The following is a 72,089-nucleotide window of genomic DNA, read 5'->3' as shown; positions in this document are numbered from 1 at the left end:
ATTATATATTATTTGTTTCATTGAAAAAAAAAAGAATTATTGGGGATGTGTAGCTTTATAAAAACCGACTTCATTTGCAGCGAAATACCAAAATTTTGAACAAACGCTGCACTCTTCATCTTTAAAACTTATTTTGATTTTTCTCGATAGAACATTCCGATTAAAAGATATCGAATTTTAACAGTCATCTTAGTACAATTTTTATTTAAAATTCGTTTCGGCGGGCGTAACTGACATTAAAAATCACGTTGTTTCTGAGAGAATGGTTTATTCTAAAGGAAAAGTGCTTATAAATATTTTTGTTTGAAATTATCTCAGCTACATTTTTTATTTCTAATTTTTTTTCTATGGCGTATAGATTTTTGATACATCGATTTTTTCCGTTTTTCTTCCCCTACAATAGGGCGTTTTATGAAGAAGCCGTGGGGTAAAAGTGGTACCTAAACTGTTTTGTATTTTTTTTGAGTTAGAAAATTTACATTCTTAGCAAAATTTAGCTTGTTTTCCCATAAGATTATATTTTGTAAGCTCATTCTTCAATTAAGTGCTAAAATTAAAAATTTATTATTTTTATGAAATTTTTCTTCCTATAGTGCCATGTTCCTAGGTAACGTCGGCGACTACCATGCTTATAAATAATATTCTTATATGGGTCTCGGTTTTGGTCTACGTGAAGCAAATTGATCTACTGCTAACCTGTCCACTGTCACCAATTTCTCAACCAGAAGAGTTTATTTTCGATGGCTTAATCTGCAAACAAGCTAACTCCACTTTTTTTGTAATATCGTTTTATTTGTGTATTGCTTTCTTTACCCAGCTATATATCAGTTCACAAACAGCTAACTCCTATTTTTTATCGTAAGCCTTTCAAATAGCCTGGCCAAAAACAAGCTACCTCCATGCATAAGACCCTGACTACGGTAAAAGCGCCAACTCCGTGTTGCGCCAACCGTTAGAAAGTAGTTTAAACGTGGAATCGTGCCCATACGGTTGTTATCAAAACAGTCGCTTTATGATTATTATGTTCCGGACTGGTGTTCTAAAAAAACGTATTGCCTGTATCGGTGGCAAAATTTAATAACACTTTAGATACGGAAAACATATCATTTATTTTTCATCCTTAAAAATGCATGTCATATAAATTGGGTTTTGTATCTGAAGATTTATACAAGAAAAAACACAACAAGACAAGAGCAGGCTCGTGCTGAAAAAGAAAAGCATAAAAACTGAGAAGGTTTATGTATCATCACTGTATTAAAAATCTAAACTTAATGTGCATAATTTTTGTGCATTGGATTTAAAAACTAAGGAAACATACTGCTTTTTATGGAATGAGACAGAAGGTGGAGTTTCCGCTGAAGAATTTGCTTCTGTCATTTCATACTTTCTTATAGATACAGTTCTACCACAAATCTTGGACAACACAGACAAAAAAGTAGTGATTTACAGCGACGGATGCGCAGCTTAAAATCGAAACGTTACAGCCTCAAATGCTTTGATAAATGTGACGATGACCAGAAACGTCGTTGTTGAACGAAATAATCTTGAAGTAGGTCACACACAAGTGGAGGTAGATTATATGCATGCCTCCATCGAAAAAAAACCTTCGAAATAAAATTATTAATGTACCCGCTGAATACATTGGTATTTGCCGAAGTGCTCGCAGAAATCCAAAACCATACTACGTTGAATATTTAACACATTCATTCTTTAAGTCGTTTAATGATGTCAAATTTCTTAAATCCATTCGACCTGAAAAAATGAAGGAGAATCTCGAGGTAAATTTTTTTTCTTCACCTTTGACAGGTAAGGTAGTAAACAGTATTAATTTTTCTTGAAATCAGAGCCCTGAAAAATACGTATTTTATAAAGTAAATTTTGAAGAAAAATGGAAGTTACTTCCCCAACGGCATGAAAAAATGACTAATCCAAAGGAGTTTGCTCAGTTGCCGAACTTCCATTCTGATAGATTGCCATTAACCATCAGAAAGTTCCAGGATCTTCAAGATTTAAAAACCTCCATCCCAACTGATTATCATTCCTACTACAATAATCTAACTCATAAATAAACATTTTTTTTAAACAATCTAAAAGTTTTTTATACTTTAATATTTTATTTTTTCTTGATACTTTTGAATTTTAGTTCTTTATATTAATTTGTCTAAAAAGATGTTCAAAAAAAAACAAGCTAACTCCTTTTTTCTATTTCTTACTAAATATGTAAAAAAGCTAACTTCTTTTATGGCGAAAAAAACAAGTTTTAGGTCAAACAAAGTTATTTTTGATTAATTATTATTAACACCAAGGATTAAAAGAAAGAATTAAGATTTAATAATTAACCGTAAGTATAATTATTCATGAACTGAACGGTTTTATGTTCATACTGAAAAATTTGCCTAAATGGAGTTGGCTTTTTTGCAGATTAAGCCATCGTTTTGACCTATTCAGTTCTTGTCTCCTAACGATATTTTTTAGAGTTTCGTTGCTGTCCTATCCTACAAAGAACTTGGTCGATTCTGGTTCATCATTCATACAAAAGTACAGACCATACTTAGCAAACTTTTCACGTATTTCAAATTAAAATTATACCATTGTTAGGATGCAAACAATTATTTTTAAGTTTTATAATTCCATAAATATTTTGCACAAATTTAGTCCTATGTACAAGTCAGTTTCAATTAAATTTATGAATTGCAATTATTTTTATTAAATCGTTTACGAAAATATGTAAACAAATTTTTGTTTTCTAGTATGAACATTTCTTTCTCCCTAGAATGTTTTAGTCTCTTTTAGTCTAATTAATAAAATACTAGAAAGCACATCAAATATCTACTGGTAGTGTAGTTCCCATTTCAAGTAGCTAATTCAAGGAGATAATAAAGGTCACCGTATACATTCAAAAGGTGCGCGCAATCTTCTTCATTCACATGGCCCCAATGGCCTGCAATACCACCGCTGCGATGTTAACAATTCAAAGAAAAAAAAATGAACAATGCATTAGAAAAAAGAAGAAATATAGACCAGTCCGGTAAGACATTTACCTTAATGTTTTTTGCTAGTAGAAAAAAATTTAATGGAGAGTACGGTGCTTTTGGTCATATATTAATTAATTAAATTAAAATACCGTCGTCTTTCACGATCAGAATAAGATATATAGAAATGTTCTTCTGTTACAAAATATGTATGACATATTTTTTAATAGCCCGATTAAGATGAGATCTAAATAATACTATGAAACATTTCTAAATTACTTCTTTAATTTTAAGAAAACAAAGTTGATCATGATAACTAAAGACATACAAGTACACCAGCATTTATTATAACTTCTCTCCAAGAACCATGAAACCTTGTACTGCTAGAGAGATTCTTCATTTTCCATCGTGGTCGCTAATTTTGTTAGGTAAGCAAGACCAAGTGGAAGCTGAAATTGGCTCAACTGCGGGTATCAGATAATATCCAGATTTCATTAGCCCTCTCCCAGCATGCCATCTCTGTAGAGATGGCGCATCGATTTGTTAATCTCGCGAGAAACGAATAAATGAAGAACAAACAAACAAAGCAGCCTTATAACATCATATTCTTTAAGTGTCTTAAATTTTGTCAAACAGACGTATTATATTCATGCCATTTTTTTTTATTTTTAAATGCATATTTACAATCTACTCATAAACAGATATTGAGTAATTAGTAAATGTGATGACAATATTGACTTGAGTTAAGTACCGTTCAGCGACAGTTCTCAATTTTCATCTATGTAACCAGGTCTTCTGGTCAAGTCCTCTTCAGTCTTCGTTTCTAGATTGGTGGCTTATATAATTCACTGATAATTTCGCTGTGGTACGTTGAATTAGGAATTTTGGCCTTGTTGACGTGAAGTGATATGACATCTTTTACGGTTGGTAAGTTCCTAGGTCATTTTGGATGGTTGCATTGCTCACATACCAAGGGGCGTTAGCTATCATACGCAGTGTTTTTGATTAAAAGGTCTGCAAAATTTTTGTGTTTGAAGGCTTGCTCCAACCCCAGAGTTCTATGCCGTAAGTCCATATTGGTTTTAATATGACTTTTTAAAGCAGTATTTTGTTCTCCAATGACAGTTGTCACTTTCTGCCAACTAACCAATTTATTTGTTTTATTTTTATATTGAGCTGCGTTTTTTTGGCGTTAATGTGTTGCTTCCAGATCAGCTTTCGGTCCAAATGCAACATAAGTTATTTTACAACGTCTCTAGCAGGAAACATGAATACATTGTTTAGACTAACTTGTGGACAAGTCCGTCTTCTTGTTGTAAATGTGATTTGAGCTGATTTTTCATTTTGTCAACCAATTCTCTAATGTATGCAAGTAATTTTTCAGCTTTTCAGATGCTATGTCTGGGTCTTTGTTTGAAACTAAAACGGCTGTATTATCGGCAAAACTCGTCACTGTAACGTTATCTGTAATAGGTATGTTAGCAGTAAAGATTAGGTACAGCAAAGGATCGAGGACACTTCCCTGAGAAACTCCGGATTGGATTGAGTGATAGGTTGAGAAATCATTACTGATTTTTACTTGGAACGAACGTTCGTTAATATAGGACTTCCGGATAAGGTACATATCGCTAGGTAGTACAGATTTTAATTTATATAGCAAACCGTTGTGCCAGACTTTATCAAAAGTCAGCAGAATATTGAGAAATACTGAGGCACACATAGTCTTTTCTGCCAAACTTTTTTTCCTTTTATTTACTATTCTATGACACTGTTGGATTGTTAAATATTTTTGACGGAAACCAAACTGATGCTCGGGTATTATGTTCTAAAGTGATACAGTTTTGCTGATTCTATTTAGCAAAAGTCTTCCAAATATCTTGATTATCGAGAATAACCAGCTTATCGGACGATAGGAAGAAGGTTCTGTAGACAATTTACTTAGCTTTCTGATCATTAAAATATAAGCATATTTCCACTGGATTGGAAAATGGCTTAACTGCAGTATTCTGTTATAGACAATAGTAAGCATGAGAACTCCTTTCCTAGGTAGATGTCTTAGGATTCTATAAGAATGCTTTTCTTGGAGGTGATAGTTGGCAGGGTGCATCTAGATATTTGCTAACTACATCATCATTTATGATTTGACCTAAATTTGGAGTAAATATATTTTGTCAATATTCTGCAAATAAATTAAATTTTTCATTGTCAGTTTGTGCCCAACTTCTACCAGGTTTTCTTATTGGAGGAATTGGTAGTGTCGATTTCTTGAATTTTTTAGTTGCTCTTTATATAGAGTGATCTCATGCCAATTAACCACAAATAAAATACATGCTACATAATGCCTAAACATGTGGCAAAAACATAACATTTTTATGTGTACCATCCCATGTTGGAATAATGGGTAACGAACCGACTGATAATCAGCAAAACAAGCTGTCAATAAAATGACAATCCCTATAATGCAAAATATACCATTGTCAGAACAAAAATAATAAAAACCTACATGAACAAAACCGGGCAAAAGCTAAACAGAGCAAAACTAAAAATTATTAAACCAGATATTACTTCTGTATTACTACCGCTCCCATTGCAATACGTTAAAAAATAGTCCTCAACAGATTTTGGCTAGGTTATACAAAATTAACATGTAGGTTCATCATCTCTAAGGACCTTCAGCCGATTTGCCACAACCGAAAGACAATTTGCCACAACAATCTCAAAAGAAGCTTTAATACATAAAGAAGTACATACTTACAGACTGTAATTTAAATTAGAAATCTAATAATTTCTTTAGATGGTAAATTTTTATATTAACTTTATATGTACCAAACCATATATAACGTTGTAATCCTTAAACACTAAGATATTAGTAAAATAATAAACTTTCTCAAAATATAAACTGTGTAACAAACTGTAAGATTTCACAAAATGTTTGTATTTTGGAGAACTGCTATGAATACAAACTTTTTATGTAAATTAATAATAAACCACCCCTCTAATAACCATAGGTTAAGATCAAAAATATATTCGACAGCACGTACTGTAACCTACTTGTATGATTTAAGGCACTAAATTTTCAGCGATAAAAAAAACAACGAATTAGTGTTGCAAAAATGATAATGCTTAGACAAATGAAACAAAAGGTGGAGTGATGTTTTCTTCTTCTTCCTCAGCTTTTCCATTTTTAGCGGTCGCTGTTCCTTACTCTTCGTCTCCACTCATTTTTCTCTCTCAAGTATTTTGCCGCAGAGTCCTTCCATTTTCTCCTCGGTTTGGCTCTATTTCTTTTTCCATTAAGTTCTAACAGCTCTATCCTTCGTCCCACATAGTTTTCATCTCTATGTCTGATGTGACCAAACCATTGCAATCTTTATTCTTGAATCTTTTTTGAGACTGAAGTCACACCGGCTCTTTCCCTAATCAGGTTTCTGATCCTGTCGCTTGTAGTCTTATCCAACATTCACCATAACATTTTTATTTCAGCTACCTCCATCTTCTTTTCCTGAATCTTCTTTACAGAACACACTTCACCACCGTACACCAACGCAAGTCTCACCACACTCTTGCATATCTTTCCCTTCAGCACTTTTCCGATTTTTCGATAAAAAAGTACCAGGCTCATTAGCCTACTAGTGTCCTATTTTTTATTATGTAGGAGCTAAGGTATTCAGATTCTCCTACTCATCCTAGTTTTTCCCCAAGCAATACTATGTCCCAAACTATGTCTCCCGACCACATATACTCTATTTTTGACCTATTAACCTTGAGTCCTTCCTCGTCTTAGTTTTTCTCCAAGCAATGCTATGTTCCCAACTATGTCTCCCAACCACATATACTCCATTTTTGACCTGCTAATCTTAAGTCGTTTCTCTTCAATAGCCCTTCTCTAACACTCCAACTTCTCCTCTAACATTTTTTTTTCTCTTCGCTACTAACACGATATCATCAGAAAGGAGCATTGACCAAGGAGCCCCCTCCCTTATTTTCTTTGTCAGTACATCCATAACAAGATTAAATAGGTAAGGACTCAGTGAAGAGCCTTAATGCAAACCAACCGTTACTGGAAAGCTTTCGGTCAATCCTACAGCAGTCCTTACTTTGATGTATACTCCCTCTTACATATTACGTAAAAGGTGGAGTGATATAAAATATTAAAATTAAAAATAAACATATTAGGACGTGTATGGCTGGTACCTATTTATGACAAGATGAAAGATCATAGGTTGATATGATAACATTCAACGCTAAAATGATAATCAGCCAATACAAAACATCAGTGAATGTAAAGTCCTATAAGAATAAGTAAAGGTAACCAAAAAGAGACCTGGTGGAAACGGTTTTTTCTTTAGGTGCCCCGTCCGTATTCATCCGACGTTGGCTGTCATAATTTTTACAATTTCCTAAAACATTCCTCTATATGCTCTGCGCGAAATAATTATTTTACTGTGGAATCACACAATTATCTAATATTACTCAGCTATGAAAGTTTTTTTCAAACAATCCATCTCTTTCCCTTCACGTTTCCTTGTATTATAAGAAGACCTACACTTAAGTCTAAAACAATCGAGTCAAAAGTAATATTTGAGATTACACCTTCTGTTTCAATGTAAGAAGTATGAAAATAAAAAGATGTAATGTGTTAACAATAACTTTATTATTGAACTTACAAAAACTGCTATTGGATTATTTTTTTAAAGACACATTATAAAAACCATATGCAATACGAAGAGAGTCTCCTAAATATTCATCATTGGAATTAATGCAAGAAAGACATTATGAACAGAGAAACCATCAATGACAAAATTAATTTCTTTATTTTTCAGTATTTGATATTACTACCTCTAATTCTAATTACACTTTCCAATCAATTTCGCATGGATCGAATGAATTTTCTAATAAACTCTTAAGGCACTGCTTCCCATTCATCATTAAGCGCAGCTCTCAATTCCATTATACTGCTTGGTGCATGATTTCTGTCCTGGACCCTTCGTTTAAGCTCATCCCAAACATGCTCTATTAGATTTATATCCGGGCTCAACGCAGGCCAAGTTAGTGCAGGTATACGGATTTTAGCCAGATAGGTAGTGGCGACTCGTGCGGTATGGCATCGTGCATTATCGAGCATTAAAATAAAGGCATCACCAATAAATCCCGCGTATGGAACCAAATACTCCTCCAAAATGTCTCTGATGTAACGATTCGCCGTTAAACCTCCTTCAAGTCCTACAACAGACACGAAAACCAACTGAGTTTTTTCATCCATGGAAATGCTTGCCCAAAATATACAAGAACTGCTTCCGTATGACACAATTTCTTGTACCAAACATTAAGCAAATCGCTCTCCTGGCCTTCTATAGACTCGACGCCTCTTCTCGTTGCCATGTAGGCAGATCCTACTTTCGTCGGAGAATAATACCTGACTCCATTAATAGTCATCCCAATCCAGACGTTCGCGAGTAAATTCTAATCGCCTTTGCTTCTGGGCTGCAGTTAGCTTGGGACCTATAGCTGCCCTTTTTGGTATCAGCTTGGCTGCCTTTAGTGTCTTTCTGGCTGTACAAACGCTGGTAACCACACCTCGAACCTCTCTGAGCCCTCTTTGAGATTAGCACCAAATCTCACCTTTCTCAGCGATTTCTATACAAGAAATCGATCATATCTCTCCGTTGTTATTTGTTTACGGCCTTCTCCTTGTCGGCGAACATAATCACCAGTATCTTGGTACCGACGATACACTTGGGACGCAGCAGATTGGCTTAAATTTAGTAGATTTGCACGGCCCTCCGGTTCAAGCCTTCTCTCGATAATGCTATTGCTTGAGCTGCTTTGACGGATGTAGTATCCATTTGTAATGCAGTTGCAAACTTAAGTAACTGATTTATTAGTGAGTAGCTATGGAAATTGATGCGTACGATGTTAACCGAATGCGTTAAGGTGCGTGTTGATTTCAATGAGTCAAATTCTGAACAACTCTCTATGTGTCGCATTATTTATTTGTAATACATACGTCATCCGATTTACCAAAAAACAAAATTTTTTAAAACCCAATAATGAGGTTAACGATTGTACACTAAATATTTTTAAATTTACACTTTTTAGATTGAAACAGGAGACATAATTTCGCAAAATAATTCAAGTCAATTATTTGTTCTCAAGTAATGTTATTTAGATCCTCTAATTATATGGGTAAAGTATTCTGTCCTTTTTCTCTTTATAATGTTTATGATCAGAGGTTCTGAAATCATTATTTTAAAGGACATCTTCATTGGAAGTGTGTCAAATCCACGATATTTTTTAGCACGAATGCCTCTAATTTGTAGTAGTAATATTGTATTTTTAACGTCACAACTATGTAATAGCATAGAGCACACATTACATTTCAGGACCTTCTTGAGATTATGCATCAACAGGTTTCTGTTACATAAAACTGATTTCCAGGTCATAAAAGCCTCACGTGATATTTTGATCCTGGTTAATATCTCTTCAACAGAGTCACAATTTACCTTTAACCAGCTGTTAAAGGTTTAGAATGGTTTACACTTTCTATCTCCTCGACACTGAGAGAAAGCAAACATTTATCTATATTAGTCTTTCCAACTTTCATCCACTTTGAAACCAACCATCTTTTAAATGCTAATTTTAAGGCCTCTACGATAACTTGAATTACTGACTAGATTTACGAATGTCTGGAGATCTTATAAATTTTCTACAAGAACGGCTGTATCATCAGTTTATATGATATTCCTGTTTACTTCTTCGCCCAGTCTTATTCCCTCTTGTATGTCATCCAAAGCCTCCCTAAAGATTTCTTCAGACTATAGATTAAAAAGACTAAGTGACAAAACACACAACCTGGTCGTAGTCCACGTTTGATGGATAATGTTTAATATGACTATCTCCAATTTGAATTAAGGTTACTTAATTGTAATATAAGTATTTTAGCAGTCTTATACGGTTTAAATGAGATGAATTTGTGAAGGTTATTTATATTGATATGATCCAACGTAGAAACTGATGCAGATATATAATCACGCAAACCGACCACGCATAAAGATAAAGACAAAGAGCACAGACAAAGAGATAGTGATTTGTAGAATAAAAACAAAGAAAAGATAGTATATATAGAGTGAGAAAAAATTGATAGCTCTTTTACGTATATGCATAAAATAATTAAAAATTTGTTCACTGGTCTATAAGTAAAGAAAACGAAGCGTGCGTAACAATAGGAGCCGTGCGATAGCTCCCACGCAACGGTGACCACGGGAATGACCACTGACCCCTGTAAGTTGTCTTATTGAACCCTACCTCTTGAGAATGGGTGTCTTAATGGCCTCGACCGACCTCCGGATGTCCCGCACCGGAAGAAGACACGCAAACCAGTTTTTGCTCGAATGGGCTATTGCTGAACTGGACTGCTGAGTACTTTTTGTCAGCTGTTGGAAACAACTTTTATACCAGTGTAATAAATTATTAATCTGCACTCGATGGTAGTGTATGAGTATGTACCACTATTGGGATATTTAGACTACCGACATTCTAATAAAAAACAATAATTGTGATATTATTGAAACCCATGAAATATAATTTTACATTTATGTACATGAGTATGTATATTTTTTTATAAAATATCATAATAAAGAAGTAATTGTCCACATTGAACAACATATTTAAGAATTTTTGGAAATAGTTTCATATTTTAATAATTTCTTAACAATGATAAATAAAGTAACAACATAGGGAATAAAATAAAAGGATAAAAAGATTAGTTTTCTTACAAACCGTAATTTTAGCAGAGTGGTCAAAAATACCAAAAATAATAAAAAAATATTTAAACATTTCTTAAAAATTCAATTGGATATAGTAAATTGTTTATCTTTAACAGATTTACTTTTTTCCCCAAGAAAATCCTTTGTGATATTAATAAACTCCTGTTCAGATATCAACTCGTTGCACTTGTTCATGAATCGACATATATGGTTCTGAACCTATTTTCTTGTATTATTTACATATAATCTACCATACTTAGTACTAGGAATATAACACAATTTTAATTGAAAATATAATATTGTTTTACGTTTCCAGTTTCACCCCGAAAGTCACCTTCAAAATACAAACGATTGTCGAAGAGGAAATCGAAACATCACGTGTCATAACGTATTTTCATCATGAGGTGACATTATTTCATCTCGAGAAACACATTAAGCTACATCTTCTTCTTCTTTCAGTACCCTGTCCGATTATCGAACGTTGGCGATCATATTGGCAATAATAACTTTGTTTACGGCGGCTCTAAATAAATTAGCGGTGGTCTCTTGATACCATTCCCGGAGATTTCAGAGCCAGGATGTTCTTTGTCAGCCTGGGCCTCTCCTTCCGGCGATCTTACCCTGTATTATGAGGTGTAGAAGGTTATACTTCTCTGGATGTCTCATTACATGACCGATCAACCCAACTTATCCGCAATACTCGTCGATAAATCCACATCTCAAAGGCCTCTAATTTTTTCATTAATGTCTCTGTAAGGGTCCAACTCTCCATACCATACAGCAATGTGGAGAATATGTAGCAGCGTATTAATCTAACTTTAAGGTTTAACGTAATATCTCTATTAATTAGAATTTTCTTTAATTTATAGAAGGCGGCTCTGGCTTTTTCAATGCGTATTCTTATTTCTTTATTTATATCCCATATCGTTAACGTTTGCACCCAAGTAGGTAATATTGTGGACTCTTTCTAACTCTATTCCATACGCTCTGATGTTCGTTGGTTGTAACTCCGTTTTGCTGACAAATATAAGTTTTGTCTTAGAAGTATTAAGTTTTAGCCCATATTCATTACATGCTTCGGTTACCCTGTTTATAAGTCGTTGCAGATCTTCTTCATTGGAGGCAATAAGTACCGTGTCGTCTGCATATCTGAGATTGTTGACATTAATTCCGTTAATTTTAATGCCTGTATCTTCAACTAAGGCTTCTTTGAAAATAAGTTCGGAGTAGATATTAAAACGTAGAGGCGATAGAATACATCCTTGCCTCACTCCACGTCGTATTTCCACTGCTTCCGTCGTTTTGTGTCCAGCTTTTGTGTCCAAATTAAAACAATTAAGAGTAACTCAACGGGCCATGGAGAGGGCCATGTTAAATATAAGCCTCAGAGACAAAATTCCTAACACCGAAATACGTCGAAGAACTAAAGTAACCGACATCATGGAAAAAATAGCGACATTGAGATGGCAATGGGTAGCACATGTAGCAAGACAAGACACCAACAGATGGTCTCATAAAGTGACATTCTGGAGACCTCGAGAAACAAAAAGAAGCGTGGGAAGACCCAAAAAGAGATGGATAGACGATATAACAGCTGTAGCTGGAAAGCAGTGGATGAGAATTGCAAAAGATAGGGAAGCGTGGAAACAATTGGAGGAGGCCTATGTCCAACAATGACTGAATGAAGGCTGAAGAAGAAGAAGAAGTGTCCAGCTCGCATGTTTGCACATTGATGCCAATACAAATTTTTGATAATACGGAGGCCTCGGTCATCAATTCCCACCTGTTGCAAGACACCTATAAGTTTGTCATGGTTTACTCGGTCAAAGGCCTTTTCGAAGTCGATAAAACACATATATACTGGTTGTTCTATATCCCTACATCTTTGAACCATGACCTGCAAACTGAAGAGTGCTTCTCTGGTTCCGAGGTTGTTTCTGAAACCAAATTGTGTTTCGCTTAGTTGTACTTCTATTTTGTTGTAAATTCTTGAGTGCAGTATTCTTAGGAAAATTTTTAGTACATGACTCATTAGACTGATAGTGCGATGATCGCCACACTGTTTGGCATTTATTTTTTTCGGTATCATTACAAATGTTGTCAGTAGCCAGTCTGTTGGTATATGTCCTGTTTCGTATATTTTATTAAAGAGGCTTAATGAGAATGTTTGCCTTTATCGTCGAGCAGTTTGATTATTTTGCTTGGAATTTCATCTGGACCGGTTTTTTTCCTATTCTTTGATAGCTTTATAGCTCTTTGTTAGCTGTTCTATCGTCATCAAACAGCTCCTTAATATATTCTTTCCACCTCTCTAATCTGTCTTGTTCATTGACTATAATATTTCCTTGTTTATCTACTTGCAGTTGATCTATATGTTCCAGTTATTCCACTTACCATTTTTTCTTTGCATCCCGGATTTTCCTTCTTCGTCTATCGTCTTTATATTTTTCTGTTTTCGCCTGTTTTCCATTAGTCCCAATATTTCATCAGTCATCCATTGTTGTTTGCGATTATTAATAGTTTTATACTTTTTAGTTGTTTCTTGCATAATGCTTTTGACATGATTCCAGTGGTCTTCGACGTTATGTGTTTCTTTCGATTTTTCGAACTTCGATTAAGCTACATAGATTACCTTAATTAGGTCAGTTTATATGGGTTCTATTTAATTCTCGGACATCGTTTTGTTAACGTAGTACTAGGAAATGAATGCTATCTTGATCTACATTGGAGCAGGCGTGTAATTTCCACCAGCACAATAATTAAGGAAGTTGCAGGTTTGCGCGTAAGGAGTACTTGTCATGGCAGCTGTTTAGTATCATTCCAGATTGTTTTGGTGTTATCATATTTATTTCAAATCGCACATTTGAATAGCACTCAAAACCTGGTTTCCCGTCCTGTCTGAGAAATTGTTAAAGAGGCGAATGAGGTCAAATATCTAGGAGTACTACTACAAGCAACGAAGCGAAGCTTTCCTTTTTGAACGTGCTGTAGGATATGAGGAAAACCGTGGGATATGGAAACCAAATAGATGTACTGGCTGTATATGACTGTAGTAAGACCTAAGATTACGTATGGAAGTCCTCCTCCTCATTCCTTAAGCATTTGTCAGGGCGTAATGACACTCTAAATATTATTGGCTTGCTGTCTCCATTGGCTGCGATCCTGTGCCATATGGATGGCTTCACGTAGGGATTTTCACACAAGGGTTTTCATTTGGTCTGTCCATCGTGTTGGAGATTTACCTCTTGGTCTTCGACCTTCTACCTTTCCCTATACTACCAATAGTTACATGGTCCCCGTTCTTCTAGCTATGTGCTCGAAATAAATTAGGTATGCTCGTTTTATGTTTTTTTAATAGCCTGTCTTTTATATGAAGCTCTTCCAGAATTGACAGGTTGGTTCTATGTTCTGTCTAGGACACGCGTAGAATTCTTCGATAGACCCACATTTAAAAGGCTTCGATCTTATTCCTATCGATTTTTTTTGAGTGTCCATGTTTCAGCTGCGTATGTAGCAATGGGAAAATAAGAGCATTGACCAACCTGAGTTTAGTATTTCTTGTTATTGTTCGGTTTTTCCATATTTTATTCAGTTTAGCTGTTGCGGTTTGGGCCATTGCTAGTCTATATTTGATTTCTGAGAAGCAATCGCCATTGTTGGTTATCAGAGAGCCCAAGTATCCAAATCTGTTAACCACTTCGAAATTCGCCGCTTGGTGTATGACCGGTAGATTATTATTTGCTCTGTCTACGATCATTATTTTTGTTTTTCCGGTGTTGATCTGAAGTCCAAATTCTTTGCTTATCCGGCTTAGTCGTTCAGTGATGGTAATCATTTCGACTTTCGCTGCTAGTATAGCTGCCCCCTAGTGATTCCTTCATCCCATTCATCTAGTACTTTTCTTATTATATATTCAGAATATATGTTGTACAATAATGGTGATAGTATGCAAGCCCTGTCTAGTTTCTTTCTTTGTTGTGAACGCACCTGAATATATTCCGTGTATTTGGCTGAATTTTTATCATACAGATTTCTTATGTTATAGTTAACTAGGTGGTTAGGTACTTTCATATTTTCCATGATACTCTAGAGGGGATCTCATTTTTCTGAATCGAATGCCTTTTTGTAAGCTACGAAACAGAGCAGCATTGGTGTGTTATTATCTGTCTGCTGTTCAGTGATGTTGGTTCGCACCACTTATCAGGCCATTCACCTGTGATCCATATTATGTTGCACATATCCAGTATTACATCTACGCCAATCCCGTACATTGCTTTTAGAGTCTCCGCTGGCATACTATCGATCCCTGGGGATTTTTTGTTTCTTAGTTGGTTAAGCGCCTTCTTTACTTGGATCTGCCTCTCCGATTGCATGTTTCTTGTGTTCTTTGTACAGTTTTAAGCAGTAATTTTTCTATTTCTTTGCAATGCTCCCTATGATGGTTTTTACTTATTCATTATGGTATTGAATCACTTGAAGTTGTGGCTTGAACTCTCGGACCAAATATTTAACTTTTTTAAATAGTACATGACTTTCACGTCGGTTTGTATGTTGCTCTAGTTCTTGACACACGTTATTATTATGGTTGTTTTTATCTCTGATGCACATTCCTTTTATTCTCCTGTTCAGTTCCGCTATTTCTTGAGTGTGGCTTCCTGTATTTGTGATATGTTGTAACATAACTCTTCTTTATTTTACTAAGTTTTCCCCTAATATCCAATGTTTGTTTTTTTGGGCTTCAAGCATTCTGCAAAAGATGAAGACTCACCAAAGTTTAGCACAAAATATTGACACATAACCTCTTAAATGTCAAAAATCGATTTTGTTTTTTTTTTTTATATTAAAGGTTTTTTGTGTTCTACAACAATATTTGAACAAAAGTGAGAGTTAGCAAGAAATTCAAAGTGATTTAAGTGTTTAAAAATAGCTCGAAAAAAATATATATCTTGTAATCATGTATGACATATATATATTAACACCAAAACTATGTTTCAGAATTTTTGTCAGAATTTTTTTATAACTATTTTGTAATTAATTTTACATATGATAATCGGTTCAATGCCGATTTTTTGCCGTTTATTAAGTTAGGTTTTTAATTAGACATGCGCTACTCTTTTGAAGTTTGAGTTATTTGAGTAAATATCTGACATCAATACTTTTAATTTAAACCCCAGGTGAATCATTTCGGACTTTTAAAACCAGAGTTATGTTGATTTAAAAGAAGAAAATCTGATAAGAATCTTCGGTTCTCCGGTATTTTCACCGTTTTCACGCCACATTAGTTACACTTTTAGTTAGAGAGACGCCACTATTTTAGAAATCATTTGATCTATTAGTCGACATCAGTATCTTTAATTTGCATAACGATTGAACCATTTTAGACTTTTAGAACAGGAGTTATGATAATTTAAAAGACGAAAATCTGGTTAGAATCTTCTGTTTTCGGAATATTTCGCCATTTTTCGCCGGTTTGTGTTATATTTCTAGTTAAATTTTTATTTAACTAACTTTTTTAAAAAACTGAAATCAAGACCTTAAATTGAACTTTAGATTTGGCCCTGTAAACCACTTAAGCTAAGCAATATGAATCAAACATTGATAATTTAATAAAAAAAAAGGTTTTGCATTTTTTTGCTTTTTTAATGGCATATAAAGTCTGAAATATATTTTGTTGTATGGAACTTATCGTTTCCACACGTGATAAATTTTAGAAATTAATTATTTTCGATATCTTACTAAAGTCTTTTAGTCTCGAAGCAGTATTTGGTACTCAAAATAACTCAAAAATTAGGATATATTTTTTAGCGTTGATGAAGTATCTGATAGTTATTCAAACTGCTGCTAAATAAAATTCCTAAACTCAAAATAACCGAATATAACAGCATATCCAATTACAGCTTATTCTTGAAGCTAAAGACCATATATCGCATCTACATTAGTGTCATCTAATTTACCAACTTTCTTGTCTCGAATGTGATGGGCAGTATAAAAGGGCAAACATCGCAGTGGTTAAGACAAGAATAACGCAGCACAAAAGTAATTGCAAAGCAGAGAAAAGTTATTGTGCAGTAGCACACCATTTCAACACAACAGGTCACACATTTAATTTGTCAAATGTCAAGATCTTGGAGATAAAAAACAACTATAAAAAAGACTGTTTCTTGAAATATACCACATAAACAAAAATAAAAAATCAATTAATTTAAGACAGACACCTGCAAGCTAAGCGATATGTATTGCAATATTTTAAAATTATGAGAAACTAAAAATAGCTAACATCTGGTTAGATTATACGAGTCGACAATTTGATTTAGAGCTCAACATTTCGGCGAACTAAAAGTCCTCAGACTCACAGAATACATAGCTGCTGTATTATATGACAAACAATATACAGGAGCAGCCTTCCTAGATGTAAAGAAAGCCTTCGACAGAGTGTGGCATGAAGGAATGACATACAAAATAAGAGATTATGGATACAGCGTAGCCATGACGAAACTGATCTCCTCGTACCTAAGCAACTGGAGATTAAGGGTCCAGATAGGACCCGTACTATCTAAACATAGAATACCAGAAGTTAAAGTACCACATGAATCAGTCTTGTCACCCCTCCTGTATAGCATGTATACTGCAATCGCGGCAAAGCATAGGAATGTGGATATGGCTGTAATAAATCTACAGGCGGCACTGGGTACGATAAAAGAATTAAGTATCCAATGAAAAATAGTTATAAATCCAGAGAAGACTTAAGCGGTTATTTTCAAAAATAGAAGAGATAGCCCAGAAGAACAGTTAACAGAGTTAAACAGATTCATCGAGTGGCCAAACAAAGTTAAATACCTAGGAGTCACAATGAATCAAGGTCTAATAGTTACAACACACTTTACCGCCACAGTCCAGAAAACAACAACGGTCAGAGCCGAAATAAGAGGATTCAAAGGAAGAAGCAGCAAATTCATTATAAAAACAAAATTAAGGCTGATAAACAGCATAATACTACCAAGAAATACACATGCATCTCTTGCAACACAAGCCACAGCAACAAAAAGAAGATTCAAGCAGCACACAACAGCTGCCTTAGATAGGCTGAGATAGAAGAGAGAAGATGGATATTAAGGTATGATGTGTACCATACATAGAAGCACAGAAGACCCCAACAGCAAAAATTAGCAAATATATTCTTCTTCTCATGGCGCCGTCTCCTTTCGAAGGTTGGCGATCTCCTTTCGAAGGTTGGCGATCCAAATGGCAATTGTAGTTTTGGAAACTGCTGCTCGAAAGATTTCTGCGGATGAGCGGTCGAACCATCTCCTCAGGTCTTTCAGCCACGAATTCTGGCGTATTCTTACTGATCTTTTGCCCTGTACTTTTTCTTCCAGTATAACTTGAAGTAATTCGTATCTTTCGCCTCTCAAGACATGACCCAAGTACTGCATTTTCTTCTCTTTGATTGTTCTTAGTAATTCTTTTTGTTTACACATGCGTCGAAGTACCTTAACATTAGGAACTCTTTGTACCCATGGAATTCTCAGCATTCGTCTGTATATATACATCTCAAAGGCATCTATTCTTTTTTCTATTTCAGAGTCCATTGTCCAACTTTCACAGCCATACAGTAAGACAGAAAAAACGTAACTTCTGATCATTCGGATTCTAAGCTGCAAACTAAGGTCTGATCTTGTAAAAAATGTTTACATGCTCATGAATGCTTTCCTTGTTGTTCGATTCTTGATAGAATTTCTTTTTTTGGATTACACTGACTATTGATATTTACTCCTAAATATTTTATGGAATTTACTTGTTCTATTATTTGACCCTTGGCATACACATGTACGTTTATTGGTGTCTTTGAAAATACTAAAGTTTTAGTTTTGGAAACGTTTAGATGTAAACCGAACATTTCGCTGTGGTGAACTACCGCATTTATTATATTTTGTAGTTCTTGTGCGTTGCTTGCTATTAAGACGGTATCATCAGCATATCTGATGTTGTCTATGCTGATTCCGTGAATCTTAATTCCGTCTTGGACCTCGTCTAATGCTTCTCTGAATATAGACTCCGATTATAAATTAAACAGTAGCGGTGATAAGACGCAACCCTGTCTTACTTCTCGTCGGATTTGTATATCTTCGGATGTTGTGTACTCTATTTCAATTGTTGCTGTTTGGTGCCAGTATAGTTCTGAGATAATTCGCAAGTCCTGTTCGTCAACTCCAGTTATTCTCAGAATTTCGATCATCTTTTGATGGTTAACGTAGTCAAATGCTTTTCGATAGTCAATAAAACATGCATATACATCTACATTCATATCTCTGCATCGTTGCGTTAACACATTTAAAGCAAAAAGAGCCACTCGTGTTCCCAATCCGTTAGCAAATATATAATAAATTCTAAATAAATTTAGCTCTATCAAAAGAAAAAAAGGGGCTCAACTTTGGCAGGGCAGTGAATTTACTAACGATGATTTTATATGTTTCAAACAGCGCTCAAAAAAATCAAAGCAAGCAATGCAGATCGATGATGTCACTAGAGATAGCGGGAATAGAGAATTGGGACGGGGTAAAGTGATTCCTATTTACACGAGTTAATCCTTCTTCATTCAATGCATTGTATCAACATAATGTCATACTTAAGGGGTGTGCAAGTCTTTTAGGCTGGGTTGAACTACCTGACATATGACGGGCCTCTTAAACTGCGAATATGGGGAGGGTGTGACCTCCTTCGTATTCGCGGACGACCTTGATATGCTGGTGGCGGCACGTGGCAGGAAGGAACTTTTGCTTCAGATTACGCGTGCGTGTGTCCTAGTTGAGCATTGGATGAGCGAGCACGATCTTTCTCTCGCGGAAAATAAGACGGAGGCTGTGGTACTCAGAGGTTACAGAAAGAGAGATAGGGTTGAATTTGTGTGCGCGGGAGCGAGAGTGGCTCCCAAAAAGTACGTCAAGTATCTGGGAGTTACTCTCCACCAAGGTGAGAGTTGGGAAGAATATTTTGGCTATATTTGGGGGGAATATATAATGTCTAATATCGGTGGATCCAAATCAGAAAGGAGAAGGGCGCTTCACGGTGTTGTGCAGTCTGCCGTCCTCTACGGGGCCTTAGTTTGGAGTAAGGCGGTAGAAATACCAACTTACAAGAGGCTCATGGTACGCGTGAGAAGAACTAGTCTTCTGCGGGTAGCATGTGCCTACAGAACTGTGTCAGCTGCCGCTCTGTGGGTTATCACCGGCTGTGTTTCTTTACATGTGCTGGCAGGTTTAAATCGGTCAGTGGCAACAAGAGTGGGAGGCAACACGTGATGTGGCGGAGTGGACAAAGTCACTAATCCCGAACCTTTGAAGCTGGGTGGACTGTGAGCATAGGCAGCTGGATTATTATATGACGCAAATGCTCACAGGCCATGGCTGCTTCCGCAGCTACCTTTTTAGGTTTAGGAGGACTCAGTCCGATCAGTGCTTTACTGTGGTTTCTCGGATACTGTGACACGCACGATGTTGGAGTGTGAGCGTTGGGCAGATGAAAGAGAGAAGTTTGTAAGAGAGTGTAACTGCACAATGTTTGATTCCGTGACAGAAATGGAGGAGAAAATGATAAAGGATGAGTGTCGGATCTAAAAATTTATCAGGGAGCTGCTCTCTACAAAAGAACAAGAGAAGAGGGAACTCACAACAGAATTCTAAAACAAGCGAGTAGCACCTTGGTGGGGTCGGACTGTCGTAGGACGAAATAAGAGTGAATGAGAGACAAACGACGCGAGAGAGATGGCAGCCTCGCTAAGTCTTTGGTGGTTCGCATGGGTGTGATTTTCTCGATGAATGTGTCGGAGAAAGAATGGTAATCGGGTAATAGAAGGGCATCAGAAGAGATGTTTGCCTTAATCGGCCCTTCCATCCTGATGTCTAGTGTGACAGAGGAGAGGTTTTTAGTTGGACGCCGATCGTCTGGGAGTGGTGACGAGACGAAATGTCTAAGGTCTAAATCCCTTAGGCATCTCGCCCTGGCACAGCTTCGTTAGGGTATTAGGAACCCAACACTACCTGTGTGAGTCACAGGTGTCTATATGCAGATTTTCCTTCTTCTCTTTAAAGATGTGAAAAAACGCTGGGTTGAACTATTGCTTGCTTGCTTTATAAAACATACAACATTTCGAAATCCATAAAATTGTGAATGTTATGTTTGTATCTAATTTTTAGTTAACTTTTGTAATATATTCCTGATAAAGTTGAAAAAAAGTTAAAAAAATAAAGTCAACGAAATATCGAACTGATGAAATAAATTAATGTAGTTACAATTTAAGCCATTGACCGCAGTCCCGACATTCTAACACGATTCCTTAGCGTTATGATACATATATATATATATATATATATATATATATATATATATATATATATATAAAGTATTCTTTCTTAAAATTTCTAATCTCGTTTGAAGATAATGAGCATTTCTTCTGATTTTCGCGAAAGAGAGATGAGAAATATTGTTTACATTAATTAGTCGTAAAACAATAGACTGAGAAATTACAGTGACTGTTGCTAATTATAAAAAACTTAAAAAATTCATAAGCGTACTAATACAATGAACAAAAGCCAATAGTGGTACCCAACGAGTGGCATAATATAGAAAAAAATTAACTACTTTAAGGCTTATACGTTTTATTTTTTCAATAGTTTTAACGCGTATGATTCCCGAAAAGCTTGTAAGGTACAGTTTAAGGCCAATAACACACGCAGCGGTTTGACAGAAGCGTTTATCAAGGCGGTTTTCTGGACCAGTGACGCACGTAACGATTTAACCGAAGCTGTTTTCCATTTAATTTAATCAGTTTGTTTAATCAATACGGGAGTTTTCAGTTATTTCAGAAAAACATAGAAAAATTTCGCTTTCAAAATTAGTGTGATTTATTGAAATGAGCGATGAAGAAGAAGAAGAAGTATTAATGTTGACTTTTCTGTACTACTGCTGGAAAATAAAAGGGAAAACTTGGAGGATGTGGATATAATCAATCATTCAAAGAAGAAAAAATAATGGGCACTTTACTAATTTGTTCTTTGAGTTAAGAAGTAATGAGGAGCAATTTTTTAATTTTACTTCTGTCGTCATAACTTCAGAAGCAAAGATGTCGCAAATTTTCTTTTAGCATTGTTTTTGATAATTCTATCACTGTTTTTTGATGTTCTCATGTCCGCTTTCCTTTCTCCCCAATTAATTTATCAATAATCCATCTTTGGCATTTTCAGTCAAAAATATTAAAGAAAAAACAAACAAAAATCCAACAATTGTTAGCAAAACGCTTTCAGAAAACCGATACATGTGATATAGTTGCTGCAATAAAACGCTATAAAACTACTAGTCGGGCCAGTCGGGCTGTTTTTAAAAATGAGCCGGGGAGTCATCCCAACCATCAACCGACTTGGTTACAAAACCGCCAGGCGGCGCGCATTGCTCGGTCTGTCACTACCCATTCACTCAATATAGACAACCTTCCGATTCGATTTTACTTTCGGCAAACGCTTCAATCAAAACCGCCAACGCTTCGATCAAAACCGCCGCGTGTGTCATGGCACTAATCTGGATTAAGATTTAGTAGTATATAAATTACGACTGGGTAAGATCCAAAACGAAAGTCGAGGACATAGCAACAAAAATTGCCAAACTTAAATGGAGCTTCGCGGGCCACACTGCTAGACAAAAAGATCAACGTTGGAATACTACAATACAATTTTGGAGACCTTACGAAAGTAAACGACCAAGAGGAAGACCACATATGAGATGGGTTGATGACATTAAAAGAATAGCCAGAACAAATTGGAAATATCTTGCTCAGGATAGAGACCGATGGAAGGAGTTGGGAGAGGCCTATGTCCAAACATGGACGACAGAAGGCTAAGGAGAAGAAGAAGAAGTATATAAATTTAACACGCTATTTAATTTTTGTATATACTTATTATTTGCTCGTTCATATTTAATTTTTTTTCTGCAAATCCTTGATTATCTAATTTGCATATCATCTAATGTTCACCTTTTCTTTGAAAATTACTTTAAGTTTTTAAATAATACAATCTTCTCCAATATGTGTCTTATATTTAGTAAGATACCTAGAAAGATATAAGTAATTTATACTAGTCTTTTACAAGGCTTCTTCTTTTGTTCAAGCTTCTTTTTACTCATTTAGTTTAATAGATTATCTTTTTGATTTAGGCAGACGTTTTTTCAGTAAGTCTATATTTATTACCTTGATTCAAGTTTTTTTTTTAATTATTTTGCATTAAAAAGGAATTCCAAACTGACCACCGAGACTGTACTGTCCTATTCTATTCTCGTACTGCATTATTCTCTACCCTATTTTATAATACTCTCATGTACTGAATTATTTGGGAGTTTTCATAATATTGTTGCATAATTTTAAGTTTATGTGTTGCCTTAGAAAAAAGAATCTGTTACACCATGAAAAAACGTACAGTAAAACATCTAGAGTAACGTCCAGCAATCCATTTGTATTTGCATTAAATTTGATTTGTAGAAGAAGCCCTAATTTTTTACCTGTGTAAAGATACGTCTATGGTTTTATCAACAATTAGTGATTTGGATGGTCAACAATACACGGCCATCTAGAATGAAGATGTTCTCATAATTATACAACGGAAATGGATGAAACGATGCGATGTATGTGCATTTAGAATTTCTCACACTAAAAACTAGAAATGGACAAACAATGCTTTCGTTAATGTGCATATTGATGGACAATGACCCTTTTTAAATGTTTTTATAAATATGATACAAAAGATTAGTCTCAATAAACAGTTTATTTTCCTGTAAAATTTTTTAAATGTTATAGAAGAAAATTCGTAATCTCCGTTTTAGTAATGATCGATTAATTAAACATTTTAAAAATGCTCATAACAGGTACTAATAAAACATTACGATTACCAATCAAATAAGAATTACTAAGCATAACGAGATGCCCGTTTTTTTTTTTCGTAAAGTACCTACAAGACTAATGAAAAGTTAAAAAATAAACAGTCCTAGAATTTAAAAAAATAATAGTATTGTCCGATATTGAACTCACGTGTCGATAAAGAGTTATTACAGTGCATTCAAAATTTTATTGCCAACCATAAAAAATATTTGTATTGCATTTTTTAACGGATTTTGCTGGAAGAAGTTCTGAAGCTGTCTCTAATGACTTCTTGTCATTAGACACAAAACCATCACTAAAGGTAAAATCATATATGAAGACCGATAGTTAATTAAACGATGATCAGTGGACCTCAAACAGTGGCTTTAAAATTTAATTCCAATCACTCAAGTAAATGATTTAATTTCCTCTATTTTATGTTTAGTAAAAATGTTGACTTTGTTTTATTAAGGGCAAATAAAATGAATATAATACTTATATACAGGGTGTGTGAAAAGAAGTGGATCAAAAAACTGAAAAATACGTGTTTAATATTTTTCAAAAACCTATGGAGTGACTTCAAACACGACCCCCCAACCACACACCCAGATTGGGAAGGGGGCAACTTTAAAATCTTAAATGGGAATCTCCATTTTTTTATTGCATATTTAGATTCCTTATAAAAAAATAAGTCACTTTTATAAGAAACATGTTTCTAATTGTCAAAAGCTGGTACTATAATTGAAAAAAAAAAGAAATCGTGATACCCTAGAAGAATTATAGAAACAGTCATATCTCGACAAATACAATTTTAAATAAAAAACTAAAAAACACGTTTTTAATATTTTTCAAAAATCTATCGAATGGCCCTAAACACGATCCTACACTTCCTCCCATGAGAATCGGTCGGAGGACAACCTTAAAATATCAAAGGGAAAACTACATTTTTTACTGCAGACTTTGTTTTTACAGAAAAAAATAAACAAGTATTATCTGAATTATTTTTTCGATTTGCAATAGATAGTTTTGTAATCACAGAAAATCAGATACAGAACAAGAGTCTGTAAACTAGTATTAATGGTACTAAAAACAGTTTTCTAAAAATATTTGGTAAAGTCAGAATATGAAATAAAAAATGGGTGAGTTTGCCATGTTATGAGAGTTTTTTGTTTTATAGTTGCCGTTAGGTCGTGATGAAGTTTTTCTATGCATAAGGCCAAACAACTTGCCTTTCTTGCTGCGATATCTGCGGATTCATTTCCACTGATCCCCACATGACATGGGGTCCAAATATTGATGTGTCTCTAGTGTGATGTTGATGATAGTTTTATGAGTATGATTTAATGAGTATATGTTATTAATGGACTGAATTAAAGAAAGAGAACCAGTGCATATTGCTAGATATTTGCTATTAGGTACAGTCCTTTCAAGAACTTTAAGGATTCCATATAATTCTGCAGTATGAATACTACAAGTGGGTGGAAGTCGGTGCACAGCTAAGGTTGTATTTTTGGTTGTATTGTAGGTAGCTTTTTGGACCACGGAGGAATATTGGAGGAACTGATGGAAGTGGTTATGATCAGGTCTATATCTGCTAACAAAGATTTTACTAATTGTGAAAGAGGGTACACAGATCTGTCTCTATTTTCAGGAACTTGATGGATAATATTGATTAGTTTGGTAACTGAATTGTTTGGATTTTCGGAAAGAAACTCTAGTGAAATAAGAATATAGTAGAAGCTGCCATCGTATGAAAAAGCGAGGTTCGAAAGAGGTACATGCTTTCAGCGGAACTAAATCTAAATGTACCTAGACATATACGTAAAAATGTCGTTAGTATTGAATTTATAGATTTGCGAGAAATATTGCAGGCGGCCATGTAGAGCATGCTGTCATAATCTAATCTGGAGCAAACAAGAGCTCTAGAGATTCTCAATAAGATTTGTACTTCAGCGCCCCATTGGTGGTGGGCCAGAGTTTTTAAAATTTTTATTCTGTTTAAAAAGTTGCTTTTATTGTTTTCAATGTAATATCTCCATGTAATTCGTGTGTCAAAAGTAACTTCTATAAATTTGTGTTATTCAACAAGTTTGAGTGGGACTCCGTTTATAACAGCAAAATGGGAACTATATCTTCTACTAAATTGGATAACTCTACATTTGGATGGTGAAAATTTGAAACCAATGTTTCTCGACTAATTATAAATCCTATCTGATGCATTCTGAAGTAAAAAACATGTAGTTTTAGTGACTTTTCCTTGACAAAATATTATAACGTCGTCCGCATATACCACATATTTTACTGGGAGATGAAGGAAGGAACCCATGTCATTTGTACTTAGAAAAAACAATGTAGTGTTCAAAACTGAGCCTTGTGGTACACCGTTTTAAAGAGTAAGTGATGCACATGTTTTTTTCATTTATAGCAACTTTAAAGGATTTGTTAGTTAAAAAATTACATATAAATAATAAGATATTTCCGGAACGATTAAATTCTTTAAGTTTTCTAATGATGAAAGTTTTAGATATAGTATCAAAGGCGCTCTCTATATCGAAGGCTTCAGCGACAACACCCCTCTTATTTATTATGGATTGAGAAATTTCTGAATCAATAAGAACCAGATTCATCTAGAAGATTATGCTGCTTCAGGTGCTGACGTTGATTTATCATATTCTCTAATAATTTACAAAGCGTACATGTTATTGAGATGGAAGCCCCAAAGAAAACAGAACAAGGAAGGCCCCGTAAAAGATGGATAGACATAGAGAGGGATCTTAAAACCATGAACATCAGGCAGTGGCGAAGGAAAGTATCCGACAGGGCAGAATGGAAGAAAATTGTTAAGCAGGCCAAGACTCACAAAGGGTTGTAGCGCCATTAGAAGAAGAAGAAGACATGTTAATGAGATTGGTCTAAAAGAGTTTGGAGAGTTTGAAAAGCAATCAGTTTTTTTAATAGATATAATAATTGATTGTCGCCAGAGGGCAGGTAAATCTTGATTACACCATATCAAATTATAAAGTTCTGGTGAAGATTTTTAAGAAAAATTGACGAAATGTTATCAGAATCTGATGCTGAATTTCTTGTAAAAGAGATGACTAAATTTTTTTTTTTTCGGTAAAAGGAAAATTGATTTGATTCGACTTATCTCAAGAGGCTTATAAAGCAAGAGGTGTATTATTCTTTGTGTACGGAATGGAAAAGTTGGCTTAGGTTTTGTCATAGAAGTGTTGTACAAGTATGTTAGTTATTTGTTGATCGTCTGTAACAACATTGTCTTTATGAATTATTTCAGGTATCAAAGATATTTGTATTTACACCCTTCATCTCTCTGATTCTTGCCCATACTAGCGCAGGAGGGGAATCTATAGAAATAGAACTCACAAAGTTTGACTACGATGCTTTTTTGCTCTATTTTGTGAGATTTTTAATTCTGCAGGATTTGCGGTACTTATTCAGGACCTTTTTGCATTCTTTGGTAGCTATTTTACATGAGTTATTCCACCAAGGAACAGTTTTCCTTGAGGAATTTATGACATATTTACCTATGCATTGGTCAGCTGCAGAGATACGGCAATCCGTAAATTGCATTACAGATTCATCAATGTTGTTTTCAAATGTAATTTCATCCATTAAGTACTTGAGAGTTTCACTAAAAGAAATCCCGGTTTGCTTGAAAAATTTTCCATTTTTCACAAACATTGGTTTTGAGTGAACTAGTGCAAATAAGAATTGGAAAGTGATTATTACCTTAAAAATGTTGAAGGGTATTCCAGTGAAAGAGAGGAGCGATTTTGGGATCACAAAAACTCAAGTCTATAGAGAAAAACCTTCCGGATTGTATATAAAAATATGTAGAGTTTCCAAGGTTTCAAAAGTTAATATTGGTATTAATTTTTCCTCGGCTAAATGTTCGTTTAGATCCCCATAGTGTGTTGTGGGCATTGAAATCTCCAACTAAGATAAAAATAACGGGGAATTGTTGGGTAAGATCGGATAGTTCGGAGCTCTGTATGTTAAAGAAAGGGGGAATGTATATATTACAAATGACTTTTTTATTGGGACAACAGGCAGTTATCAACCAAGACAACTCTTGGTAATATATATCTTTGGATATAAAGATGGAAGTTCCGCTACTTTTACGTAAATTTCTAGTTCTAATTTAGTTGTAACCAACAAAATGTTTTAAGGAAGAATTATGAGAAGTGGTAAAATTGGTTTCCTGTAAACAAAGTAAATCGGGAGAGTGATCAGATATAAGAGATTGCAGATGCTCTAGGCGACGGTAAAAACCATCGCATTTCCACTGTATTAACCTGACGAAGTGGTAGATAATGTTAATATCAATGGGACGATTTTTGGTATAGTGTGGATATTTCAGATGGATCAGAATTGTAATCATCATTGCTCGGTTCTTGGAAGATATTAGAGCTTAGCGAGTTTTCGGTTTCATCTAAGTCATTGTTTAATTTATTATTAAGTTTTTTGGTTAAGCGAGTTATTCTTTTCATCACAGATTTTTCTGTAAAACAACAGTCTAATAGTTGTAAATTAGAAACTAGTGTTGTGACATTATTTGTGAATTTTATTGCCTCTGTATACGGGTCACTACAACCGAAAGTATTTTCTATAAATGCAATCATGTTATTAGAAGGAATGCAGAAGATTTCGGGGGATATCCTTAATATCATATATAGAGGGATATCCTTAATAGACTGTTTTGCAGTTTAAGTGAGAGCGTTTTGCAAAGTAGATCACACCCTTCGTTTCTTTTTTGGTTTTTTTGGTATTTGTTTTAGAAGGAGGTATCATATCAGAACTAGTTCTGGAGTTACTATCGGTATAACTGGTTTAAACTTTAGAGTATATTCGTTTATTTATAGAGGTAAAAGGTACAATTTGTTGATCTAGTTCCGTTGTGTTTTAAGTAAGTTCTACATTGCAGTCTTCAGTATTTTGTTAATTGTTTGTAGAACGTATACTAGTGTCTTTGGATATTGTTGATTGTTCTATTGTTATTACACTAGTTTGGGAAGAAATCGGACAGTTTGCGGCAATGTGGCTGATCTGCTTACAGATAAAGCATTTCATTTTGTCCGTCGATAGGAAAATACCATTTTCATTACCATCAAATGGGATTACTTATAAGGTTAAGGCTATTAAGGATAAGGTTTGGAGTTCGAAATTGTCTTGATAAGTAAAGATATATACCTAAAACTTAAAATATGGGAACATTCATTACCAGGTATTCCTGCTCTTAAAAATATAACTGGAGATGCTAGTTAAAAACCAAGATTTTTGATAGCATGCTCTACAAGATCGTATCATAGAGTCACTATCGTCATCGTGTCAATCAGTCTACGTACATTCATGATGGGGTTCCTTACTGTCAGCGTTGGATGCGATTTTAAAAGGATATCAACAAGGTCTGAATTTGTTAGGTATATATAGATTCGATTATTGTATATCATGGTAGCAAAAGATATATATTAAGGACCAACAGCGTCATCTGCTGCGTTCACATAGTCGAATAGCTTAAGATTTTCAGCTGCATGCATCACTATAGCTTGATTCTTGTTTGGAAAATATGACTTAGGAGTCGATTTCACTACAGAAACATATGGGGGAGTTTGGCTTGAATTATTATTAACTGTATTTTGAGACATCGTGTAGAATTAGAAACTATTGAAGATCTGTTCAATGTATTGTCGCCCTTGTTGTCAAAAGCAGACAAATGTTAGCACTAATATTATTTGATTTTAACTACGATCAAATTAATTTTTAACCACAATTCCGTTATATGCCCAAGCCACTGGTGGACAGGATTAGTTTTTCGCTAATTATTTGCACCAAAAAATATAAATAAATATTTTAATACATACGTTAAATTCTATACGTTTATAACAATAACTATAACTATGTTTTATTATTAGCACTACGGTTTATAAAGATAACAGAGCGAAGCACAAAAAGATGTTTACTCGCTTAAGCCAAAGCTCGAAATCCTTGAAGAATTTAAAATTACAGATGCAACTGAAAGAAGACTGGCTAGAGACGTGGTGTTTTCGAAAAATTTAAAAATGAAATCTCATGGATACAACAGGTAACATACTAAGAAATAAAAACTAAGAGTTAATACGATGGGTTATACAAGGGAACGCGACAGGAGAAAAGAAGACCGGGGAAACGACTCATGTCTTGTTTAAAAAATTTACAACATAGCAATAAAACTTTTCAGAACTGTTTTAGACAGAGTAAAATGGACCGTGATGATATTTTATGTCCTTAAAGATAACACACTAAGGAAAATAAGAAGAACTTTCTGAAAGAAAATAATAGAGAATTGTAACATTTATTACTTTCCTCCTTGCCCCCATATATATAATTGTAAGGTGGTCGGCACTATTTGATATGCAAAATCGACTATAAACGTGTGAATATGTCATTAGCTAAACTCTCTGTTATACGCAATAGGCGGTCTTCTTGTAAATGCACACCCAATGCAAGTTTTTCGAAATAAAAAAAGTAACTTCTAGAGAAAGTTACATAGATCCTGTTGCGAATATTTCACTACAACATACAGTTCAGATACTTGCGAGCATAAATGATTTAAACACGTAACATATTATATGGGAATATTATATGATGTACATATTTTAAAGACTCTATGCATAAATGAAAACATAACATTATAACAGCAAAAAATCATTAAAAGTAAAGTCAACGAGTTATTATTATGTAATAAATAAAAAATTTGTGTATTAAAAAGTAAAAATATGAATCTAAAAAAATTAGAGGATATAACAAAAATGTAGAATACAAAGTAGTATAAGTACTGTATAAAGCAGTATAAGTACATACTGTATAAATAACCAAGAAGGACACGCAGCGAAAATAAGTAACTTAAGAGAATAACTTGACAAAATGGTAAGGTAATAGAAAATATATAATTAAAGTCATATCCATTAAAGTCAAGTCCATTATCAGTAGTAATATCTCTAGGACATTGATAACAGACGAGATAATTTCATGACAATCGAAAGCTCGTTCCTTGGTAACAGCACGAAGCCGAAGGCTAAGTGCTGTTACCAAGCAACGAGCTTGAGAAATTTGTCATGAAATTATGAGGCATTCATCAATGTCCGAGGGATATTCGGCGGATAATTTTTCGAAAAAAAAATCATAACTCAACATAACGAAACATTTATTTATTAAAAGTACAGTTAGTGAAAATACAATTATTAAAATTTATACTTTGAACATTCTCATTGCCGAAACGTGACATTTTGAAATTTATTTGGATGAAGTTGTCAAACTCGATCGTGTTGTCATAGGGATTGAAAATTGCACTGAATGCAATTATCAGTCTAATGTTGACATGATTGGGTGAAATTGTTCCACATGACACAAAATGACGAAATTTGAATGGTTGTTAGAACAGTCGAAAAATTATCAGTGTATTTACCAGGTGTACATGAGTCAAGCCATTCAATATTGGGTAAAACCCTTTACAATGGTACAAAATTTGTTATTTGTTACATGTTTGCTAAAAATATGCTGTGATGTTTAACGGCGATTACACTTTCATCCAAAATAATGAGTGTCATAAAAGAAAGTATACATTTTCGTTCAAGCCCATAAAATTGAGGTATATAAGTTCGTCCAAAGGGTCAGGGAAATTTTCGTAATGCTTTTCGAAGAAGCAATTAATATTAAATATATAAATATGTACAAATCTTCGAGTTTATTCATTTGTGAAAATATATAAAGTGTTTATATTGCTATAGTCTTGAATTGTGTTATGAAAATCATTTATTCTTGAAACGTTATGGAGAATTTTGATAAACGTATGGTGGTGAAAAAAAGTGCAACGAAGAGGTGCTTCTCTTTTATTCGTGAATAACTATAAATTCAATTTTGCCGAAAAGTTAAAAAGTGATGAATCACGCTGGAGACGTCGTACCAAAGGTTGTAACGCTGCCGTCTACACAATTGTAGTAATTTCTAGACAAAACTTAAATCATTCTCATGTAAGTCTGAAGGCCAACTGCATTCAACAGCAGTTTGTAAGAGTAGCATCTAAGCGTAAAGCTGCAGAAGCTATAAGTACTCAACCCAGGAAAATTTTACATCGCATTTTATGTAAAGAAGAAAATACCAATTTAACTATTATGAATTTAAAATCAATGAAACGGAGTATTTAATGTAAGAAGAAAATTACTTCCAGTTTTACCAAAAACGTTAGAAGAAGTACTGGAATCCTTGGAAAAATTAGAGGACCCTCTTATCACGTCTAGAAATGAAAACTTTTTATTGGTAAATGATAAGAGTGCAAAATTGACTATTATATCTTGTGAGACAAATCTCAGACATTTATGTAAGTGTTCTAGAATATATGGATGGTACATTTAAATATTGCCCAAAATTCTATTATCAAATGTTTACAATTCACATTTAGTTTCCATTCACACATATCACAGTTTACATTCCACTAGTATTTTGTTTATTGCCAGATAAATTATCATCTACATATGAAACATGTTTCAAATTGATAAGGACCAAATGTTCAGAGCTAACTTTAAATTTTCTTCCAAAAGATATTGTCATTGATTTTAAAAAATCAATTCTTAAGGCTGTTAAATCAGTTTCGGGTCAATCTAAAATAATCTGATGTAGATTCCATCTTTTGCAGGCTTGGTGGCGTAAAATTCAAGAACTTGGCTTAACAAATGATTACAAAAATAGAACTGAAGTGGGAAAGTGAATTGGTCATTGCTTTGGTCTTCTTTTTCTAGATCACCCAGAAATCGGTGATTGTTTAGTTTCTGATCTGATCAAAATTATGCCCGAAAGTGTCGAACTAAATGCTTTTGTTGATTATTTGGATGAGACATATGTTGATGAAAACTCAACATTTCCACCGATACTCTGGGCTGCAAAATCATCAGAAACTACGAGAACAACCAATACATGTGAATCTTTCCATTCACATTTACATAAATCCTTTAATACATACCATCCGAATATATTCGTGTTTTTAGACGCTCTCAATCAATATTAAAATGAGATCGACATTAGAATTCTAAGTAATCATAAATGTAACAGACCTGTGTAAGTCTATTATTATTTGCTATTTATATTGTAAGTTGTAAATGAAATTCACTAATCTAAGATAATAAATTTTATAACGCAGAAAGAAAACCTTGTTTTTTTTTATTATGGGATTGATCCCCGCGGAGCGCGACCCTTGGACGAAAGTGTATATGCAAATATATTTGACTTGGACAAAAGTGTTATTTCTTCAGGTAAAAATTTAATGTAAAACTAAACTCATTACGATATTCCGGACGAAAGTGTATCTGCTCATGTTTAAGTTTTTAACAGAAACTCTGTATGGCAACGTAAGACTCCCAATGGGGGCTGCTGTTGACACTAAGACAATGTCTCTGTATCGGCTCTGGATGGCATTATTTATTCCACGTTGATTTATTACCACAATTAACAGAATTAAATTTGGAAACTCTATCCTTAACATTTTTTTTTAATTTATAGTATATCAACTAACAAATAATATGCATTTGTATTTGTAACACTGCTGTAAAAAAGGAGGTATTAAACGTATCGTTTTCAAGTGTTTCAAGCATATAGATAAATCAAAACCATCTTTTAAGTTTAAATATTTCTGTTCCTTTAAAATAATGTATATTTATTAAAACGGAAAAGTTTAGAGTGTCCGATTAACTTTTTTGTATAAATTGATCTTAATTTGTAATAGATTAGCTTCGTTATTGATTGTCTTTTCCCCTTTGTTACTTTACCTACCTTACGTTGTCCAAGTCTAGTTTAAAAAAAATGTCCTGGCAAATATCCGAATGGGAGATCCCATGGGAGATATTTATTTTAGTTTTTTCTATGGTTATATAAGAGTGCAGATAAAAGTGACCACATGTGATGTTTTTTTTATATATAATTTACATATATGACTGGCTCTATGGCTAACAGTCATAGTTGCTTGCTAAAAAAAGAAAGTAATTGGTCGATAAATTTGATTAGTTGAGTGGCAAATCCGGATTTTGCATAGGTATTACCTATGAGTGCTTTTAAGACCTCGACCAATTTTGCTATATTTTATTTTACGTTAAGAACGAAAAGTTTGGCTTATGCAGATCAGTGTTTCCAAAACTCTCAGGTACGTATTGCTACTAAACTACCGATATAAAGTCATTCTAATGAGCCGTATTCAGCACTGTGTAGATGTAGTTAACTTGGTTTGACTAATAAGCGGATACTTATAGTTGAATACAGAATAATGCATTATAAATACTTGTTTCTTTAATAGACAGATATAAGTATGTAATTATTATATAGGTCTGATAAAAATAGGTAAATGTTACTATCGTTTAACATTACATATTTATTAACGCTTTAGATAAGATTTAACTAAAAGATAAAAAAACAAGTGCAATTCTTATTTAATTTGCAAGTAAAAGATAACTACTTACAACAATAAAATAACAACAATTACTTACATACAAATTTTTCCTTGTATACAACATGCACTCAAGTTAAAAAGGATGATATATTATTTGAAGATATTTGGACTTTTTTCTAATTTTCACTTTTTGTCGGACTATCACATATACTTTTTAGATTTGGCACTTTGTTTCCGCCGATTTTCACACTACATAACATAATTTACTCACTGAATATTAATATCATCCTAGCCTTTTCTATTGTCGCTATTACTGTCATCGCTAATGTTGTAATCGTCAACCGTCACATTTATTACCACAGGATCAATATCGTTCATCAATCCATCAGTAATCCAAAATTATTGCAGTTTTTCCAGTTGTCTTAATTTAATTAATTCATTCTTATTTTAGTTCCATTAATTTCTTATTAATTGTTCCACTGTGGCGGTCTTAAACTCTGCGTTGTGTGAGCCAATATGCCTTTTGACTTGACTCTATACCTTTTCAATTGGATTCAACTCACAATGGTGTGAAAGTAGTCTCAGTCTTTTAAGTTTCATCCAAATAAACGGCGGTGTATCCTCGGGAACGAAGTTTTTTATCTCACACAAATATTTATGTGTCCACTTCAGAATATCGGGCCGTTCCATCATGGTCGACTTTAGTCCTCGTTTGCAAAAAACAAACTTTATTTCGTGTAGTATGCTCTATATTATTGTGCGTGACATGTTTGCTAAATCTTTGTCTTTTGTAAATAGTGCAAAAACTTTGTTCAATCTCGGCGGTAAATTAAAAAAAAACTTTGCACGATGGCGCGGAACCGCGTATGAACTACTGCGTCGTAAGTGACCTTTTTGTTGTTCACTCTACTCTTGGTACGTTTTCTTGTTTTTTTACGGGTCTTCCTTTGTTTAGTCCTTCTTCCGCAGCTTCCTTGCGTATTTTAAAAATAATACTAGAACCTACTACCGTCACAACACTTAATTTATCGAATAACTTCTAACACTTTCAACACTCTTTAAATTTAGAGAGCAATTAAATACATTTAAAATGATTTGTTTTGCACATATATCCAAGATATTCCCTTGGCTTAATTTTCCAATTTACGAAGATAATTAGTTTCTAATGACCATGATTCTAATGGCATGTTGTATTCTTACCGAAAAACAACTGGTTAGTTACGTTAGAAAACATTCATTTTAATTCATTTTGTGGAAAAGAAAATACAAATACAACCCTGAATCGTGCTTGTGCTCGTCGTGGCATAGGCGCGCTTCTATTGTTCATAAGAAATACGTAGCCCTATTTACGCAACGGTCCATTCTTAACGTGAAACGCTCTACTTCTTCTTAGGGTGCCTGTCTGTTCCGAACGTTGGCGATCATTCTGGCTATGATGACTTTGTTGGTTGCTCTACAAAATAGCTGTGTTGAGGTATTTTTGTACCATGCTCTCAGGTAGGATATTCTTTTTCGTCCTGGGGCCCTTTTTCCTTTAATTTTACCTTGCAAAATGCATTGAAGTAGCTCATATCTGCCTTGATTTCTCATTATATGTCCCAAGTACTGCAGCTTACGTCTCTTCACTGACCAAACCGCAGTTGTGTTCATCCTCCGCAGTACTTCTTCATTGGTAACTTTGTCTGTCCATGGTATCTTCAGGATCCTTCTGTATGACCATAGCTCAAAAGCCTGAAGTTTTGATAGAGTTTCCGCCTTTAATGTCCACGTTTCTACTCCGTACAAAAGCACTAAGTACACATAACATTTAAGGAGCCTTATTTTTGTTTCTAGGGTGAGGTCAAAGCTCTTGAACACAGAACTCATAGTCAAGAAGTCACGCTCTACAGTCTTCGTATTGTTTTTAAAAAATTTGCAAGCCAGGTTTTTGATTATTTTCGACACTTAAGATAGGTTTGAGGGGGACGCCAATTAAAAATGAGACTTTGCTAATAATGATATAGTTTCTATCAATTTGGAAATGTTTTACTTTTGAGTGATCTGGATGGTATTATAAGTGCTACTTAAACATGATTAGATGGAACTCAGAATAGATAGACAACTTACAGAACTCATAGACATAGGCAACAAAATAGGATAGGGCCTACTACGGCCCAACAGAGGCACACACAGGCTACTCGAAATAGTGGAGATAAAAGTACTGAGAAGCATTACAGGAAATACGCTGAGACATCGAAAGAGGGGTGAAGATGGAAAAAAAAATGTAAGTATATAAACAAGTGGAGACTAAAAGAAAAGTAATGGAATAACCACATAAGCAGAATGTGGCAACAAGAAACAGCAAGAGGTAAATCACCAATCTAGAAGAAGTATCTGACAGCCGTGCAAAAATGGACTGAAAACCTCCCATATAGGTAACAATTTGTCAATGAAGGAAGAAGTTTGTTTAATAGAAACTTTTCTTTCTGGCTCGATGTTTGCAAGTGTAAGTTTAACCAATGTGTGATCTTTTTGTAATAAAAAAACTGTATGAATACTACATTGCTGATTTAAAAACGTATATCTTAAAGTTGCACATTTGTCCAAATTCAAATAACAAAAAATAAACACTGGTAACAGCGCACAAAAAGGTAGAAAAGCAACTTCTACGGTAGACAAAAACAAATATGAAGATTCTTAAGAAACCGACGGAAAGAAATAGCAGAGTTGAAAGAAAACAATATCATACCAGCAAACGAATGGGAAAGATACCCGACGGAACTCTTTAAAGTCAAGAAAAATAATAATCAACAAAATAGCGTACCTGAATTAAGACACGAAATAAAAATCAGTTTTCAGGAAGTAGAGATAACCATAAATTTACTAACTACTTAAAAATTACTTAACTACTTAAAAATAGGAAGTCACCAGGACCAGGCGGAATAACCAGTGAGCTTTTAAAATACGAAGGAGAAAGTATAACCCCAGAGATGACAAAACTTAAATAACTTGATTAACTAAGTAACTAAGATACAAAAACTTATATTGCACTGCAAGATATCAGACGCATGGAGAAACAGCATAATGATTACCAATTTTCAAGAAAGGAGATAAAGACCTCAACAATTATAGAGGTATAAATCTACTAAACACTTCACTTAACCTTACCACAAAAGTCCTAACAGAATCAATAAACTAACAACTTTATCAGATGAACAACAAGGATTCAGATCCGGAAGATCCTGCTTATACGCCGTATTTCTACTAAGACAAAAATCATAGACAGATCACAGAAAAGGCCATCGAGTACAATAAACCATCAAATCTATGTGTTATAGTGCTGACAAAGGCATTCGATCGCATCCAAGTCGAAGACGTAATACACCTACTGTATAAAAGAAACATACCAATCAATATTATACAAACTATCGAAAACATCTACTTCCATAATCGAACACAGGCAAAGACAAAAGGACAACTAACACAGTGTATATCAGTACAAAGCAGAGTTAGACAGGGTGACTCGTTAAGACCACTTCTCTTTAATATAATAATGTACGAAATAATACAAGCAGTACGTAAAGGACATGGTTACAGAATGGGGAACAAAAAAATCTAAATATTATGTTATGCAGACGACGCCGTATTAATCGCTGAGTTAGAAGACGAGCTCCAAAGATTAACACACATCTCCAATACAACAGCTAAGAAATACAATCTGATAATATCAACAGAAAAAACCAAATGTATGCCAACATCTAAATATCCACTAAGATGTAAAATAAAAATTGATGGAAACATAATAAAGCACAAGCAGGAAACAAGGTTTAAATATCTGGGAATATATATAACTAGTTACGGAGATGTTGAAGTAGAAGTACGACAACAAAGTTTAAAAGGAAGTAAAGCGGCGGAATCTCTTAACGACACAATCTGGATGAACAAACACCTAAGACAAGACACAACAACAAGAATCTATAAAGCAGCAATTAGACCTATATTAACATACACGGCGGAGACAAGATCTGACACATCTAAAGAAGACGACTACTAGAAACAATAGAGATGAAATTACTTTGACGAATATCAGGGAAAAGTCTGTTAGATAGAGAGAGAAGCGAAAACGTAAGAAAAACATGCTATATAGAAGACATAAACGGATGGGTGACAAAACGGAAACAGGAGTAAAACGAACACATTAGTAGAATGGAAGAGAATAGGATAGTACGAATAGCACTAGATAAGTCACCAAATGGACGAAGAAGTATTGGCAGACCAAGAAAAAGATGGTGCGATAATTTAAACAATTTAGGAGGCTAGTATTGAATAAGAAACAAGGTTTAAAGCCTACATATAAGAAGGAAGAAGAAGATGAAGAAGAAGAACTATAATAAATAGTATATACCTACATTAGATTCGGAGTCCTTATAAGTTATGATCAAAATGAGTTACGTGCTAGAGTTCACTTGTGGAAAACTAAAAGTGATGCGAATTATATAATTACTTGAAAGCACTATTTATATAGTAATCTTGGATTATATTCTAACAACTCTATAAATGTTCTAATTGTATTAAATATTCTGATAGTCCTAAAATTAACTTACACAAACAATAATTTTATGTTACTTTATACATTTATTATTACTATTTATGAATATTTTATTTTTGAACGTAATCAGTCCAAGTCACCAACACATTATTTCCTAATTTTTCCAACTCTCGCTTACCTTTTGCTGATATTATTGTTCCATCTTTTTTAACTACAACCAGCTGTGGCATAGAGGTGACATCATATCTATATCTTAGTTCTACAGAAATGTCGTTTTCAAAAGGAATAGCACACCACGGCCCCTGCTCAGCGATACCCTCTTCATACGATTCAAGTGTTGTATCTGCAGATACATAAATAATTTCCATTCCTATATTTTTCTTTAAATTCTCTGCATACAATTCTTTCAATAACCGAATAAGCTCTTCTGCGTTCTTTACACATGAGGCTGAAAAGAAAAATATAAATATTTTCACATTTTTTAAATACACATGCCATTCTACTACAGTTCCATCAGGTTTTTTAATCATTTGATCTTCTAGTATATCCATAATTTTCCTAAACAATGTATAGACTATTTTGTGAATATGACATCTATCAAGGAAAAATCATTTTATTGAGTTTAAATTTTTGTATAAATTAAAGCAATGTTTCTCAACCTGTGGGGTGCCAGCATATCAAAAGAAACAGAACGATAAATAATAATAATAAAAAAAAACAATTCAGTGAAAGAAAACCATAATGATGTTCATTCTGACATTACATAAAATTTAGTAAGTTCAATACAGGTTTTAACTAATATACCTACTGTTTATTTATAAATATAATTTAATTAGCCAGTACTGTCAAATGCCAAATAAAACTAATAATATACTTCAAACATTAAATGAATCGGTGTAAACAAAAACGTTCCAAGTCATTTTTTATCATTTTTGACATTTTGATGGAAAATTGTTCTGTGAACAGAATTGCATCTTTTGGTTCAAAAACAAGTCCGTACTCTCAATGCATGTTAAATAGAAAGCTGAAATATATTATTTTAAACTGAAAGATGGCTAATTGGCTCTGCCAAAGCCATTTTTCAGAAAAAAAACTAAAAGTGACTCAGAATGTTTTTGTAGATAACACTATCAACATCTGTGTATGTACTGTATTATTGTGTTCTGTGAGTTCCTCATAAAATTAAATACCCACATGTTTAATTGTCTTTGTGAGGTTAAAGTTGTATTTATCATCATTTTAGTATTCAAAAAATGAAACTAAGTGGACAAGAAATATCGTGAGAAATGCTAGACTCAAAGGTGAAGAGTATATTGGTTACAAAGGTAGAGTTGTACCAGCTATCACTGTTGGCCCTGATTGCATTTAAGATACGTTTTGCAGTCTATAGCTCCATAATAAAATATTATGATACTGTTATTAAAATAATGTTCAATGAATATAGCCTATATTGACATTAAATAATTGATGATTTTTTAGTAATAAAAAGTTTATTTCAACGAAACTTTTTTTTGATTTCAGATGAAAGCATAAGTGTACAGACCGCTTGCACAACCAAACTAAAAAGATATTAGTTTATTTGAGAAATTTAGAAACTAAGAACGAGCAGGATATTTTGTTATAATCATTGATTACCTCATCTTGGTGCTACAGCCCTTATAGGGCCTCGACCTTCTCAAGCTTTCTACGCCATTCTGTTTTGTCCCTTGTTTGCATTTTCCAGTTGCCGACTCCGATCTTCTCCGCATCTTGTGTTACCCCATCCATCCACCTCAGCTTTCGTCTACCCCGTCTTCTCATTCCCACGGGTTGCGCTGTTAGAATCTTTTTTATCATGTTCGATTCAGGGGCTCGGGCTTCATGTCCTGCCCACTGCAGGCGGTTTCGCTTAATTATAGTGGTAATATCTTTACCACCAAACGTATGCTTTTAAATATTCTGCAGTTCAAAGTTGTATCTACGCCTTCATATTCCGTTCTCACAGACTGCTCCGAATATCTTGCGTAACACCTTTTTTTCAAAAATGGATAGAGCGGATTTATCTGTTTTCGTTAGCGTCCATGCCTCTGATCCATATGTGAGAACGGGGACTATCAGTGTTCTATACAGCCTTATACGAGTTTTTTGAGACAGACGTTTGTTAGCTAAGTACTTTGATAGACACGATAACATCTGTTTGCAATTATTATTCGTCTTTTTATTTCCTTAGATGTGTTATTATTGGGGTTAACCGATGTCCCTAGATATATGAACTCTTTGACTGCTTCGAAGTTTTGGTTATTGATGATTAAATTTGTGTCAACATTTCCAGCTCTTGTGTTTGTGTTAGTCGCCATGAATTTGGTTTTATTTTGATTTATCTGTAACCCCATTCGTTCTGCTGCTGCTACTAGCTCGGTAAGGATTTCCGCAGTTCTCGCCCTAGTTCTTGTTATAATGTCCACGTCGTCTGCATATGCTAGAATTTGGACTGATCTATTAAATATTGTTCCCCTGCTATTTAAATAAGCGTCCCGTACAACTTTTTCTAAGACGACATTAAAAAGCTGACGCGCCAGCGCATCTCCCTGCCTTAACCCCCTATGTATTTGAAGTGGGGTTGACGAGTCGTTTTGAATTTTTACTGCTGATAGCATCTTTGCCATTGTCACTTTTATCAAACATATGAGTTTTTTTGGAATTCCTAACTCATTCATAGCGTTGTAAAGACTTGGTCTTAAGACACTGTCATATGCCGCTTTAAAATCGACAAAAATATGATACATATCTATGTTAAACTCTTGCGCTTTTTCGAGGATCTGTCGTAGTGTAAAGATCTGGTTAATGGTTGAATGTCCACGCCTGAATCCTGCCTGATATTCTCCTAGAAACATTTCAGTATAAGGCTTTAATCTCTCGTGCAAAATATTTGACAATGTCTTGTATGCAATATTTAGGAGAGTTATTCTGCAGTAATTATTGCATTCCAGTTGGTTTCCCTTTTTGTGTAAAGGGCAAATTAATCCTAAGCTCCATTCTTCAGGCATTTGCTCCTCAGATCAAATTCTACAAACAATTTGTTGGTTTCTATGGTTCCTTAGTTTTTCTATAGATATTTTCACTTCATCTACCGAGGGGGATTCCACGAGTTCCTCATTTCGGTATTCCAGCTCTATATTGTTAGTAGGTCCAGCAACTCTCGAAAGTGCTCTACCCATCGTAAAAGGATATCCTCTTTGTTGGTAAGTAAGTTACCTTCCTTATCATTACAATAGTTGATTCTTGGTTTGAATTCTTTTCTAATAATATTTATTTGATGATAGAATTTTCTTGTTTCTCCGTGACTCATATGGCTTTCGAGCCGTTCTAATATGTCATTTTGCGAGTCTCGTTTCTTTTTTCGGTGTATGCGTTTTTTCTCTCTCTTTAAGTTTTTGTATCTATCTATTGTTGTTCTAGTTTTTCGTTGTTGCATGGTCCTAAATGCCTCGTTCTTCGCATCTGTTATTTCTTTATAGTCTTGGTCTAACCAGTCGTTTCTTTCTTGGGTTCGGGATATTCCCAATGTGCTTTCGGCTGCTAATTTCAGAGCCTCCTTGCAGTTGTTCCACATTTCCGTGCTTGACTGGTCGACTGCCCAGGTGTGTTCTAGGATTGGTTTTATAAGTGACTGGAACTGTTTCTCTTTGTTTTCATTTTTTAGCATATGTAAATTATATTTGACTTGTCTTGATGATGTTTTTTTAGTAATAAACTAAGGTTTATTTCAACGAAACTTTTTTTGATTTCAGATGTAAGCATAAGTGTACAGACCGCTTGCACAACCAAACTAAAAAGATATTAGTTTATTTGAGAAATTTGGAAACTAAGAACAAGCAGGATATTTTGTTATAATCATTGATTACCTGCAACAGTGTAAAAACCCATAGATCCAGAAAAGAAGGTGCAGAAGCGAGGGCTGCTCATAATGTTTATTATACAGATGAGGTAATTGTGGGTAAAACCAGAGAAAAGGTATACTTAGAAGCATTTAAGTGGCCCTATGGCATTAAAATAAGTCGTATTAGAAGGCTTCTCTCATTATTATTAATGGGTAAAACCCTGAAGGATCTTCATGGAAAAAATTGGGCACTCTTGCAATCAGTGGACATACCAGGTTTTTAATAAGACAACATATTGAAAGTTATTCATTAAAAGAAAGTAAATATGCGGGAAAGACTATAAAAAATTGGATGGAAGACTGAATGTTACAATTTTATACAATATGTTTAAACAGAAATAAAGAGTCAAAATGCAGCTATGAGTTTTTTTAGGGTTTTTCAAAGACAACTTTAATTTACAATTTGGTCGCCCTTAGATTGATCCATGCTGCACTTGTGAAAAACTAAATTTAAAATTGAGAAGTCCTTATCTAAGTGATGCAGTAAAAAGCAATGTTGCTGCTGAATTGATGATTCACAAGCGCAGATCAAAAAAATTCTACATTGAATTAAAAAGAGTAAATAACCAAGAAACAAAAGCAAAAGATCCCCATGTGCTAGAAATAGCTTTCGATTGTATGCACAATATTTTGCTGCGCATAATTCCAGTACATGAAACGTTTGATTTAAGAAAACTAAAGGTGAATATGTTTTGCATTCATGACGTAAAAAGCAAAAAGTCTAATATTTATCTATACCACGAATGGACTCACAGAAAAAGTCCTATTGAGGTTTGTTTCTTTGTATCTAATGCATCTGCTCTCTGCTCTAATGCATAACTCTGCTCTTCCTCATAATACGGAAGTCCACGTTTATTCGGATAACTGGGGAGGTCAATTAAGAACCATACATTAAACAAAGTGTTTTTATCCCTTACCAACAGTGGTCGGTTTAATCGAATTGAGCAGTATTGTATTAGAGGACATGGCTAACTTGCGACAGGGATTTTTCAATCATCAAGAGAAAACTTAAAAGACATGGTAGGATGAACACCTTACACAATATATTAAACCAAAGTTATTATTACTTCGAGTAATATGATAGAAAAGTTTACAGGCGAAGAAATTAGCACAGAAGATATACTAGATTTCCAACATTGGTGGCCAACCTACTATAAAAATACGTGCATTTCTGAGAAAACAAGAGGAAAACGTGTTCCTGCTAAGGATAAGCTATCTTTTGAAATAAGTTCCTTCACGCACATTACTTATGGAACAACTAAAGGTATGATTGTCTTTTATTGATGGGTTCATGGAACAAACTTATAAACTTTCTCAAGTCGACAATCAATCAATTGAATTTCCCACAATAATTTGTTATTCATACGGTAAAGTCCCACTTAAAAAAGATACAAGATATTGGTAAGCTGTTACCTTATATACCTGGTAGTATCAGACAGTTTTATGACGAATTAATGGAGTGGCCGGCAAATAAGATAATGAACTAATAAATAAGATAATCCCAATGCCGAAAAAAAGGAATACTACATCCAGTAGGAGTAGACATGGAATTTTGAAGCATTCAAAAAATGACTGAATATTTGAATTTAAAATTTTTACTTCAAACTGTATTTTGTAGGTTGGGTTTTTTGTGTCATCTTAGAATGTAAACAGAAAAGTTTTAAGTCGACAAAATTTGAATATTTATATCATATATATACACATATTATTTTGCACTAAGAAATATCATTTGCACTAAGATAAACAGTGAACTGATAAAATATGGAGGAACAACACTACGCAAATGGCTCCTAAAATTATTCGTCGATATGATAAATACCGGAGTAGTACCAGCAGAATGGAAGGAAAGTCTCCTGCTACCGATACTTAAAAAGGGAGACTCGAGAAATCCTGAAAATTATAGAGGCATTAGTCTGATGAATAGCACATTACAATTGTTAACGGCAGTGATAAAAGATAAAATCGAGGAAAAAGCGAACATGGCAGATGAACAACAAGGCTTCCGAAAGAACCGCAGCACAATAGACGCAATTTTTATTATCAGACAAATAATAGAGAAGTCTAATAAATATGGAAAACCAGCATACATGTGCTTTGTAGATTTAAAAAGTGCTTTTGACAGGATGAAGCGAAATGACATCTTAAATTTATTATAAGCTGAACAAATAGACCATCAGATAATAAGGATAATTAATGAAATTAACAAGAACAACAAAACCAGAGTTATAATGCCAACAGGGGAAACAGAATGCATAGAACTAAAAGGAGGAATCCGCCTAGGAGACTCGCTCAGCCCATTGTTATTCAATATGGTGATGAATCAAATATTTCACGAAGTAAGAAAACGACACGGATACCACATGGGAGCGTATAAAATCACGATACTATGCTATGCCGATTATGCAGTACTACTTACTGATAATGAAGATGACCTACAAAGGCAGCTTCACACCTTCAATATCACAGCAAACAAACTTAATATGAGAATATCAGTAAAACAAACTAAATGTAAAGAGCCGCGTAGATGCAAACTAGAAATAGACGGCAAAATTGTAGTGAAATTCAATTGCCTAGGAGTAGAGATAACTAGTGACAGGGATATAAGAACAGAGACTACAAGGCAAGCATCAAAAGCAGCAAGAGTAAGTGGTTGCCTCCGAGAAACCATATGAAGAAACACATATCTGACCACGGAAAGCAAAATGAAAGTATCCAAGACAACAGTAAGACCAATCCTAACATATGCAGCGGAGACTAAGACCGATACAAGAAAGACGAAACAACAAATCAACAATATCGAAATGAAAGTATTAAGATCAGTAGCGGGCATATCATTAAGAGACAGACAAACCAACAGAAGTATACGCGAACAAGGCAAAATTCAAAATATTAACAGCTGGATAAAAACAAGAAAAAAAACTGGAACGAACATGTAAACCGAATGGGACCAGATAGATTAGCGAACATCTGTAAAAACAACAAGCTGTATAGCAGAAGACCCGTTGGAAGGCCGCCAAAAAGGTGGAAAGATAATGTACAGTCAACAACGACTGAAACAGAATAAGAGGCAGACAAACAGGAGTAATCCTAGTAGCACGAAGAAGAAGAAATATCAAACATTACATCTAAAACTGTCAAAAATACTCCCCAATTTGTTGGTATTTATGTAAATGACCAATACAGATTTATACAGTTTTTTACAGTTTTCCGCAAAAATAGTTTTCATGACTTAGAACGTTTTTGTTGACACCGATTCAAATATTAAATATACTATGTACTAAATATTCTAAACTATTAATAAGTAGCTTTAATAAAATTATTAGCGACTCGCCTGGGCCTGTCGCGAAGTTTTTGAAAAAAAAAAGTTTTATATTACAAATAGCCACTCTCAGTTTTTTGTCTATATTCAGTCAAGACCTATATTTTATCGGTAAAGTAGCCACCGTAAAAAATCTGATTTCGTAAAGATAGGATGTATTAAAAAATTGCAATATTTAAAGTGTTCTTGTTTTTGGTAAAGAAAAAGCATCATCCATTACCATCAAAAATTCAAAAAGAAAAAACTATTCTATCTTGATTTCGCCGCTTGCAGTAAAATCTATGAAGATTCTTTCTTCTGCAGTTAAGAGACCTTCGGAAGTAGTTCGAAATGAATCCCCAACCTTCTCGCAATTTGCAACCAATTTGTGGCCAGAAAAAAACATTTCACCTATTATTGTGGAATTAATATTACTTTGAGACTGAAAATTAGATTAGTAAGATGCTATTTGTTCTCTATTCTTTAATATGGTGTTGAAGATTGGACTTAACAGATACACTTTTAAGAAAACTTTAAACTTTTGAAATCTGGGTGTATTGGTATATCGGATATCTTCGAGATATTCTTCGCATTACCGTCTAATTCTTGTGGATAATTCATAGAAAAATCTTATGAGTGAGGTTCATTAGGCTAATTAATCGATATTCTGAGCATTTTCTACCATTGTGTTTTTTTAGGTATTTTAACAAAGATAGATTTGAGCAACTCTGTGGGAATTACTTTAGTGTTATATATTGCATTAAAAAGTTTTACTAGTATTTTTATGTTATCTTCATCTATTAGCCTCAGCAATTCAGCTAGTGTATAATCTGGACCTAGTTTTCCTAATTTTAGCATTTTTTAAAACACGTTTTACGTCTGATTTCATAATTTATAGGCCGTTGGTAGAATTTTGGTAGTATTCGGTAATATTATTTCTGTCATCTTCAAACAACTCTGTTATATACAGCTGCCATTCTTTTCTTATTTCGTTCTCATTTACAATACTTTCGTTGTTATTGTCAACTAGCACAGAGGTAACTCGTTTTTTAAATATGTTGCTCATTTCTTTTACTTTTTTGCGCACATTAAAAAAGTCATGCCTATATATCACATTCTCAATTTCCTCGCACCTTTCTCTAATCCATTTTTCTTTGGTTAATATAATACGCTTTTAATTCTTTTCATTCTCCAGACAATGATATACTCAAGAAATATTAATGAAACCGATAAACATGAAAAAGTTGTTGCAATAATGATGTTAGAAAAAGAAAAAATGCTCTATTACAATGGCAGGCAACATCTGAAAGAATTTATATGGGCGATATTCAACATAGTAGTAATTAATGTTCACGCCCCTAAAAACGAAAGTAACGAGAAATATAATAAAGATTTCGATGAGCAACCCCAAGCAATATATTGCGACAATGTAAATAGTAAATATAAAAGAGATATAACTTGGAGACATAAACACCTAGGTAGGGAATGATAATATAGCACAAAAATTAGTTATGACAAAGGAAGGATTAGGAGAAAGAAATGGTAATGGAAGTTGACTGATACAGTTTTGTGAACAAAACGAAATTATAATAGGTGAAAGTTTTATAATAGTGAAAATGTTTTTATTTATGTTTTTTTAGTAATTACTTCTACTACCCCTAGCCATTATTTAATCTTTAATTAGCGTGGGCATGCTTCTAAATAAATTGTCAATTAGTTAATCCATTCTTCAAGAGCAGTTTGTATTAGCCACTGCTGTACAGTGTTTTGTGGATTATCCCGGAGAGCTCTAATTCTCCTTTTAAGCATATCCCACAATTTGAGACCAACCCGTCGATCGCGGCCTCTAGATCAGTCGATCGCGGGCAAGGAAAAAAATATCCGAAAAATAAAATAAATATTACGAAAATTATTGGAGTACTATAAATCTTGCATCGATCATCGCGAGCGATTTATGAAGTGTCTAATATGTGCATGATACTATAAATGTTATAGTATATGTACTATATAGTGACTATAAATGGGTAGCCACTTTCTTTTCCTTTTCATTCTACTATTTTTATCCCGCTCGCGCAGAAGCGAATCACATCATGGTAAATCATGGTAAAAGAAAATTGTTGCTGCTTAATCTGCTCCGGACACCACAGATCACGAGCAGTCGGCCATGTTATAGCTGGCTACTGCCATGGCAATAGTTGGCCCCGTATAAACATCTTCTCGTTCAACTGGACTGGCCTCCGACAATCCGCAACCACGTGATGATAATTGTCCAATGACAAGTGTCCCGCCAATTGTCATCGTGTAAAAACGGCTTAAAATCTCTTTTGACTGCCCAGGAAAATAATGTTCTATAAGCCGAATGAACAGTCTAAGGCTGTAAAGCCGCGTTTACACAATGACAATTGGCGAGACAATTGTCAGAAGACAACTGACTGGCATGAAATTATTATCTTCGTCTAAACACTTCAGACCAATTGCCTTGCCAACTGCCTTCACAATTGGCCCAAAATTCAGTTGTCTCCGGGAGTAGACTGAGGACAATGAGCTGCGCCCAGTGTGCCTCCCCTCCACTCGAAATCTCAATTGTCGTGACAATTGACGCCGTGTGAACGGTGTAGGCTAGTAGTTCTGTCTTGTTTTTTGCCAATTCTCTCACCGGACACAAGAGATGACGAGCAGTCGGCCATGTTTTAACTGTCTCCTTCCATGGCAATAGTTGGTCCCGTATAAACATCTTCTCGTTCAACTGGACTGGCCTCCGACAATCCGCAACCACGTGATGACAATTGTCCAATGACAATTGTCTCGCCAATTGTCATCGTGTAAACGCGGCTCTTAGTTAGTTATGAAATTGCGCAAGCAAAAGTGTAAGTTGTTTTCTGATGAAGAATAGGTCAAAGAAATATTCGAAGATTTATCAAATTTACTGTTTGTTAATTTTAAAAATAAAAATGAAATAAAAAAGTATACATAATCTGCAGCTGTCAAGAAATACTGTGATGCGTTTTATAGAATTGAGTAAAAAGAGATCTAGTGCGTTGCTTTTTCGTTACAGCTTGATGAGTCGACGGATATCATGGATACTGCACAGTTACTTATTTTCATTCGGATGGTATTTAATGATTTCTCAACAAGAGAAGAGTTGCTAACAATAATATCCTTAAAAGGTAGAACAGGTGGCATTGATTTATTCGCGGCATTCAAACATTTTGTCGGTAAGATTAATTTACCTTTATTTAAGCTTGTTTCAGTAACGACAGAAGGGGCTCTGGCAATGATTGGTGTTAGTAATGGATTTATATCAGTATGCCACCAAGATAAGGATTTCCCAGAATTCATTAATTACCTCTGCCTTATTCATCAACAGGTCTTGACCAATAACAGTTTTAACACAAAAGACGTGATGGCTATTTCGTTTAAAATTGGCAATACAATAAGAGGCAAATCTCTGCAAAGACGGCTGTTTAAGCAACAACTAGATGACTGGGTAGTTCTTGCAAAGGTTTCGGGATTTGTTAAATAACATTAAATTTCTTGAAGAAAGGGGTGATGATCATCAGCAATTACGTGACTTAGACTGGCAATGAAATTTGGCATTTCTAGCAGATTTGACTGGTAAACTAAGCACAATAAATCTGGAACTGCAAGGCAAGAACAAAACACTATCAGAAATGATAAGTTCTATTGCATCATTCAAACTTCAAGCAGCATATTTAATAGTTGATATTGTAAAGAAAAGGTTTCTAAGATTTATATATACATCGGTTTAGAACGTCTTTCGACGTTGTCAGATACCTAAACACCATCTCTTCCTATCTTCGCAGTCATTTGTTGTTAAATTTCTTTCGCTCATGGACTTGTTTACGCCGTGTTGCCATTCTAATCTGGGTCTTCCTCTTTTCCGTCGACCTATCGGTTGCCATTCTACTACTTTTTTGGGGTGTCTTGTTGCTGGCATCCGTTGAACATGCCCATACCACCTTAATTGATTTTTCTCTATATCTTGAGTTATATTTCCTTCTATTCCCATACGTTGTTTTATTACATCATTTCTGATTCGGTCTCGTCTGAAAATACCTAAAGATCTTCTCATTGCATCCATCTCGACTGCTTCTATTCGCTTTTTCTTCTTTTTACTAATTTCTATGTTTCAGCGCCATAAAGAAGAGTAGTTTTAATCATGGTCTTATATATATTAAATTTTCTTCCTTTCGTTATCTCTTTACTCCACAGTATACCATTGAGACATCCTAAGACTTTCTTTGCTTGAGTGATTCGTTTTTCTATTTCCCGTGTATTAGTTCCTGTATTGTCAAACGCAACACCCAAGTAGTCATAGCTCTGACAGTGACAGCAGGAAATATGTTGTCCGTTTTCGAGGTCTATGTTATCTGACTCGTTTCCAATACAAAGATATTTGGTTTTTGTTGTATTGACATTTATTCCCCAGTCGTTATATTCTTCTATCAGTTTTCTAAGCATGTACTGTATGTCTCCCCTGTCGGTCGCTAGCACTACCTGGTCATCAGCAAACTGGAGTGTATATATACATTCATTGCTAAGCTCTATACCCATCCTATGCACCTTTCTTTTCCATCTTTCCAATGCCGCTGCAACATATATCTTGAATAAGGTTGGTGAGATACAGTATCCCTGTCGCAAGCCTTTTGTAACCAGGAATTCTTCCGTTAGATATTTTTCTGTTTTTATCTGTGCCTTTGAGTCTCTATATAGTTCTTGTACAGCATTTATCAATGTGTGGTTAATGTTAGATCTTTTCAAAGTTGTCCACAGTTTTGTTAAGGGGATGTTGTCATATGCTTTTTGCAGGCCTACAAAAGTAATATGAGTTTCTAGATTCTTAGCCGATCTTTTTTCTATTATTTGTTTAAGACAAAATACGTTATCGGTGCACGATCTTCCTGCACGGAACCCGCTTTGTTCTTCCTCTCCGTTGTGCTTATATTCTTCCTCGATCATATTTTTCAAAATTCGTCCATACAGTCTGCTCAGGGTGCTGGTTACCGATATGCCTCTATAATTATTACAATTCCTTTTGTTCCCCTTTTTCTGTATTGAGGACATGTATACCGTTCTCCATTGTTCTGGTACTGGGTGTCCATTTAGACACTGATTTATCACATAAGTTAATTTTTCAAATAGTTTATAAGTTCCATTCTTAAGCATTTCAGCATAGATTCCCTCAGGTCCAGCGGATTTACCATTCTTTAGGGTCATTACAGCCTTCCTTACTGTTTGGATGTCTACCCTCGCTTCCTCTCCTTGTATATGTACTGACTGTGTTGGGGAGTTCGCTAGGTATTCTTGTCTTGTCTCTGTCAGCAACCTTTCATAGTGATCTTTCAATTGTCTTGATTTTATGGTGTGTATGTGTGCTTTGTCTTTTCCTGTATTTTTTACTGATTGTGTAAAATTCCATACCTCTGTACATTGCTTCCCTTCTAAGATTTACGAACATTAAATATCACATGGAAAAACACCCTGCCTATATTTTCAAGCCTCAGAAGTATACAGCAGAAATTCAGTCGGTGGTATCAGGCTTTAAAATCCGTTTATTGGTTTAACCTATTTATGTAAATCAGCGTTTTCATATTGAAGAGTAAACATTGTTCCAGCTTCACTAATGCTCATACGTTGGATTCCTTACAGTTGACCATTTCCAACTTCATCCAGACCTTAAGAACCTAGCGAAAACTGTTCAAACGCAAGTCTCACTTTATTTTTTTTTTATTTAATATAGTTGAAAAAATAATTGTGTTGTTTTATTTACGTATTACTAATACACACTAGCGAGCAATAAAACTAATCCATCCAGAATTTTAGCGTTCAAAGTCGAATCGGTTTTACTCACATTCAAAATTCTATTAGATCTCGAAAGCTGATAAAATAGTCTTTTAAAATCAGTGATTGATTTTCTGAGATATAATGAGCGACTCTGAAATATTCAGCTCACTTTTCACGTTAAAATTCTGCAGTTAAAAGGGCAGACAGTAGATCTCAAGTCCGATTAAGTTGGCCACCCCTGCTCTAGAGGGTTAAGATTGGGTTAGCAAGCAGGCCACTTCAGACTAGTAATATCTTCTGCTTCAAACAAGTCTGTAGTGGTGACTTTGCTGGTATGTAGTAATGCACTATCATGCATGAAAATTAAATTTTCTTTCATTGCACCTCTCCAGAGCCTAACTACAGTTTTTAGAACCAAATCAACATATCTGCAAGCTGTTAAAGTTGGTTGGATGGAAATTAAAGGAGTTTTTTCACCGATCATAATACCTCCCCAGATTATGACACTTTCTCCTTTATGTCTGTGAACAGATGTGGCAGTTTGCATTCTTGTTTGTCTTTCCTGTCATCTAAGTACACGAATTCATCAGTGATCTGATTTTACGTAAATCCTGGTTCCGTCTGAAAATAGCACATTTTGCCAATTTACGATGTTCCACTTTTGGTGTTAAAGACACCAATTTAGGCGATAATCTTGTGCTTCCTGGATAACTTGTCAACCAGTAACTGCTGTATAGTCCTTGGGTACGAAGTCTTTTTCTTATCGCTTCAACTGAAACACTTACCACTTACACCTGTAAGTGTTTCCAAAAAAATACCTTTGAAGCTGCGGGTGAGCAATTGTTGGGTATCTTCTAGCTACTTGGACAATAAAATGATCATGGCGAGCCGTTGTTTCTTTTCGGCCACTTTTTTTAGTCTATTCTTCAGTATTAATTCATAGCATACGTTTTAGACACAATGCTTTGTGTTACGCTACCGCTGCAGCTATGTCATTCTGATACATTTCTTGCTTTACAACACCAAAAATATTTTTCGCTTGAACATCCGTTAGCCCCACATAAAGCATATTTTCGTTTTTGAACTCAAAAGCCAATTTATTTATTTTCGTTCAATTTATAACTAAAGCAAATAATCTATACCGTGCCGAGCTGTGGTATCTGATTGTTTTATAGGTTAGTTTATTTTCAATAAAAACCTTTATTTTTTGCAAGAATATTAAGTTTTCTCAAAAAAAGGAATTTTGGTTTGAAATACATGGTAATTCCTTGTAAGTTTGGTTGTGTGTAAGAGTAACTTTTTAAATGTGTTTTGTAATTAAATACATATTACACATTTCAAAGTTAATTTTTCTGGTTTTGTTAACTTTATTTATACTAAAATTTATAAAAGTTACCTAAATTACTTTATCGTATTCCTATCACTACCATTTCTGCACTTTCTGTACTGATATTATTAATACAGTATACTCCCTCTATAACGAACACGGTTATTACGAGGTTTCGCTTATAACGAGCTACATTAGATGTCCCGTGCAATTTCTATTGAACTATAACCGTCTATAGCGAGGCAAATTTGGTTATAACGAGAGAAAATAAGATCCAAAAACGTGTTTTTTACGTTTTTGGTCGGGTCGTGGCTATAAATAAATACCTTTTCAAACAGACCCTCAATAAACTTAACTGCAGCCCGCAATAAACTTCTTTACAATGAATAAATATAACTGTTTCACATCTTTAGAAAATATGAGGGAATGATACTGGACCATTTAAAGCAGTTAAAAATGACAGAGTTCTTAAAATTGCAGAAGCAATAGTTCATATTATCCTTGAAAATACGATTTATACATTATGTAGTTGGAAAAAAATATAAGTACAGCTTTTTTGTTTTAACGTATATCATTGATAATAAAAGTAAACAACTCTTTTATGTTTTAATATATTTCATTGACAATAAAAGTAAATAACTTTTTTTCAAAAACGCCATTCAAACAATATTTATTAGCATCTTATATTGCTCCGAATGGCTTCACTATAGGAAATTAATGGTTTAGAAAACTACAGATTCATATGTATGCACAGTATTATTATTGTCTGATATAACGAGATCGGCTTATAACGAGGTAATTAGTCTGTCATTTCACTTCTCGTTATAGAGGGAGTCTACTGTACTAATAAAGTTAAATCTACGATAAATTTATTATAGGGTATTAGATGATTAATCATATGAATTAAGATTACATTTAGAATAAATGTTATTATGACCGCTTTACGAAAACATTTCACTCAGTATAAAAAATGTCCAGCTGAAATATTGTGCTGAGCTTTTAATCTAATGAACGTTGGTGTCCCTATAAGAACTTTGGGTCTTATTATTTAGAACCTTAAGGATTACGTCATCCCCAAATTTTTTGACCAGTCACGTATTGTGAGCACATACAATTAAGTGGTTTTCTCAAAAAGTTTTAATTAAAATGTCTCCAAATATTGTAACTTTTTAGATTTCTCGATATTTAAATTAATGGAATACTAAATAGCGAATGAAAGTGAGTGGTACGTCTAATAAATTATTGAATATTAAATTTATTCCTAACCGGAATATTTATTTAAAAACTCGAAATGTTTTATTTGCTATGGACATTGTGCAAATGGGTTGGTATTTGGGAACTATTTTGGATGGAAAAAATAGTCAATTATTATTTTCATAAGTTGATACAGGTTTTATACACAGTCAGAATAAAATATGGAACCATGTAAATACCTTTAAAACGAAGAAGATAATATTCATTCATTTTGTATATAAGTAGAGTACGTCTAGGATAGCAATAAACGTGAGTTGCGCGTAAACCGATGGATGGATGCAGAATTCATTTGTGGCTTAAATTACAAGGTTGCCACGGTCTCTACAAATATTGTATGATTGCTTGATATGTACAGAAATATTGCATACATGACATGATTGTATAATGAGTTGCAGTTAATTATTTAAAATTTTTAAATATTTGAATAGTTATTTAACAATGTTAATATAAATTATTTATAACCATGGGAATAATTTAAAAACAAGAGGTAAACAAATATATATCTACTCTCAGAATCCACCTAAATTAGTGATACGTGATTCTATGGCAGCCTCAAATAATAACTTCTCTGAAAAGAAATTATCATCAATAATTTTCACTTTGACAACAATTTGATTCCACTCTTCTACGGAAAATATTTCAAAGGACTCATCTGACATTTTTTTATTAGAACTAAAAGTGAAATCTACATTTATCTCGTGTTCCAAAATAATTTTTTAGTGCTGCCTAAACAAGCACTCCTTCTTCTTGTTGCGCCGTTTCCTTTCCAAGGTTGGTGATCCAAATGACAATTGTAGCTTTGGAAACTGTTGTACGAAAGCAAGCTCTATCTGGTTTAAATCTGGATATTAGGGTGAGAGCCTTAATATTTCGTGTCCGATATTTTTATTAATGAAATCAACAGCAGTTTTTAGGAAATCTTTAATTTTGTTGGTTGAATGTCAGTGCTTTATCCACTTGAGTATTATGATAAGGTATATTGTCTACTACGATGGCACTATTAGGAGATAGACTACTTAACCATTTTTATTGCCTCTACGTCAGTAGTTGACAAAATTCATATCATCATGGTTATCACCCGATTTTCTTTAGGACTTCCATCTCAGATAAGATCTCAAAATTAATAAAAGTTGACCTTTAGAAACGTATTTTTTAAGTCACTGTTTATTTCATCAGGTCAACTTTTACTGCAATTGTAGCTTGAAAGTAAATACGTTTTATAATTAAATACAGTAAAGTTTTTTCATTTTTTTTTTTTTAGTTTCTATATTGTTTATTGTTTTAAATACTGTAATCGTAGGTGTCTTGTATCATGTTTTCCATTCAAACTTTTCGATTATTTTCGCTTTTGTTTTTTTTTTAGATTAAATTAGACTTGGATTAAACAGAGAGCCAGGGATGTCAACTACGATGTGTATGCATGTTTCAATAATTTTGAGAAGACATTTGATAAAGTCCCATATGGGAAACTAATCAATATCCTAAAAACTTCAGGACACCATGGTAAGGATATAACACTGATCTCAAACTTATATCTCCAACAAAAAACAACAATGCGAATAGAAAGTTAACTGTCTTAAATCTTTACAGTCAAGAAAGGAGTTAGACAGAATTGCATGTTGTCACCGGCATTATTTAACATGTATGCGAACATCTTTAGAGAGGCCTTGGATGAATCAGAAGTTGGGATTGCTGTTAATAGCCAACTTATAAACAATATTAGATAATGCAGACGATACAGTGTTCCAAAGAATAATGGATAACGTTGTAGAAACACATAACAAATACGGCCTACAACTAAATTGCAAGAAGACAAAAATAATGACCATTAGTAAGAACACCAACCTAAACGCCCAAATTACAGTAGGCGATACACCGTTAGAAAGAGGTGGCAAAAATATGCTATTTGGTCTGCAATATTAAGGACACTTGGAATCACAGCTACGGAATAAAAACTCGTATTGAAAAAGCCAGAAGCTCTTTTAATAGCCTTCGGAAGATTTTCTGCAACTTATCTTTAAGTATCAATATATGCATAAGAATTCTCAGATGTTACGTCTTTAGTGTCCTCCTCTATGGAGTAGAAAGCTGTAAACTTACAGAAGATGCCATAAAACGATTAGAGGCATTTAATGTGCTACCGACGTATATTGAAGGTCTCATATATACACCACACAAGTAACATAACTATTCTTCAGAGGCTAAAAAAAGACAAAGAAATTATTACCACCGAAAAGAAAAGAAAATTGGCTTACTTCGACCACATCATGCGTTGATAAATACCGACTTCTACAGTTGATTTCACAAGGCAAGATTGAGGGTAAGAGAAGCCCTGGACTTGAAATTTTATATAAAATTTGTCGATGTCGCGAATCGCTTCCACAGTAAAACTCTTCACATAAACAGCTAAGCGGTTCTCAGTCAACTGAGCGATCTGTACAATAATCTGATATTGCTCACAGTATGTTCACGTCTAATCGTATTCTGGTTCACCTGTACCATGACATATAATTTTTTTTACCTGTCTTTCCTGTTGTACCTGAAATACCCTCAATTTATTTAATTTAAATGGGACATCCTGTATATTTTTTACAGATTTTAAAAGAACTTGTTAGTCTTATTTCATACATAGTAAATTTGGTAAATTTTACAGTTAAAGTACAGGTAAATTTATATACTAAGACTAATAAGGATATTAAGATAAAAAAATCAGTTCAAATGTTCAAAATACTCGCTGTTCACCTTCTCATAACGTGCAAATCTATTAATCAATTCTTGAGTCAGTCTTTCCAAGACTTTTCTACGTATTAGTTCATATTCAACAATAGTTTCCCAAATCTTGGAAGCATATTGGTCACCTAATATAAACACGTAATTTTAGATAACCACAAAGAAAAAATCTAATGGGTTAAGGCCCGGACAACGATAGACCACTCTATTAATTCTGTACCTCCAATACCTAGAGATATGGTGGTTAACTGTTCTATTTAAACAAAAAGTTGCCCCATCGTAAAGCACAGCATTAGTTGTAAAATAATCGTCGTCATTACAAATGTCCATCAGTCGCTCGGAAAACTCTATCCGTCGGTCAAAATCATCACCTGAGAATTTTTGAACCAACTGCATACTATACGTATGATAATTTTTAATAATGCCATGGTTTAGTTCTACACAAGCTGTGAAAGTTGACGTGATTCCTCTAAATAAATTGCTGCATTCAAGCTGCATTAAAACGTTCCCATGTTTTAGTAACCGCTCAACGTGATTTAAGATTTTTTCTAGGATGTAAATAACATTAATAACATTAATCACTTCTTCAAAAGTTCACCACGATCACTCAACTGATCATTATTAATACTTTAGTATGATCTTTTTTATTATTAAACCATTTTTAATTTACACCAACTTATTTCTGTGAATTGGTTTGGCAATTAAATACACTAAAGAAATCTTAAAACACGAGTTTACTTTTTTTCTCATTGAACCAATAAATTAATTAATATGTTTACACATCTTCAGGATGTGTACTGCGAGCATTTTAAACATTTAAACTCATTTTTTTCTTATTGGTCTAGTAAATAAGTTCTTTTAAAATGAGCAAAAATATAGAAATTTTTCGAGCCCTGGCACAATTATACTTTCACATAAAATCAGACTCTTATCAGTCTCTTCCAGAGCTGCCATAACTCTAGTTGTTACTCCCTCATACATATCTCCTACAATCTTCACATGTTCTATATAGAATCTATAATATGCCTACCTTATAATAAAAATTGCATCTGTTGTTGATCTGTCGCATAAAACCACATTGATTATCAAATATTTTGATTTATTAACGTATAAATCTATTAACTAGAGTCTTCCGTATTTTCATGGTGAGACTAAGTATTTGATGGCTCCGTAGTTTGTGCATTGATACATTTCTCTCTTGTTTTTCTAAACAGTTACTAATTTATTTATTTTCTATTCATCTGTTACTTGTCCCACTTCTATAATTCTATTAAATCAACCTGTTTTCCAACTTATTCATGTCTTTCTAAAGCTGTCCACACTTCCATAGTAATATTATCTAATTTAATGTTAAACAGGATTCTATGTTTGACCAGCAAGCGAGAAAGACGTGTTTTAGGCACTAATTTATCCGTCTCGTTAAATAGTAATTATTGAAGTAAATTTAAAAGTAATTAAGTAAAAAACTAAGTGAAAGTGATTTGTATACTGAATATTGGAATCGTGAGTTTTTTTCCTCTATTTGGATTTAGATATTTAAGTAAATCACTGCAATTAGTTATAAGTAATATTCAATTTCCATGAACTGGTCTTACAACCATAGCTGCAAGACAGCACCGGTTTCAGTCGGATCCATTAAAATCCATTTAAAACATGTCATCTTTCAGTCAGCTATCACAAAATGCATCATACTCAAAAGCAGTTAGTCAACCACGTAGTATATTAATCCCAAACAGAGATCAAGCTATTCTATTTAACACTCTAGGGAATTGTACAATTAATGACTTGAAGGATTGAGTCAGCATATAGAACCAAAAAATATAATTTGCGCATCCCGTATATCAAACGCTAGAATATGCATATATCTATCATCTAAAACCCTAGTAGATAAATTCATAGCAGAAACAAAGAAAATAATAGTAAATGGAAATATACTAGAAGCTAGAAGATTAATAACTTCATCAGTCAGCTTAATTCTGTCCAATGCATGTCCAAGCATACCTTCTAAATTAATAATGGACGAATTAATAAAACTAGGTTTAAATCCTCTCTCAGACATGTCATACCTACCGAGAGAAGCAACCAATCCTGCCTTCAGTCATATTCTAAGCTTCCGAACACAAATTTTCGTTTCACCTTTTCCAGACAACTTTGTACTACCTGAATCTTTTTTTATCGAGTTGGAACAGACATCATACCGCATATTTATAACCCAAAACGAAACATGTTTCAAATGCAAATTAACTGGACACTACGCAGCTAATTGTCCAAATATTTTACCTTCTAACCGTCCTCACAATGATAATGCAATGCAAATAGAAATGAGACAAAATTCATCAATAAATTATACTCAATAAGATAATCTACAAAATACTCCCACAATCTCAAATATCACTTCCTCCACACTTACTACGTCTTCTCAAACCACATTACAAACAGTAGCAATCCCAAATTTATCAATAAACCAAACATAACAGTGCTCATTACAAAGTACGTCTATACATTTGACCACTTCTTCAGTTAATACTACAATCGCAACACCTACTTCGTCTGAGTCATCCTCTAATACCCAAAAACATAAATCAACCTCACCCGAAACAAGTCAACACTTACCTCCAAATAAAAATACACATATGAATTCTCACGAACCCCAGATAACTTCGAACAAAGCAACCCCAAAGAACACTAGAAGATGCAATCACGCCATCCGCCGAAGAAAAATTTGTAAAACCTGAGCTTCAATTAAAGAAAAAAAACCAAAACTGATGACAAAAACTTGAGATGAGATACCAAATCTCCAAACGTTATTAGAACCAGTTAGAGAATATGTAGAAAGGGAAAAGCAATTGTTAAGCTTCGATCAAGGAGTGGATCTATTCGAAAATATACAAGGATCAAAAGACATAATCAGCGTAACAAAATTGTACTCAGAAGACTCTCATACACTTATAAAGTTTCTAACGGAATTACATCCATACTACATCGACAAAAGAATGAAAACCAAAAGCACCAAATTAATACGAAAACTTGACAAACACATAGGTTTTCACTTCACTGCTTCAATGGAACTTAAATGGGTTTTACACCCATTTTGAAAAACTAAAACATATTATCTCTGAAACACACCCATCTATTATCAGTCTACAGGAAACAAATTTCAAAAATTCAGGCCATAACTTTCGTAATTATTCATGGTATTATAATAATAAATTAAACCAAAACATTGCCAGTGGAGGAGTAGCAATTTGAGCGGATGAAAAATTCATGAGTACACAGTTACCAGTGACTTTATTGACAAATAATATTGAATTAATAACTATCGCAATAAATATACCTCAAAAGATTTATATGTGTAATATATATATATATATATATATATATATATATATATATATATATATATATCCCACCAAATCAAACTATATCCCAAGAAGATTTAACAGCTATTTTGGAACAAACTCTTTTACCTAGAATTATCGTTGGAGATCTTAACTGCCACAATCCGATGTGAGATTTCATAAAACTCAACCCAAAAGGACGAATTATAGAAGATATTATAATATCCCAAAATCTGAATCTACTTAACAACGGAAAACCAACCAGATTCAACATACATAATGGCACATTATCGGCAATTGATATTTCTCTGTGTGACCCAGTTCTGCCCACTACGTTAACATGGAACGTTCTACCCTACTTATATGGTAGTGACCACTACCCCATTATAATTTCTTTAACACATCAGAAAACCACAAATATCGAATCGCCTACCTCAAAGTGGAATATTAAAAATGCTGATTGGACTAATTTTACCAAACAGATCGAACAGTACATTAACCAAACCAACTTTACATCATCAAACGACATTAACAAGTTTTTAAGTACATTTTTACAAACCATCATAGCAGCCGCAGGGACGTATGTAAGAAAAACAAAAATTTTAAAGAAACATAAACCTCTTCCGTGATGGACACCTGAATGCAGCCAAGCTACAAGCGCGTATAAGAAAGCTTTTAATAGACTAAAGCATCATAAAACAGACGAAAAGATAGCCGACTACAAAAAAACGAAGAGCTGAGGCAAGATACATTCTAAAAATGAATAGAAAAGATTCCTGGAAAAAATTCATCTCATCTCTAAATACCTCTTCAAGCATAAGTACAGTTTGGAGAAACTTTAAGAAAATCTCTGGTAAAAGCCAACCATATAAGATTCCTTTTCTAGCAAAAAATAACAAAATAATTAGTGATAGAAAAGAAATCGTAGATATGTTAGCAGATCAATTCGAATTAAATTCCAGTGATGAAAATTACACTGATAATTTTAGAATACATAAAAACAACGTAGAAAAAGATATATTGTTATTAATGTTCATTTTTCCTTCATAGAACTTGCTGAAGCCTTAAACTCTTCCAAAGATTCAAGCCCAGGCCAGACGGTATCCCCTTAGCATTTCTACTACATCTACCAGACAATGGAAAAAATTTATTTCTAGACCTTTATGATTTTATCTGGAGTAACCAGGTTTTCTCATCAACGTGGTCCGAAGCAACAATACTACCACTTCTTAAACATGAGAAATCCCGGACATCACCTGAGTCATATCGACCAATCTCTTTAACCAATATTATATGTAAAGTGTTAGAGAAAATGGTAAATAAAAGGCTGAGATGGTATTTAGAACAACAAAAACTTCCTATTACACAACAAATCAGATTTAGGCAAAATAGATCCACTATAGATAACTTAATAAACTTGTAGTCAGGAATACATGAAGCATTTGCAAATAAGCAAGATTGTATCGCAGTTTTTTTTATAATAATAAGCATAATTGGAATATCATAGGCAATGTGTTAAAATTTATTTCAAATTTTCTTCAATCTCGCAGTTTCATAGTTTGATCAGACAGCGTTAATTCAGATAAAAAAGTTCAAGAGAACGGAGTACTTCAAGGATCAGTTATAACCGCAACCCTTTTTCTAATAGCAATAAACGACATACTTCAACAATGCTCACCGAGTGTTAAAGGAATGACTATATTGTTATAATGGAAAGGAATGATCGCTGATGACTTAGTTTTATTTGCCAAAGGAAAAAACTCTACATCTATTCAAAAACATTTACAACAAACAATCAATTAGTTATAATCATGGTCTAGGACTAATCTAGGATTACAATTTTCAACGACAAAAACTAAATGTATTTTATTCACACGAAAACATAACACTCTAACTCCACATCTGAATCTATATAATCAAACCCTCAGTTTCAAAAATAATATCAGATTTTTAGGTATGGTTTTCGACCAAAAGCTTTCCTGGAAAAAACATACAGAAGAACTTAAAAAATCATGCCAAGCAGGACTAAATTTTATGAAAACTATTTCCAGCAAAAACTGGGGAGCAGATCAAAATACACTATTACATGTATATAAATCTTTAGTTAGATCCAAGACTATGGTGCGATAGTTTATTCATCAAGCAAACTATCAGTATTGAAAACCTTAAAAACTGTTCAAAACACAGCTCTACGAATAGCTACAGGTGCGTTTCGAACGACACCAGTTGAAATTTTACAATGCTTACCAGGAGAACCACCCATAAATTTTCGATGCAAATACCTTTCTCTCTCATATGCTTCTAAAATAGCTAGTAATAAAGAACACCCTACCTATACCAATACGTTCACAGATCGATTTCAAGACACTCTCTCTACAACAAGACTAGATCCACCATTTTACGAAAGAGTTAGAAGAAACCTTCATGACCTACATCTTGAATTTCCTGAAATTCTCCCAACAAATTTCCTAACTTCTCCACCTTGGTTAATACCAATTCCCAAAATTAATACTAATCTTAGTATATATAAAAAACGTAAGACTATAACAGACCTGATCAAACAATCATCCTTAATAGAAAAAAAAAACGTATAAAAATCACTATAAGATATACACTGACACATCCAAATCTTCAGGTGGTGTTGGTGCAGCCAATACATCCCTAAAATTTAAATTCAATCCCATTACTTTGTCATACACTGCAGAGTTGTTTGCAATATTACAAGCACTTGTCCACATAAAGGAGTCGAAACAGTCCCCGTCTCTCATAATAACCGATTCACTAAGCTCACTTCACACTATTAAACGTTTATATACCAATAATCTGATTGCCTCGCATATCAAATCAGAAATAGAGATTCTAAATAATACGAGTAATAAGATCACTGTTGACTTCATATTTGTTCCGTCATATTCAGGTATAAAAGGAAATAAAGAAGCAGATGAACTAGCCCGCCTAGCATCCTTCAGCCAGGACTCCATTCTTATTAATGAGGTTTCTTCAGATGACTTTCAGTCAGAAATAAAATATAAAGTGCATGGCAAAATTAGTGGAGTGTATCACAAAATAAACTCAAGGAAATCAAACAATTAGTGAAACCGTGGCTCCAACCCACAGCGAATAGACACGACCAAGTGAGAATAACATGTTTGCGACTAGGACACAGTAACTTTACACATAAACACCCCTTTACGCGAACTGTGCCGCCAATGTGTGAAAATTGTCAAGTAACACTCTCCGTGAAGCATATACTAACTCAGTGCAAAACATATGAAGCAGCAAGAAAGAAGCAAACTATCCCAAATAATATAAAGGAAGCCCTAGGAAAAAACATGAACATTAAAAACACAATAAGTTATCTTAAAGACTCAGGACTGTATCAATTATTGTATTTTTTTCTAACTTTACCTGTATTATATTTTTTAGGTCGCTAATAACCCTGGTGGTTAAAGCGTAAATAAATTTAAAAAAATGTTAAACAACTTCCCCGTTTGTTATTTTGGTGACCATTGTTGTTAACGTCTCTGTTAGCTCAACTAGATTTCAGTCAAATTCTTTATTAGTAAACCGTTGAAGTACTTTTTCTATTGGTTCTTGATATCCTTTACGTGTAGTATTTTATTAAATTCATTTCGTATACATCTAATCTGAATAAAATCCTTTTGTTTCACCTTCCCTGGTATCAAGTTGATCATGTATATATAGTTATATACTATATATATATATATATATATATATATATATATATATATATATATATATATATAAATATATATTTATAATTAACCATATCATCAACGTATAAAAAGTACACCGTGCAAAACTTAGTGTATTAGTGTGATTATAAACAGATCCATGATTATTACCATTACAAGTTTAATTACGGTAAGTGCAAACGAAGCCTCGGGCTTTCACAGCTTTATACAGTCTCCGTCGGTCGGGCTATTTGACCCCTGGCCAAGGGGGCCACAGATATAGGGGAGCTCCGATGATGCTAATGACTGATGTGTAATGGCTACATCCGCGTCCGCAATGCAATAATCATACACCGCCGGATTGCCGTTAATTAAACTTGGACGGGATGATGGTGAGTGAATTGCTACACTGATATGGCTAAATACATTTATCATTATATATATATACATACTGTTATCATATATATATATATATATATATATATATATATATATATATATATATATATATATATATATATATATATTGTTATCATAACCAAAATTTGCTTTACTGAAAATTGTATTTATTGTTTAGCCCAAAAAATACAATAAAAATGAATTCGATGAATTAATTTCTCAGGGTTATTCGTGCTTCATATCTAACTTCTGTATTGCATTTAGATTCATAGAAGCCAAATTAAAATAAAACCTTAATAATAAAAGAAAACACAATTTATTAACATATTAACAAATATTACTTCGTAAATGAAAAAAAAAAATAGATTCCTAATAATTATCTGTCCAGATTTATAAAGCTACTTAATGACAACATTTCTTCTCCTTTCAATAATATATATATATATATATATATATATATATATATATATATATATATATATAAATATAAATATAATCAATAACCCTTCTACCCTAAGGTGTTTGGTGTAAAGTCTCTTTTTAGGTTTCATATACAAACTTCCTCCAATTCTTCTTGTTGCTTGTCAATTTCTTCGCTTGCTCCTTGGTGACTCCTCTCCTGTCTAGGTTGGCGGCAATTTCATCGTCCCAGGTCTTCATGGGTCTGCCCCTCGGTCTTTTCAAGGTTCTTCTCGCTTTCCACACTTGTTTCACTTGGCTTTTTTTATCCATCCTTACCATCTGGCCGTACCATCTCAGTTGGGCTTCTTCGATTTTCTTCTCTATTGATTTTACTTTAAGGCGTTCTCTTATTTCATCGTTCCGTATCCTGTCCATTCTGGTCACCCCTAGTACTCTTCTTGATACTTCATTGAAATACTTTGCAGTTTATTTTTTAGTCTGGTGGTGAGCGTCCAGCTTTTCACAGAGGCGTCCTCTTATTTCATCGTTCCGTATCCTGTCCATTCTGGTCACCCCTAGTACTCTTCTTAGATACTTCATTAAAATATTTTGCAGTTTATTTTTTAGTCTGGTGGTGAGCGTCCAGCTTTCACATCCAAATGTTAAGATAGGTACAAAAACTGTGTTGTAGATAGCTATCTTTGCTTTTTGGGATACTTCTTTTTTCGATAGAAATGTGCTCTTAATTGCGTGGTATATCCGGGAAGCGTTTGCTATTCGATTGTTTATCTCTGATTCTCAGGTTACGTTTTTCAAGTTTATCTCTCCATATCTGGAAGTTTCTCTTAAGTGCGTCCTCGTTTCTTCCAAATACGCCGAGGTCATCTGCAAATGCGCACTCCGCTATCTGTATCATTTCCAGGTTTCTATGTCCAACAAATATTCTCGATGTTTCTTCTCTAGTTTTCTTCATTACATCATCTAGTACAATATTGAACAGGATGGGGCCTAGTACACATCCTTGTCGTAAGTCATCATTGACTCTAAACTCTTCTGATTCCATATTACCTGTTCTTACTCTATTTCTTGTGTTTTTGTATAGGCTCATAATAGCTTTTCTGAGTTTGCTGTCTACTTCTCTGTTTCTTAGGCTTTTGTCTATTTCGGTTCGCGGGGTTCTATCAAATGCTTTTTCGAGGTCTATGAAGGCTTGGTATAGTTTCGTGCTTGTATTTCGTGCATTTTGTATTAGATGCTTGAGTGTAAAAACATGGTCATGGATGCTTCTTCCCTTCCTAAAACCACTCTGTGACTGCTCCAGCTTATGGTCTACTTCTTGTAGTAGTCTTTTCTCCAGTAGTCGTTCGTAAACTTTGGAAGGGATACTCAGGAGAGTTATACCTCTGTAGTTGATACCTTTAAATAATACCTGATTTTTAATATTCCAAAATAAAATATGAGTACTAGTTTTTTTTCGTTAAACAAAAACTATGCTTTTATATGAAAAAACTGACTTTGATAACCAAATCAAAAAAAGTCAATACTTTTATAATGGAAAGTCTTTTTCTAGATAACAATAAACAAAACCAACTTCCTCCTGAGAAACATTAAATTTCTGGCCTCACAATAAACCCATAATAGTTTGTCTCCTTCAGACAAAAAAATTAGGACGAAACACTCCTTCTAAATATTAAGGCTACTTCAGCACACGTACACCAAACACTTTCACTCAACTCTCTTTTAATTTCTTGCAAGATGCCTTCTTTTATATCTCCCGTTCTCTAATAAAACTTTCTAATTGTCATTTTGACATTTCTAATTGTCACTTTCAAAACCAACTATCTACATATACCATTTTTCAAAGTAAAACGTTGCACGTCACAATTTATATAAAGTGACGTCACGTATATTTAAAATTTCCAGAAAATCAACCTTCCTAATACAGCTAATAATACGAAATCCATACGGAACTGCTCAATCTTTCATAGGCATCAACATGGTATAATAATCAGAAAAATGTAATCATCATTATATTGGGAATTTTAGACTTATATTGATTAAATAACCAAAAACATTTGTTATTATTAATAATATAAATTTTATGGTACCAACTGGGGCGCATCTGCGGATACACTACAAACATCTGTGCTAAGTTTGGTTTATTCTGTGTCAGAGTACTGTGCACTGGTCTGGCTAAATAGTCGTCATGTGAAAATAGTTGATACGCAGCTTAATATAGCAATGAGAATGATTAGCGGCTTCATCAAGACTACTCCACTATATTGGCTTCCGACCCTTAGCCATATTCCTCCGCCTATTCTACGAAGACATTTTGTCTTGCCTTGATAACGAAGTATTCGAAAGTAAATAGCAACTTGCAACTACCAATCCATGAAGACATCCCGAGTTTAGCAGCAAACCCACTCCCATCCAGAAAATCATCCATAAGAACAGCTAACAGCAGATGATTTCAATGTTACCTCCAGATGGCGCACGCTGTGGACTGAGGAAGCCCCACCTGAAGTATTCAACCTTATTGACCCAGTCCAAAAGCCTGAAAAAGCCTGATGGCTTCGACCAGCCACGAAACATATGGAAGAGCCTAAACCGAATTAGAACGGGACATGCAGTATGCGCACACAACCTACATAAATGGGGAAAACAGCCTACCTCCAGCTGCGACTGTGGAGCTCCAGATCAAACCATCCAACACATAGTGGAGACATGTGAATTGAGGGCATATCGAGGGGACCCAAAAAACTTTTTCAAAACTACGCCTGCTAGCCTTGAATGGATAGCTCAACTTGACTTAAAGATATAACCTTATCTGTTTGGATTATCTTGTATTTTATCTGTATTTTGTCTATGTTCGTTTTTACATAATCTTATGTTTGTATTTTTGAATTATGTACTTACGTTTTTTACAATTATTACTGTATTTACTCCATATATTGAGCCATACGCTAAATAAATAAAATAAATATAAATTTTATCAAATAAATCGATAAGTCTAATATTCCACAAAATAATACTTTTACTTGAATAGATTAGACAATTGTACGTAACTGACATGAGAATACTTCAAATTTTAATGACAGTTTAGCGTGTGGCAAAATTGTATAAAGTGTTACCGCTTTTCTAGAGTAAGAATTGTGTTTATGTTTTGATTTTTTACAAAATTTGATAATAATATATTATATATTAATAAACTGTATTTATAAATTTCCTTAAAAACTAATTATTGTTCTCTATTGTGATTGTGCTATGCCGAAACAACTAAATAGTCTGTAGAAAGCTGATAAGCTTTCATATAAGATAGATTATTTTGAACAAGAAATAATGGCCGGACGTTTTTACTATTAATTCTCTAAAAGAGGTAACTTTAAAATTTAGAATATATAATTTTGTATTAAAATGTTATCTTATGTATTTTAGTGTGTTGCAGTGGTCTTAAAACTAAGTGTTTTTATAACAGTTTGACAAATAGTTGACATTTTAAAAATTCTTCACTTACTAAATATTCTGATGTTTTGGCAACGCTGTGGGGTTCTGAAGTCATAAATCTTGAATGACGTGCCACGAGTTTCAGAGACGAAAATGCCACTGAACCCCTAAAAATCATACGAACAAGCTGAATTTTGCTGAACATGTCAATGTTAGGACGCTAAAAAAGATGCAAAAAAGTTTACCACTTTTACCCACGGGCTTTCCCCTAAAACCTTCCCGTGGAGAAAACGGGAAAAACGGAAAAAATCGATTTAGGCAAGAATCTGTACACCATGGAAAAAAAGGTTCTAAATAAAAAATGTAGCTAAGATAGTTTTGAACAAAAACGTTTATTTTTTGTGTTCAATGAAATTTTCTCTCAGATATAACGATTAAAGCGATCCAAGATTTTGAACGTCAGTTACGCGCACGAAATCAATCTTCTTCTTCTTCTTGTGCCACTCCTATCGGAGATTGGAAATCATCAAGGTTATCCTGACCTTGTTTACAGCTGACCTAAAAAGTTCATTAGTGGTACAGCCAAACCACTCTCTCAAATTACGCAACCATGACATTCTTCTACGGCCTGGATTCCGTTTTTCTTCTATTTTTCTTTGCATTATATTTTAAAGTAATGCGTATTTATGTCCTCTCATCAGGTGAGCCAAATATTCGAGTTTTTTTCGTTTGATCGTTGACAAAATTTCTGGGTCTTTTCCTATCCTTTGCAATACTTCAAAGTTTGTGACTCTTTCAACCCAACTTATTTTCTGCATTCGACGGTAGCACCACATCTCGAACCTTTCAATATTTTTTATGTTGTTCTGTTTGAGAGTCCATGCCTTTACAGCGTATAATAGCGTGTTAAATACGTAGCCCCTTAGCATTCTTAATCGTAGAGGGATGCTTATATCTCTGCTGCAGAAGAATTTCCTCATCTTTATGAAGGTGACCCTGGCAATTTCGATACGTCTTTTTATTTCATTGTTTTGATCTCCAGTTTCGTTTATTGAAGTCCCCAAGTACTTGTAACTTGATACTTTTTCAATTTTAATGCCGTTTATACTAATATGTGCTGGTTTCGTCATGTTCTTACTAAAGACCATATACTTGGTTTTTTTGATATTGATACTTATGCAATAATTGTTGCAGGCAATATTTATATTTTTAAGTAATCGTTGTAATCATTCTTATACTGTTTTTGCAACAAGTACAGTGTCTTTTGCGTATCGAATGTTATTTACAATCTCTCCATTGATTACGATTCCTTCGTTTGCTTGCAAAAGGTATTCCTGGCAGATGCTTTCACTATAAACATTAAATAGTAGCGGTGACAAAATGCATCCCTGTCGTACTCCTCTGCGTATTTCTATTGCTTGTGATATCTCATTTTCTATTTTGATGTTAGCTTTCTGATTCCAATATAGATTTAGAATTATTCGCAGATCTTTATTATCTATGTTCTTTCTTTCAAGAATGTCTCTTAGCTTATCATGGCGTAGTCTGTCAAACGCTTTTTCAAAATCGATAAAACATGCATGTACTTCCTGATTAACGTCTAGGCATCTTTGTGTAAGAACATTCAAACCGAAGAGAGCTTCTCGAGTACCTAGTCCCTTTCTTAACCCCATCTGTGCATCACTAATATCCAAATCCAACTTTTGATAAACTCGGTTGTGGATGACTTTTAGAAATATCTTTAGTAGATGGCTCATTAAAGATATTGTTCGATGTTCTGAACATTCTTTTGCATTGAATTTCTGTGACAGTGTAACGAATGTAGACAACAGCCACTCTTTAGCAATTCAGTAGGAACCTAATCAGGTTCATTTGCCTTTCCAGTTTTGGAATTGTTAAGTGCCACTTCTACTTCACATTTTAGGATTTCAGGTCCCGTTTCACTATTTACCTAAACAATTTTATTTCTGTTGTCCGTAAACAATTCTCTTATGTATTCACTCCATCTATTAATTTTCTCTGTTAAATCTATAATAATCTTTCCGTCTTTGTTCTTAAACAAACTTATTTGATGTCTTCTTTGAGTTCCTGTATTTTCTTTTACTTTTTTATGTACATTGAATGTGTCATATTTTCTTTTATAGTTTTCCATTTCTACACATTGTTCTTTAATCCATAATTCTTTGGCCTTCTTTATTCTTTGCTTTATATTTTTATCAACCACTCTGTATTTTTGGGCATTATTCTTCATTTTACGTCTTTCATCCATTAGTTCTAGTATGTCTGGTGTCATCCATACCTTGTGTTTTTTTGCAGATCTGGTTAGGTATTTCTTTCCCGTAGTTCTTATTATAGTGTTTATATACTTAAGTTTTTCATCTATGTTGTCTGTTCTGCGGATTTGACTTTCTGCTATTCTGAGGCTGGTGTTTATTTCTTCTTGCAGTGTTTGTCGTAGGTGTTCACTTTTTAGCTGGCTTAAGTCTAACGCTGGGATGATGGTTTTTCTTATTTTCTTTGGTCTAGCTTCTATCACAGATACAATTGGATTATGCCCCGAACCAATATCAGCTCCAGGATAAGTTTTAGTAGATTTCACGGCATTACGGTATCTTTTTGTCACCATTATGTAATCTATTTGGTTTCTGATTACTTTTTCTTGAGTGTGTTGAGATGACGTCCACGTATACAGTCGCGTTTGGGGTAATTTAAAGGATGTATTAGTTATTATTAAATCTTCACTTTGACAAAACTGAAGGTGACGTCCACGTATACAGTCGCCTTGGGGGTAATTTAAAGGATGTATTAGTTATTATTAAATCTTCACTTTGACAAAACTGAACTAAATGATCACTCCTTACATTTCTGTTACCTAAGCCATATTCACCGACATTTTCTCTAACTTTACCCTGACCTACCTTGGCGTTCAGATCGCCCATTACTATGTTAATGTGTTGTCTCTTTGTTGTTCTCATCACCTCGTTTAAAGTATTATAGAATTGTTCTATTTCCTTTTCGTCTTTGTCTGCTTTGTAGGAGCGTACAATTGATGATGATGATGATGTTTATTATGTTATGCTTATCTTTCAATTGTATTAACAAAAACGAAATCAATACTCATTAAAATTTGTATGAGCTCGACGGTAAAAATTCAATATCTTTTGATTCGAGTATCCTATCGACAAAAATCAAAATGCTTTTTAAAGGTAAAGAGTGCAGCTTTCATGTGACATGTTTGTATTTTGCCGCAAATAAACTCAGTTTTTATAAAGCTGTTAAATTTTTTGCCATTTTTTATGATTCTCATGAGATCAATACAATGTACCCCTTTCATTGATCAGCCACTATGGGGTTTCTATAATTAGAAACTAATCTTCAAAACCTATGGCATAAAATTTTAGTTTTTAGTTTTGGCAACAAATGTGAGCCATTTCAAATATGCTTAAAAAACGCTGAATTTAAGCTTTCATATTACAAACAATCTAAAACATTTCAAACTGCACTTTTTAATTATTACACTAGTGCGTTTTTCAAAAGTACTTCAGTTTTGCTATGAATTACATCCAAAACCGTCTTCTTGGAGGCATTTAGTGTGACGTGCGATTTTTTGTAATGTAGAAGTTTAAATTCTGCGTTTTCAGTCAAATTTCAAATGCCTCATATTGGTTGCCAAAAATCAAAATTGAATTTTGATGTTATAGTTTTTGAAGACTGGTCTCTAATAATGGAAATTTCACTACGACCGGTCAATGAAAGTAATAAATTTTATTGATCTCATGAGAATCGTAAAAAATGGCTAAAATTACGCAAAGTTTATATATTGATTGAACAGATTTATAGAAACTGACTTTATTTGCGACAAAATATAATTGCATAAGAAAG

At 33.9% G+C, this 72,089-nt stretch overlaps 1 protein-coding gene across 1 annotated transcript; it reads right to left on the bottom strand.

The window, feature by feature from the left end:
* Positions 1 to 29,125: 29,125 nt before the first annotated feature.
* Positions 29,126 to 39,147, bottom strand: LOC140436020 (nucleoredoxin-like protein 2). The gene is made up of 2 exons (XM_072524730.1): positions 38,775 to 39,147; positions 29,126 to 29,286 (listed from the first exon to the last, which is right to left on the bottom strand). Exons 1-2 carry the CDS (start codon positions 39,145 to 39,147, stop codon positions 29,126 to 29,128), a joined length of 534 nt encoding a protein of 177 aa, XP_072380831.1.
* Positions 39,148 to 72,089: the final 32,942 nt, after the last annotated feature.

The sequence above is a fragment of the Diabrotica undecimpunctata genome, chromosome 3 (genome assembly GCF_040954645.1).
Source record: "Diabrotica undecimpunctata isolate CICGRU chromosome 3, icDiaUnde3, whole genome shotgun sequence".
Taxonomy (NCBI): domain Eukaryota; kingdom Metazoa; phylum Arthropoda; class Insecta; order Coleoptera; family Chrysomelidae; genus Diabrotica; species Diabrotica undecimpunctata.
Note: the sequence above shows the minus strand (reverse complement) of the source record. Positions and strands in the feature narration are given on the sequence as shown.

What these genes read in the sequence shown, in the direction of transcription:
- LOC140436020 (XM_072524730.1), bottom strand. Translation starts at nt 39,147, where the DNA reads ATGGATATACTAGAAGATCAAATGATTAAAAAACCTGATGGAACTGTA. An exon ending in AACAATAATATCAGCAAAAG is followed by an intron (nt 29,287 to 38,774) that starts GTAAGCGAGAGT and finishes CTCAAAATACAG; the next exon opens with TTAATAATAATTCAAGCCAA.